This window comes from Vidua chalybeata, chromosome 1, assembly GCF_026979565.1.
Source record: "Vidua chalybeata isolate OUT-0048 chromosome 1, bVidCha1 merged haplotype, whole genome shotgun sequence".
Classification (NCBI taxonomy): Eukaryota; Metazoa; Chordata; class Aves; order Passeriformes; family Viduidae; genus Vidua; species Vidua chalybeata.
The window spans coordinates 30,749,810-30,821,898 of NC_071530.1; the positions used below are offsets into that span (position 1 = coordinate 30,749,810).

Genomic DNA, 72,089 nt, shown 5'->3' on the forward strand with positions numbered 1-72,089 from the left:
ACTGTGAAGACAGGACATTGTTAGCTTTCACAAGTAAAACAAATGGTATAATTTGCAGTACTTTACTGCAAGTAAAGTTGGATTAGTGTGAAAGACCTGACATAAAAATGGCTTTCAGATGTCATACCAAACTCCAAAATTGAAAGAGAAAATGTCTTGAACTACTTTAATCTGTATTCTTATGTGGCTTTAGTCCTCCAAGGTATTTAATGTCTGTTGAAATTAATTTCATGTTATATGGTCTCAGCTTTCTGGAAAAAATATTATGTTTTTTATTTCAACTATTTGGATTATATTTAAACCTTGCAATGTGCTTTCAATCTTGGTTAAAGACCTTAAACAATAAATGCATGCACTTCTATTCCTAAAAGAAATATATATTTTTATAACTCTTATTTATGAGTGGATTTAGTTTGCAGTGAGAACATATAATATACTACTCAGTTTTATCCAGGATGATAAAAACCTACCTTTGCTCTTAAAATAAAAACTAATAATAAGATGGAAAAACAGCACAAACAAAAATGTGGACCTTTCTCTTTCACCCCATAGTCAGGCTGGCCAAGATGGTGTCAGAAGGGCTCTATCTCTGAGGACCTGCAGCTATCCAAGGTTATCCCCATGGACTTCTGTCACCAGAAAATTCCCTACGAGACTGAGTCTGTACTTTCTAATTGAATATCCATTATCCGTGCTACCGTGCCTGGTTTTCATTGTGCAGTGGTCTTAGGACTTCCAGATTTCCTTTCAGGCTAAAACAATCAGGAGAATGAACTTCAAATCCTAATAGTCACTAGGTCTGTGTGGTAAGGCAGAGATAATTCAAAATAGCCTGTTTGAAATCCTTTAGCTGCAAATACCTGGCCTCAGCACCAGCTGTTTTTCTCTGCAAGTCTGCACCTGTCAGGTCCCACTGCTTGCTGATGCAGCATGGTCTATCTGTAGCAGAAGCAATGTTGTGTTGCAGGCTTGTAGAGCCTTCAGGCCCATGGTATCACTTCAACTCACTACCTCTCTGTGGAAGATACTCTGATGAAAGAAGGAATCTCAATCCAAATGCCACCTCCTCCAGCCACAGATAAGTTCTTAAAACCATATGGACCATAAGACTTAAATGCTGTTATCCCCACATTCATTTCTTGGCTTCTTTCTCTTCCCTGGTTGTATAACTTTTCACTTCTTGATGTTAGCTTTCAGCTTAAGGAGTCTGTCTCGGCTGACCTTTCAGCAGCACTCCAGTGAGCCTGTGTCCAGAAAGGCAGCTAAAATCAATGTCTAAACCAGCACAGCTGTTGGTATGTTTGCCAAGTCCCACAGTGGCTGATAAGACTGTGCTGAGCCTGTTTTTCTCTAGAGGTCAGGTTGGACATAACAATGGGGACCAAACCCAAAAGCTGCCTTTGCAGTCACTGCTGTTCTTTTTCTTCCTGTTTTATTTGGGTTTGTCTTGTTTTCTCTGTGAAAGGATGGCCAGATTCCAAAAAGGAGATTCCTTGGCAACCACAACTTCAGCACCTCTCAGCTGGTCTTTACTATCCATACAGTGACTGCCATCTTGTATCCAGGTTTCTGAATTGACAATGTATGTTGGATAGAAAGTTCATTCAATTGCTTATTGATGCTCTGTTGTGGCAGGTGCAACTCATTCATTGAGACAGTGGCCCTCATCCAGCCTTAAAATGCTGGAAGTCTTGCAGAGTGGAAGAATGCTGATGGAAGTGTGCTGGAGTAGGAAATACACTCCCCCTTAGGACTGTGTGCCTGAAGGAGTTTGTGCATTTTGAAATTTATTCCATCACATCCTTGTCCCGCAGCTTGCACTCTATAAAAAGGATAAATGAAGAAATGCCTCAACTGCATAGGTTAGATACAGTACAAAAATTGTGCTCTGGATTTTTTCTCAAATGTTTTAGCTGGCTTCTCCTTTTTCATTTTTAACCCTACAGTATTTTTAATGACAGTTCTTGCTGTTATAATTAGAAGGAAGAATGAGTACTCAAACTCTGTTTTGTTTTTGAAGTTGTATGGTAATAGGTTTGCTTCAATATCTTTGACCTCATGACAAATAGAGACTAATCCTAGCATTTTTGGTCATTGAGAACTAAACATCTAAATGCCATTGAGGATTGTCAGCTTGTGGTTCTATATATGGAATTCTGTTAGGAATTCTGTTTTGTGGAAGTTATTTTTGAGAGAGTGACCATTCAATTACGTATAAAATCTATCAGTGCAAAGGGTTGGCTAAAGTTAACAACAGTTACAGTAATAAAGGCTCATTTGACTGCAAATGTGAGAGGAATTAAGTTGTTACTGTCAGGCACACATTAATTTGAGCAAATGCAGGATGATAAGATGAAACTGTCAATGGCCTAAGAAGATAGGTTCTCCTGACAGTGTATCAGGACTCTCTTTATTTGTACTTAAACAAAATGTACAAATGCTGAAAGTCCACCAGATGGCACACAAAAGCCTTGGTATGGGCAAGTGCTGTCATCCAAGAGAACGAGAGGAACTGCATTCCTGGCTGAAAATTTAATCTGTGTTACACTGTGCAGACTCTGCTTTGTTTTGTCAGCAATTAGTAGGTCAATCCCTAATAGCTAGGAAATGACTTAGAAAAACATTAAGGGAAAGAAATGCGATAAGACAGCAATTATGTTAATTTCTTTCAGCTAATAATTTGTCTTGATTTGTAGTGACATTCATGATGTAAGGACAGGGAGCGGTTGGAGTGAGTCCAGAGGAGGGTCACGAAGATGATCAGAGGGCTGGAGCACCTGTCTCTGAAGACAGACTGAGAGAATTGGGGTTGTTCAGGCTGTAGAAGAGAAGACTCCAGGGAGACCTTACAGCACCTTCCAGTACCTAAAGGGGACCTACAAGAGAGCTGAAGAGGGACCTTTTACAAGGGCATGGAGTGGTGGGGCAAAGGAGGAATGGCTTCAAACTGAAAAGGGCTGAGCTTAGATTAGATATGAGGAAGAAGTTCTTCCTTGTTAGGGTGATGAGGCACTGAAACATGGTGCCCACAAAAGCTGTGAATGTCCCTTCCCTGGAAATGTTCAAAGTCAGATTGGATGGGACTTCGAGCCAATGGAAGGAATCCCTCCCCGCAGCAGGAGGAGTTGGCACTAGACAATGTTTCAGGTCACTTCCATCCAAGCAATTCTGTGATTCTATTCTTGGGATGGACATCTTTGAACATTTGGGGATTGACTAGATTTGCTTTTGGCCGTTGATTCTTTAAGTAGGTTATTGCCTGCTGGGAAATGGCTGATATGGCTGGCAATCACTCTTGTGGAGATAAAATATCTTGTCTATAAATATATTATTGAAATATTATATATATATATAAAATATAATACAAATATATATAATATAAATATATATATTATATGTACTGAAATAAATATATTACTGAAAGATCTGTGTTCAAGTAGCTCGCTGGCTGTATATCTGTAGAAATAAGGAACCTGATGTAGGATGCCTGGTGCTGACTGTGGTGCCCTTCTCCAGCTCCACTGGTGCTTGAAGGCATAGTTTCAATAGCAGAGACATCATGGCCTGTGGAGGTCTGGCTGTTTGTTGGTCTAATGCTGAAACTCTCCTGTGTTGTTTCCAGCCAGTAAGTGAAATGTGTTCAGATAGTGGATTAAATAATATAATAATGTGACCTTTCTCATAGAAACAAGAGGTGATGTTGCCACAGAAACAAGGGAGGAAAGCAACCTGTGCCACTGTAAGAACAGTAAGGCTTTTCTGCAGCACTGTGAATGGTTCTGATGAATGATGCTAACAAATGAGATGGATGCACAAGTTGTAAATGGGGTAAATGAGGTGTCTCTTGACAATCTGTCTGTGCTATTTTGCAGTTTATATTCTGAGAAACTTCAAGCTACCTTTTACTCTGGTGTTTCTAAAATTGTAAGGAAAGATAGGAATTAAGGGTCTACAGGAGATTGCCTCCAGAAAAGTCAGCTGCTATTCATTTTAAGAGTAGAAAATGTCTTTTTGTCATCCTGTTTTATGACTCCTATACTTCTTCCAGATACTGCAAAAGACAAAATAATCTTCTGGTTCTACTAATAGTAGTCTGCTCTGTCTTTTCAGTGCTCCTCATATCCTGAGCCCTGTTACAAAAAGAATTGTGAAGACATTTATAAATGAAATGAAGAATATTGATGCATTTATACTTTAATCCTTTCTTGCACAGTGCTATTCCTATTTTTTTTTTTAATGGAAAACTGTTAATCCTTCTGGCCTGGAAAACAGGTCTCAGATCTGAGGAGTTTGCCTTTCAAGAGAGGTCCAAAGTAACCATCTGTTTGAAAGAAAGATAGCTGATTATATCTCCTAGGCTGTTTTCAAGTCCCTGTACTGCAATCTGATTTTTACAAGTGAATTTCAGGAGGGTTGACACTTGAGAAGTATTAAAAACAAGGATAAATAATTCAGTTACATGGATATATTTTTTATTTTATCTACAGACTTTAGCAGGTGGATTATTATCAACTGTATACAGGGTAACACATTAATCTTGGGGGTTTTTGTCTGTACTTTCTTCTGCAGTTAAACATGCTTTTGTATTGATAGACTGAAAAAGTTGAAGCCTTTGCCCCAAATGTAATAGAAATGAGAATTAAAAAATTCTTTTTGAAGTTAAAGATGTAATTAGTTTTAGTCTCCTAAGTGTATGGTTTTGTTTTGTATCAAATATGGACTTGCTTGGATAATATCAAAACAATTGTTCTTGTTGTATTTCCATCATACGAGAATGAAAAAAAAATCTCAAAACTGATAGGGATTCTAGTTTCACATTGCAAGCCAAAGAGGCTGAGTAATCATAACAGCATTTTCCGGTTTATCCTGTTTATTTTCAGGAACCACTGAGATTCCTTTTCCAAGAATACGATAGCTCAAAGATAAGCTTTTAATGATTTTAATCAGTGTTTTGTACATGAAAATATGCTTAAATGATGAAGAAACTCTTTCTAAATTTCTGCTTAAAGATGACCATTAAAAAAATTACATCAATGTAAAGCAAATGTAGATTTATCATTTTTCTGCTGCCTTTCTCAGGCAGGGTATACTACTTCAGAAAGTCTGTAATATAATTGATATTCTTAGAGGAGCTGAGCCTCTGGCTATCAATAGCAGCACTATTTACCTTTGGGAAAATAAAGGGTATTTTGATTGGGTACTGAAAAGCTTGACTGTCAATTTTTGCATTTGAGCACAGAAGCTCTAGATGCTCAAGCAAATGCACCTTCAGTAGATTATATAATCTCCAATGTGCTGTGCCTTATCTTGAAAACTGTTTGTGTCCCTCACCCCTGAATGCATCAGTGCTACGTATCACTTGATGCCTGAATGGTCACTGATTGTCAAGGATAAAGACAAGGTAGCATAAATTTACGCAATTGTCAAGTTGTCCTAATTTGAACAGAAAATTTTCTGTTCTTGTTCAACTTCCTGCTGAGTTCATGGTTTGGTTTAATTCATCACATTCTCATTTACCTGGTTCATCTGCTTACCATCACATCCACCCCCCTCCACATAAAAATCCCAAGATTTCAGAAGTCATGGTAATAGTAAAAAAACTGAAACCAACCAACCAAAAAACACCACCTCCCCTGCCCCCCCCCAAAAAAAAAACTACCTCCTACCACCAAACCAAAACCAACCAATAACAAACAAAACCCCAAAACAACCAATCACCCAACAACCAAACCAAACCAAAACATTAGTGTCAGGGACTCTTCTGTGAGAAACAATTTCAATGTTCCCTACACTGGTAGGAAAAAAATTAATTTGATGTGCACAAAATCCTGCTCTCATATCAGATTCTCTTTTCACTCACTCAAATCATTTAAGAGCATGAGAAATTTCTCTGCTTAGACAGTGATGGAGGAAGGAAGCCCCAACACCCAAAACTGAGAGGAACTGCAACAAGCCGACAGCAAAATTCAAGGCCTGCAGCTGGCTGTCCTAGTCAGTAGTTCCCAGAGCAGTGCTTCTTTTCATGCTCCTCTGTGCAGTAAATCATTCTTGCTTCATTCTTACAGAAGAGGGCCTCCCAGTGTCACCTTAAGTGAGACAGTGGATGCTGCTGAGAAATCAGAATGGGAACTTGGATGCTTTCAGGATGAGCAAAATAGGCTTTTGCTGTCCAGGTGTGGTTCAGATAGTAGGATGTTGAAGTCCTCTTGAGGCAGCCTGAGTTTTTAAGTGCTCAGTTCTTTAACATCTTACTGATTTATAGTAAAAATGCTGAGCTCTGGATTAGGAGAAATGTTTCTCTGGAGAGCCAAAGCTCACCCCTTTCTCCACAACTAGCCAAATATTTAAATAAACTTTGGATTCCACTCTGAGAGCAAGGCACATAAGATATCAGGCTTGCAAGGCCTTGTTTGCAGCTCCCCAAAGCTGATAAATATCAGAATCTAATGCCTTTTAATGCTGGTCTCACCAGTAGGATTTAACATTACACAGTCCTAAATTGTGCTTACTCTCAGTTTGAGTTTATGTTCACCATCTCCATTGGAGGATTGAAATGCAGACCTGTTGTCAAACTGGAGTTCACTAGCACAGCCAGGCTCAAGTGGAACTCCAGAGAAGTGGTTTGAGGACCTTTGAGTGCTCCCAGCTTCTCCTTGGCCTGGTGAGCCAGGTGTGGCGTCCCTCCAGGGCAGCATGGTGGTGGCAGCCAGGCTGGCCAGCTGGAGGCAGCTACGAACTGTGCAGGCCGTAGGGTCCAGCACACTTAAATCCATGATGAGGCCTGTTCCTAATTTCTTGCTGATGAGCTGTCCAAAAAGTTAAGTAATCCAGCTAAACCAGTACTGAGCTCTTTCTTGGTAAGTAGTGTCGCTTCTGCGGTGACCCCTAGTGCAATCAGTGGGGCAGTCACTGTGGCACTTGAGATTTCATTTGGAAAAATACACTGGGTTGTTTTGGTTTTTTTTAAATCTTGTTTTTGTTCTGTTTTCATTCTGTGTCTCAGAGCAGAAGGCAAGATGCCACATTAGTGTTGCAAATCTTTGGACCATCTCTACAGATACTTGTGGACAGCAGAAAGTGAACAGATCGCCCTGGCAGCCCCCTCACTGCTGAGCTGTGTGCATCCCAGCAAAAGGACAATTTGGAGTGACTTTGTCTTCTTCACTTTTTGCTAGTTTTCAACTTAGCAGAATGAAGAAAAATGTTTCCTGTATTTTTCCACCACAATTGCATTCCAATGAACCTATGGGTTATTCTAACATTCAGTATCATTTTCCTGGCAAGTCACAGCTATTTCATACTTTGTATTTATTTATTTACCTTTACTGGACGTGTATATTTTGAATTTGCCTTGTGCAAACTCATTATGTTGGATGAGCTGTCTCATGCAGGTTTACAGACTGAGAATAAACTTTGTGGTTGTCACACACTTTCGGTAGGAAATAATACATATGTTTATGTGGAAAAGGATTTATAATTCTTAGATTTATAAAGAGAACCCGAGTCTGCCAAGTTATGAAATTTTATTTGCAAATAAATGTTCTACTTAAGTGTTCTTAAGACATTAGTATAAACATTGGAAATGTAAATGCCAAAGATATGAGTGCCATCAAAGAAGGAGATTTTAAATTAAATTCTTAGTTCCCAAAAAAATGTGTTGTTTTCACAGAATGTCCTCTCTTTGCCAGTAAGCTGGGGGGCATCTGTAATGTTTCTATTCCTTGATATAACCAATATATATCATGGAAGTCCCCAAAATGTGCATTTACTTGAAATCAAAAGTAAATGCTTCCAAAAAAACCTGCAGTGTTCAAACAGGAACCTTTTTTGGGGTTAAGAGCAGTGTATTTGAGGAAACCATTAAAAGGACTCATCTTAAAGGCTTACAGGTTTTGGAGACTATAAATGTAGGTGTCGTGAAGGGGAAGGATGGTGCAGTCTATCTTGTAGGAGTGTGCAGGCAAGGCAGCAGTGATTGCACTGACTGATGATGGAAATGGGCATTTTTCACTATTGGGTGCTAATGGAAAGGTGGGAAGAAAACGGCAAAAATCCCTATATTTGTCCCTTTCCTTTTCTTATCCTTCAGTAGATCTGTACTTACAAAATTCATTTATTCTTATTGATCATTCTGTGCCTGCACATCCACTTATTATTTTTTGCAGTGTTCAGGGCAATGCAGGTTAAGGCCCTGATTCTCATACTGACACCACTGCAAAAATAGGTGCTAATCATTGGACTTGTCTGAGTGTTAGACTGCCATTACAAAAGAATCCTTATTTGAGACAGTTGTTCAGGTTTAACTTTAAACATAAATCTTAGTCCAGTTACTCTCAGTGGAAGAAGTTTCTTAAGCATACCTTTAAATATAGTCCTCAAAAGAGACATTAATTTAGCATTTGAGAAGCTGAACCCCCAGGTACATGAACATACTGCCCTTTGTTCATAAAGCATGAGCATTTACTTTCAAACGGTCTTCATTTTTTTTTCTGTTTGTGCGATTTTCAAACCAAATATTGAATATAATACTGTAGAGCACTGGGGAGTCACAAGTGTGTGGCATAAAAAAATAAATTGAACACACAAAAAAATTGTTACAATGAAAGTGAAGAACTTAAAATTATATTGAACAAGACTACATTAGTGGTATTTTTTTTGTTTTGGTATGATTTTGGATTTGTTTTGGGTTTTTTTATTTCGGGTGTTGTGTTTTGGGTTTTTTTCTCTGCCATTGAAGGCATGATGTGTCACTACATCATTAAACCCTTAAGCCCTTTTTCTTAGAGATTTTTTTCCCAAATTTTCCAGTCTTGCAACAGAGATGCAACTGGATCCTTTGTATGTACACAATCTCATAATTGCAGCCATAGAATTACCACAGAGTTAAGACTGTTGCAACATTTTCTTGAAAGACAAATTGTGACAAATTAATATTTATGTATCCTTGACGCCGTTTTGTTGGATGCTCATTCTGGCTTTATTACTTGCCAAGAGACTATTGTGATTCAAGTACATAGCACAGACTCTGAAAAAGCTAACATGTATCCTAAGATGGGGAAGAAAGGTCATTCCTTCTTGAGCAAATAATTTAGCATAAGGAAAGCATCTTCCCTTTGACAGATGGGAATGCAATCCCTGCGTAGTCCTTCAGCTTTGTTTGACAGCTGGCTTTGAAAGCTAGCAAGAGCAGAGGTCTGTCTGTGCCGAGCTAGGCATGGCTTTGAAGCAGTGGAGGTGTGCCTGTGCCACACAGAGTGTTCCCGTACATGACCGCAGCGTGCAGGAGCGCTGCATTCGTGTGTGTGCGTGCCTCTGTGTTCATGTTTGTCAGCCCCACCTCCCAGCATATGGCTGAGTAGCTCAGGTCAGGGGTGCCTCAGTAATTCAACTGCACCGTGACTCACTCTGCATCTGGGTTCTGCAGAATTCCTTATGGCACAGTGTAAACATTTTAAGATCCCAGGTATATATGCATCAGTGTTAAACTTGCCAGCCTGCAACAAATTCACACAAGAGATCTATCTATCTGTTGATGGAAATCAGGGAAGGAGACAGATTCTGAAATAGAAAGTAATTCCTTATTTTCTTCATTACTCCTATGGGTAAAATTTTAATATCCTTGTAGGATCAAGATTAGTTCAAAGCAATCAAGGAGAGATGAGGTCTCAGCCTACTGGCTGTTGGTCCAATGTAACAGGGCAGGGATGAATGGGATAAGAAGTTAAAGATACTGAATACTGACATAACGCTATTGCTCAGGACAGAAAGATTAAGTTTATATGGGAAAATTTCAAAGGATTTAGAAGAGAAGTTATGTATGTATATGTACATGTATATGTATATGGTTTTGAAATCTGCCCCGCAGTGAGAGATTTTAAGAAGCTAACCCAAGAGAAGGTTAAGAAATTACTTGATTCTAGTTTGTCCTGGGCTCTTTAATTTAGCATACAATTGCCTAGTGAGAGCCAGTGCCTGGAACATCTGCAGAGAAACAAATTAAAGTGGGAAAGTTTGTACTCACTGGAATAAGGGAGGTGATAGATTACATGTCTTAATGGAAAAGTGTATGTTTCTTTGAAAGATATGTTTTATAAAAGGATTGTCAGATTAAGTATCCTGTCTTGTGCTACACAGAAGGAAAAGTTAATCATAAAATCCAGGTATATCTAAATTTACAAACTCAACAGTTTTCTTTATAGTTTTATACATTATTTTTGCAAGCATAAAATAGAAGCAAAACAATCCATTGCATAAATATGATCATGCAGAATCCTGTGCCTTTTAGATCCAGAACCTTTGGACCATTTCAAGATCTCTGCTGCTCCCACCATAGTGTGAGTATTAATATTAACCTACTGTTCTTCACGTGTAATAGTTAAAAAAGCAGCTCTGGCACACACTTTTCCAGGGTGCTACACAGTTAATAAATATTCCTCAAAAATACTAGCTGTCAACATTCCTGGAGTTTACTCCTGGATTTAGGGTGGAAGACAGCAATGATATCAGTAATGTAGCAAACCAGAGGAATTTGTCAGTCTGCATATTTGGACTTCATGGTTTAGATTTAGATTTGCCTTGTTTCCAATCTCATTGTAAAATGAAGGCAATGATCATTGTTTCCTTTCTCTGGGCAAGAAAGGTAAGAACTGATTCAATGTTAAACACTTCAAAGGATACAGCAGCATTTTAACAGAAGAGAAGAGATAAGGGTAGATATAAGACACAGTCTTTTAGCTTGAACCAGCATGAAGTGGGAGGGCGAGAAAATAGGGTTCACATAATGGTGTGGGAGAGGAGCTGAACAAGTTTGTGGTCCTGGTAACGTAATTTGATTTGTCTCACACTAGCTACTACCCATGGGACTCAGGAAAGAAGGTAGGAAATCCTAACGATTTTTAGATACTTTTAAATGTATGTATGATTTCACAAGAGACTCCTATGCTTGGTTTATATCAGCAGAATTATATGCAGCTTTTCAGTTGTATTTGTGGTGCCCCTTCATCCCTCCCATGCATAATGTGCATGTTGCCATTGCACATTATGCCAGTTCACGTAAACAGCTATTTTCAATATGCAGATTAAGTTATTTTTAAATAATGTACGTGGTCAACCTGTTCAAAATGCCATAACTGCCATATTTTTAGAAAGACACATTTTGGAGTTTATGGCAGGAATTTAAATGCATTTCAGAGAGACCTCTGGGAAAACAAAACAAAACAAAACAAAACAAATGTTCTACTGGTTATGAAGCAAAAGTGGAATTATGTGGAAATCGCTATAGCAGCCTGCTATGACTTGTGGTTAAAGAACATAAAGGATACCTTGCAGCAAATCAAAAGCAATATAAGGGGAAAAAGCATTGCATTGCTACTTCTATATATGCCGGGAGCTCATTTGAGGGGACCACAGAGCAATAGTGAGGGTGCCCTGCACAGCTTATTGTTGGTTCTCTGGCAGAAGTAGGGGTGTCTATGCTGTGTCTTCAGTGTTTTTTGGACTGTTTTGATGAGAGGTGGCAAGAGACGTCCTGGTGCAGTCCTCTGGACTTTTTGCTCCAAGTCAAAGTTGCTTCTTTCTGTAGAAGAACAACAATTTTATAGCCAAGCAAGTCTCTCCAGGCACACACCTTCTGCTGAAATCCCAGCTACTGATTAATCTCAGGCCCTTTTCTTTCCTTCAAAACACCAAGTGGCATTCTCATAATTTTATAATTAGCAGTAAAAAGGCTTTTCTGAGCAAGCTTCCCAGGGTCATTTAGAGCTCCTTAGGCTGATGATACTAAACTGCAATGGGTTTAGTTAGCATCTTTACTCCAATCAAATGATGTTTTACCAAAAATATTCTGCTTTTCTCTTTTTTTTTTTTTTTTTTTTTCTGCCCCCTGGCAACTCCAAGTCTGTCTGGTTAGCCCTTGTACAAATTCTAAAAATATTCCTCAAAGTCTGTCTCCAGATGCATGTACAACAGCTTTGGTTGTACATATTGGTTGTTTGTGTTGGAGGTTTATGGTGAAGCTAAAGACACCTCTTCGATAAAGAAAAGGAAAGCTAGATAGAATCATTTTAGGCAAGAAAATTATGCAATAATATCTACAATGATATGGTAGTCTAATACCAGTCTGCTTTTAGCTATTTCTAAGCATTCAATTATAAAAGGTTCCTTTTAACTCCTTAACCTTCCTGGGAATGGGATCTGAAAGGATTAAAAATGGCTTAAACCATGAGACTCTCATTTCACTGAATCTTTAAAATCACACTGTCAGGGAAATTTTTTGATATAAGCATGACTATTTGTGATTATGGCTTAATGTATATCAATTTCCTATTGAATGTGGTTTCTTTCACTGTTTTTCATACCTCTCCAGACCATCTGAAGGGAAATTCATATGTCCTAATACAACAAATATATATTGAAGATTGTGCAAGACAGAGATTTAAAACATATTATACCCACTGTTCTGCACAGTTTGCAATAAGCACTGCTGATTGTTGTAAATTCAAAACATGTGTGTTTCTCATCAGCTGTGGTTCAATGAAATGCAAAGTACAGCATAAAATACAGCCTAAAGCATTATAGCATGCATCAAGGACTTACCAACTAAGTCCTCTGCACAAAGTTCAGTAAGTTCCTTCAGGAAGAGTGTTGCTTGACCTAGTAAATAACAGCTGAATATCTCAGAGAAAATCTAAGCCAGCATCTGATTTTACAGCAGCATGAATCAGACAACTGTGTCAACAGCAATACATGTTTCATCCTTTTTAGACTGAAAAGGACGTGGGTGCCCAGCCTTCAAGCTCTTGGTGTAGTTGCACTGGCTGGTCACATTCTGAAAAGTGAAAATTTTGGTTTTCATGCAGTTGGATAAGTGGAATGAATGTCCTTTCATCTGTACCAGTAACAAAAACATACAGAGAATGTTTCCATTACAGTTGAATTCTGTATGCAATTATGGAACAAAACCATTAAACAAAGTGAAACTTTTCCCAGAATTCTCCTACCACATACACATATTGTGGTAATTTACTCTGAATTCTGATCCTCTTTTTATGTCTCAAGTAGGAGCGCTCTTTGTCACATTTGTTCTCAAGTCTTTTTAATTCCAGATTTGCATTTTCAGGGCTTTTATTTACGTAGGGACCAGCAGGTTTTTCTACATTCTACAAGCTTGGCACCAAAAGAAGGAAAAAAACCCTAACAACTGAATTTGGGGCCCAGATCTCTTCTTCTTCCAGCACCTCTGTGAGCAGACATGATGTGGCGGTATTTCATAATTTACAGCAGGGCTTCAAACATTATGAGCTTGGAGAAAGTATCTTCCTTTCCTTTCCAAAGTAGGAGAAAGTGGCTGTTGTACTGCACTAGTGTGTTGGATATAGAAGAATCACCTATTTCCCTGCACTATCCCATACTTTCACTAATGTGCCAGGAAATTAGGTGTTTGTGATAAATAACTGGGTCGTGTTATGGTCAATAGTCATTCCTGTTATGGTCTGTCATTTCTGAGAAGATTCTCAATTGCAACTCCAAACTGCTCCAGGATCTGAAGCCACCATTCCTTGTCCTGAGATGTTACAAGAGACTCTGGTGAACTGTGATATTATAGTTGTGATAAACTTCAGCCAGGTAGTTCCAAGGTGGATTTTTGAATAATATTTTAATTTACTCTTGATTTTATATGGCCCTTGTTTTTTTTTTTTCTGAGACGATGAGGGAAGGAAAGTTACAGAACCGCCTCCCCAGGTTGTATGTTCAATGTGCATTTTTCAACATATGTGAATCTCTGCACCCATTTATACCATGGTCCTGCCTTGGCAGGCATGTTGTGTCCAGAGTTGCAGCAAAAATGCTCCCATAAAGGGCCTATAATGGGGACAGATTTATTTCATGCTTCCTGCTGCAAAGGAAAAAAAGTATCAAACTGAAGGGACAATGGCACCTATAAAGACCACAAACAATCTGTTATGTAGTGAAGGAGACTGGTAGTACCTGGAGAGGGGAGCACCTCCTTGAGCAGAGATACCTTAACACAGTTATTTTGCTATGACAACATCTGTATTCTTCATGAACCTGAACAATCTTGTTAGCAATTTTTAAGGTATGTAATGAATACTAGTATATCAGGGCCTCTGAGAAAATTCAAAAGCTCTTTAGGACAGTAAGTGAAGAGAAGCCTTGTAAGGTGGACCATTTTTTGACTCATAAGCTTAGCCATCCAACTAATTAGCTTGGAGTTTAAGTGAGAGACTTAAATTGCAGTGAAGATGTTCCCCATATTGTAATTAGATGGGGAAATTCCTTATGGACTTCAACAATTCTAAGATAGTCAATTTAAAGATTATTTTATGCCATATAGAGTCACAAAACAATTTGATGTAATTTATAGAGATTTTTATGGCATGGTTTGAACATTAATAGGGTTCTATTCATACCCATCTGGGAACATGGCTATGAATCACCAAATGTTGCCAGTCATCAGTGATGCTCACATCTGAAATTCATACTGCTGTGCTGGGCAGTACTGCAAAGTCACAGACTCACTATGTAACATATGAGTGGTTTAATATTAATATTATGTTGTAAATATTCTGTTACAGATGATATCTTCCATTTTTCATGGTTGTACAAACCACTAGGTTCTGCAATAAAGTTTGGGGTCAGTTAAACATGCATACCTGCTGCTTTAGCATACCCCCAAATGTTATTGTTGGTGTGGAGAATTGCCAGTAACTTCTGACCTTGACCATGACTCTGTTCAGCCTTCATTATTTTCCTTTCTGATCTTGTTTCACTCTTTTAGAAACTTTTCAATATATTGTGCTAAACTGAAAGCATGACAGTTCAGCTTCGCAAGATCTTTCTAACAAAAAAAAAAAACCCAAAAGATATCTCTAACACCTCTGGTTTAGTTTTCATTTTATTTGTCATCTTTTATGAACAAATTACGAAATATACTTCATTCACAAATTGGAAATATTTACAATTTCTTTACAACAAGGCATTTTTGAGGTTTTGATTTATGGCATTCTTAGAGCATTCTGTCTTTCAAAACAAAGACATCGGTGTTGTTTTCAGCACGCTGTTCATTTATACTCTGGATGTGAAATGGGAGCTTTTTGGAAGAGGAGTTTGCACTCTCTTTTGATATGATCTACTAGGAAAACTGAGGCAGGATGCATTCAAAATGTGAGGAGAGGGACTGTGCAGATGTGTTGCTGTACCATGCCATGATCTGAAGCCATCATATTAAACCAGATGCTGCTAAGTGGAGAGGAGAAAAAGATTCCCCTGAGCCATTCTTCCTCTGCCTTCTTCTTTGAGTGGGCTAAATGCAGTTCAGTTTGTTTTTTTGTTTTTTTTTTCTGATTTTTGAGTCTTCATGAGAATAAGAGTTGTGAAGTCTATTTCAAATACTATCACAATTCAGAAAGATTATTCAGACAAAAAACTGAAAGAGAGTAACCAGGAAGTGAATAAATATTGTATATCTGTAAAATGTTTAGGAGACAAATTTTGAACATGGTTCTAAAAGGGAATTGCAACTGTGCTGGTCTGCAGTTGTGACATTTGAGCCATAAAAGCTAAGATAATTTCATTTTCTTAGTTTCTTGGAGTCTATTTTTTTTTTCCTGAAGAAAATTCTAAAACCACTTCCTTCCATGGAACTTTTAAAAATTTCTTAATATACACTTCCATTATAAATCAGATGTGGGCCACCATTGCTTAGGTTGTCTGTCATTTCCTAGAACAAAAATAAAAAACATTAATTAAAATTAGAAGTATTGTAAGTATTGTTCAAAATTCAGTTATCTAAGGTTGTGATGAAATTTGAACAAACGCAGAATTTCGAACATTCAGAAACACTTTACATTTTTATTTAGCTTAACCTTATTATAAAAAAAAATCAGTCTTTTTCCTTCATAAATTAGGTACGTTTGAAAGCTGATAGATTCATTGATAGTGAGTGAGTTGGACATTACACTCAGACCACATATAGAGCATTGACAGCATCTGTACTAGTTTGTGATGTCCTTTGAAATTGCATCAACTCAAGCTTGTGTGCTGATCTACAAAATAATGAAATGGTAGTTAAGTCTCTGCTTCCATTCAAACCTCTATCTGTGCTGACATGCTATAAACAGATGCCATTCAATGCTTGCTGAAGTAGATATTTGGGAAGTAGATCTAGATACAAACAGGATCTAAGGGTTTTAACTGCTGGTTTTCCCTTGGGATGGGACTGATTTTAGTTTTCCCTTATTATGCTAGTCTACAATTTTTAGCCGTTCAGGGATTGCTTCTCCAGTGGCAGGTGAGTCATCCCAGAGTAAGCTGACCGGCTCATGAGTCAGAATCCTAAAGCACCTAAACCAAGATTTGCTCAGAGATAGATTTTCTAATTCTCGAATTGAAATGCAAACAATACCCCCTTAGCAGCTGTTTAAGCACAGAGATGGCTACATTAATGAAGCAGTTCCCTGATCTCCAAGGCTGCAAAGCCACATTGAGTTTATGGTTGGAACTACCTTATTCTGAGCAATCCCAGGCCTATTTCATACCAGATTGAATCTGGATGCAGAAATAAGTGATCTGCTGCTTATGTCCAATGACAGAGAACATTCAGCTATGGCAAGAGGAATGAGTACATATAAAAATGCAGCTTGGAATACTTCTAAAATTCAAGTAGATGAGGTGCAGGAGCCAGTGTTGGACTAGTTCTAAAATAGCTGCATGATGACCAGAGGCTTTTCTCTGCATGGAAAGATTAAATTCACCTCTTCTTCCTCCTAGGTACACTTGGAGAAAACATGGAATAAAAGGGATTTGTTTTCCCCCTTCCTGTGGAAGCTTCTGTAAAAAAGTGAAGCAACATTCATTGGGCTAGACAGAGAGAGAGAAAAAAAGACAGAAAGAAAGAACCCAACTCTATAGCATAGTAGCTGAGATTCATGGTAAAGAGAAGAAAATTATACTACCTCGTCTTTATTACTAGTCTTACTCCATCTCTCTCTTCTTTTAATCCACAATATTTGGCAAGCAGAGACCAGAACTCATAGTAACATAAAGTTAAAAAGCACCGATGCCTCCTTTCTCAGGTGTTACCAGCTACATTTTAAAGCAAATCACAGGACTTAATTGTTCCCTTCACAGTTTTTGAAAGAAGGGATGTAGTCTTCTCTACTATGTCACCAAACCAAGAAGTTTTGCCAATTAATACTCCTGAATCAAGCATAAGCTTCAGAGAAAATCAGGTGGGAAACTAATTTTGAGTATTTTCTACTACCCAGGTCTCCAATTGCAGATGATGGTGTTGGATGTTTTGGTATTGCGCCTTATTCTCCTCATATATTGAAGAGGAACATGCATGCCTAACACTGGACTGTGGATCCCAGTTTGGGAGTTGTCTGGCACTATAATTTGCTAATTTGTGGGTTCCTAAAGCCTTTTGTTGGATCTACACTGAAGTTATCTGTCAGCTGGGAAAGAGATCAAGAATACCAAAGCCAAAAAAGACCAAGAATACCAATTACTAACTATCAGTTAGCCATATTTTGATATGTAATGGTCTGTCAGAAGGCTACTCATGAGTTTCCTTTTGTAAGCTTCATCACTTGAATCGTCTGCAGACATCAGCTATTAGAATATCACCATAGTTTTGGAAAATATCAAAACCCATTTATTTTCCCCAATATTTCTGTTTTTAAAAAAATTAATTAAAAAAGAAAAGGTGCTGAATTTGGGGAATGAAGGAGCACACAGATTAGAAGCAGAGTGAATCAATGGTGGCTACATCCAAATAAGAGTATTTGGATGCCTGTAACTAGGGTGAATATTTTAAATACTCAACTTACTTCCAGATTGCAGCGTTCACCACGTAGAGTTATGTCACTACCTGGAAGCACCATTCCTGCCTCAGAGTAACATCACAGCATCAGCCAACTTTGATTAGCTGAAGCTATGACTTCCTCGTAGAGGTGGCCCTTCCTGAAGTGACATAACAACATGGTCGCTCCCTAGTGTTCAGCGTACCTTGGAGGTAACTCTGGTGTCGGGGGAATCACCGGGCAGCTGGGCAGGTCGGTTATTTCAATACCCCTCAATCTCTAATATAAATATAACAATTATACAATAAATATAGCACAAACAAATGCACATGCAGTACATGTCTACATTACTGTATATCAGTATAAATATACAATATAGTCATATATATAAAACACTTCTAAGCTATTTTCTAAATTAGGGTCTAATTCAATGTAAGTTTTTGTGCCATGACCTAGTGTACTTAACCCTGCCAGCAACAGGCAGTCTGTGGGTCTAAGAAGTCCCAAGTCAGGCCATGTGTACATGCATACTTGGCTCTACAGCAGACATGCAGGAAGTTTGCCATCAGTGGGGCGCATCCCAGATCTGCTGAGTGTGTTCAATAGGGTTGCTCTGCACATACATTGTGGCCCTTCACATAAGTGGACACCTGGCAGTCCTTGCTGCTAAGTGTCAAAAAGCTCAGTTGGTCAACATGTTAGGAAGGTAGGCAGTGAACTACTGTATTTTGAAAGGTTTTTTTTCTTTCCAAGATGTTTCTTCTTCCTTTCCCTCTCTTCTCCCATCTTTGTCCTTGTTGAGGCAAGAGGCTCTCTGAAAGTCAATATCTAGCTTTCCATCAGCAAGACCATCATATTTGCCTAATAGCTCATCAGAATTCTTCTTCATTTTAAAATGAGATGGAGAAATGTATCTTGTCTGTTGATTTTATCACCCTGTTTTATGTTACTGTTGTAACCTCTACTAGTTAACTTTTTAAAATGTGTTTAAAACATCATCTTTTTAAAATGTTTGAAACATTTTAAAAATGTTTCAAACAATGTGTTTTTAAGACACATTTCAAACATCATCTAAGATTAATTCAGTTTATATTTCTACTTGGAGTCTCATCTCAGTTAAGAAACTAAAGAATAGTGACGAGTCGTTTTTAACTGCTATATCACATTTTTTCAGGGAATCTGAAAACAATTCTACAGTCTGAGCAAACTAATCCTTTCTCTGCTCTTCAGAGGTTTCAGTAGACAACAGACTCTTGAACTTAATAGTAATGCAGACTTGCAAACTTGGATGTTTAGTTGGGCAGTCCACTTGACTTTAGTTTTTTTTTCTGCTCATTTCTAAAATGAAAGGCATTGGATAGATACTAAGTCCAAATGCAAAGCACAGGTTTACAGCAGACACTTAACTCTTCAAATATTATTCAGATCTGTTAAGACAAGGAGATGATTTCAAGAATTCCATTCCATTCCATTCTATTCCATTACTTGTTTTGATCCTATATGCTCAGCTTTGGGAGCTTCCGTTTCAGCACCTAATTATATTCCTATACTTCCTGTTAATACAGAAAGGAAGTAAATGCTCAGTTGTTTGCTCAGTGTTGCAAATGAGACCAGTTTTATTTAGGTGTCTAAATATGTCCTTAATGCTTAGGTTAAGTCACCTACATTTGTGAACTGTGGCTTTTCTGTTTAAATAACCTAATTTATAAGCTGAGTACTTGGGAGAGGAAGAAATTGATTAAATCCTGGAAGCATGCAATGATGTGGTTACAGAAAGCTTTCTGTGCTTTTTTTACAGTACAAGACATGATAATTCATATTAATAAGGCTTCCAATTATTTAGGAAGTGCTATATTTAGCAGCTAAGCCCCTGAATAGCTATACGATGGAATTATGTTGAAAATGGATGTACTTCATTGAAATGGATGTACTGCAAATATACAGTACCTAAAAATAGCTCCATATAATGCAACATAATAAAGCTTACACAGAATGGCAGCATTTCATTTTCCAGAAGCTCTTTCTCATATAAAACTGAAAACTGAATACATCCCTTGCCAATTGTAAATGTTAACGCATACAGTAACATTTTGGGAGAAGCAGAACAAATAAGGGAGGACACACAACTCACTTTTTCTGCCATTTCATGGGAGTGATGCAATGAATGTTCCCTTTCTGAGAACATTCGCCTTTGTTCATAGCTGGCTAGCCGACAAGTGAGCCATGAAGAAAGGGTGCAACCACCAATTCCAATGCATGCAAGAGACATGGAGGCAAGATGCAAAGAATAGAGAGCAGATGACTTCTTTGTCAGAGCACGAAGAAATTGAAAATTTAAGATTCCTCCTATTAGTCCACAGATGCAACAGGCAGAAAAAAGTATCATCTGTCAGGAGAGACAAAAGAGGTTATGTCACAGTAATATTTTTCAGAGATAGATTAACATATAAAATATGAGATAACCATAGTTTAATTCTTTGATAGCATCATTGACTGCAAAACGCTGCACAGACCCTTGTTTTTTACTCTCTTAGCTCTCACATTGCTCCAAGGGAATACATTACCTTCTGGTATACAAGAGTTAAGGTTGATGTTGCATGTAAAAAAAAGTTGTGTAAAATGAGTAGGTAAAGTTAAAACTGATTCAATGGAAGGACTGCTAGGACACAAAACTGATTTCCAGCTGTTCATGCAAAACAGTAACATGACAGAAGGTGTCGTAATTTTCTATTGTGCAGTTTATCACCTTGCCTCAGGAGTGAATGCCTCATGTATTTGTAGTAAATCTCTCTTGCTTTGTGTGCATTCTGACTGTGCCTCCTGCTCAGTTATAATTTATTCAGTCAGATAGTAGATTGGAGGCTTTCTGCAGCTTTTGTGGGGTCTTTGAAAGTGTTCAAGGTGAATGTGCTGGTCAAAGAAGCAAAAGAAACAACAAAGAAATTTGTGGAGCTGCTTTACAGAAGGTCAGTTTGATGACTATATGGTTGGTTGGTTGGTTGGTTTGGTTGATTTTAACTCGACTAAAATGTTCCTGGGAATTTTAGAAATCTGTGAAACAGGCTGCAATCAATGAGACATTTTTAAACACCTCTTATTGCTTTTAGTCACAAAGATGTTACTCTGGCTCAGGATGTGTGTTAACCTCAAATGGAGGAGAAGACCTTATGGAGACAGTGTTAAATGATTGTCTTATTCACTTCCCTTTATACTGCTGACCTGTCAGATGATGATCTAGATGGGCCTTTAATGTTTCTTGATATAGCTTTTTATATGTACTTATCTACTGTGGCAAGTGATTTCTGATCAAAGTTTATCCATATACAGATAAGTAGGGATGTATGGCTTAAATAGCATGACCTACATAAGCCATTTCAGAACTGCCTTGTTTTTTGTGACTATTCCAAAGTGCTGATTGCTTTTTTTAGATTATCAACTTGTAATTTTTCTAATTGTTTATCAAAAACCCTTGGATACAGAAACCCCCCAGTAAAGAGTTAAAATTAGATAAGTAAGCCTTTCAAATACTTAAGTGTTATGGATTCAGTGGAAAAACTTACAACAAGTCCAGATTTTTTTTTGGCGCACAATATTCCGCATACACCGCAAAGCAGGAACTGCAAAGAACAAGAAACCAGAAAATTATTTCATCATTTACGTTACCTAGTTCAAATTCCACTGTGTTGCAGTGGTGGTGGCCACAGTTTAGGCAATAGTTACAGTTGTCAGCATTTTTGTCACAAACCTTATGTTTCAGGAGGTTGTAACTCAACCATAAACACTCTTATTGGATAAGAAACTGGAATGAGAAGTTCAAGTGACCATAATAACTTAAGAAAGAAAAGAAAGAAAATCTGAATTTTAAGCTGCTTAGGTAAACAAATTGGAAAAAAATCCCCACTGTTGTAAGCATAAAAATGCCTTTTTACTGTTTTCTTTCTCTCTCAGAAGAATTTAGCAAGGTACTAGTCAGTGATCCAAATCATCTACTTCTAAGCATAGCATTGGAACTTAATGCCCTCATGCTACCATCTGAACCATCTGAAGGATCACATATGGATCGTTATCTTCAAGACAGCGGAACTCTGGGCAAGAATATAATTCAGTCATGTCTGTGGGTGCAGGTGTAAATATCAGTGCATCTGTTGGTGTGACTACTCTGGGCATGCAGAAAGATCTGTTTCTGACTCTTGATAGCTCAATATGCAAGAGAGAGCATGAAGGTATCTGTACTTTTTTTTAATGTCATTTCCTCACACAAACTGATTTTGTAATTGTAGCATCAAGCATTAGGCAAGAATTAATTACCAAAACCAGAAAAAAAAAAAGTTGATAAAAATATATGATAATGCCTAATAGTGACCTCTGTCAAAGGCCAGTGATGTCCTCTGATGTCTTTTTCCTTTTAAAGAAAAATTTAATGAGGAAAACAATGAATAGTCCCCAGGGGGGCAGTGAGGGTAGGAACTACAGTAGTTGTATGAAAGAAATAAGGCCTTTTCCAAATGTTAGCAATACTGTCAAAAAATTTCCTTGATGCCTCATAAAGTCCTTTATAAAGAAATCTATGCTACTTATTTTCAATAAAGATAACACTACTCTCTCATTGGGAAGTAATTTTGTAGTTTTAAAACTGGATTTTTCCATACTATTTCTGCATTGAGATGGTATTTCTAGTAAAAGGCTCTGCTTGACCCTGATTTAGAATTAAATCACAGAAGAGACCTGGCTGTTACATAAGAAATTAATAAAAACCCCAACAAACCAAAAACCTAAGAGGTTCTATAAAGCATGCAGGGTCTGTGTAATATATTGCAAATACTTCTTATTTACACTCTAAAACTTTGCAAATTCACTATTTTGGTTGAGGAGTTGCTTTAACTCATAGTTTATCCCCCTCTAACTAAAGTAGCTCATGTGTATCGCTAAGTATAAGCCTTGAGGCTTTTTACTCTGACTTAGACCCATGAAAACAGTTCCCCATAATGAATGTGGATAAATTGTGTATGTTATTTACCTTTAAACTAAGCATGGGATGTGAATTCAATACCAATCAGATTATGGAGAGGCCTGGGTCACATGGACCATGGTGCTGAATGACTCAGGACATACCAGAAGGCACAACTGGTGATTGCTGCTAGAACCCACTGACTGGAATAACAATAAAATAAAACACTTTCCCACAGGCAAAGAAGATTTCAGCTCATCACATCTGCTTTGTAAGTGGTCACTCAGGCTTTCTGTGAAGTTTTGAGGTTTTACTCCCAGTCCTGCCATTTGCAGATAGCCTTCAACTGAAGGCATGCTTCAGATTTTCACACATCATGTTTTGTATTTCTAAAAATGCAGAAATCTCAAATGAAATTTGTTGAAAACATCTTTGTAATTAAGTTCTATTTAGTCAGATTGATAAAGTGGATTAATAATATATTTCCTCTCTGTAGTGATTGAATAGGATTGAAAGGATATTTTTGTATATAGAAAAATTAATTATTGTTGGAAGAGATCATCATAGGTAGTTTTAACTTGTTAACTAGTTTAAAAAACTGTGGGTTTGATAATTTACCTTCAAAGCTGAGAGTATGAAAGGGAAGGTCACCCATTTTTTCAGGAATGCTTTAATTCTGCTCCAGTTTGAGTCAATGAAGCTAATCTACAAGCCCTAAGGTATCAGTTTCTCAAAACAAGGGGTGACTATTCCATTAAAAGCATCTGACTACCTGAAGTAAAGATCTGGACGCTGTAGTTAAATGTAGATTAAGTTTGCTAATGATACTAGACTAGGAGATACAATGGACAAGTGTACAAGTGTATATGTACAAGTGTAGAGAGGCCTTACAGAGAGATGTGAATAGACCTGAGAGCTGGGTAATTACCAACCTGGTATGTGAAATTTAACAAGAGTAAGTGCCAGATTCTGCACCTAGGACAATGTAATCCTGGCTATACATAAATACTGGGGGTCAAGAGATTGGAAAGCAGCCACAGGGAAAGAGATCTGGGTGTCTGGCTTGATGACAAATTGAATGTGAGTCAGCAGTGCCCTGGCAGCAAAAAAGGCCAACCACGCCCTGGAGTACATCAAGAACAGCATCACCAGCTGGTGGAGGGAAGTGATTGTCCTGCTCTATTCTGCTCTGGTGCAGCTCCTTCTTGAGATGGATTCCTCAGTATCAGAAAAGCATCAAACTGTTCGAGTGTGTCCAGAGGAGGATGACCAAGATGGTGAAAAGCCTCTTGGTTTGATCAGATTGAAGAAGAGAAGGCTGAGGGATGACCTCTACACAGTCTACACCTTTCTCAAGGCAGGCAGCAGAGGGAGAGGTGCTGATCTCTCTTTGATGATCAGTGATAAGGTACAAGGCAATGGAGTGAAGTTTCATCAGAAGAAGGTTTTTCACTGCGAGGGTGGTCAGTCACTGGAACGGGCTCCTCAGGAAAGGAATCATGGCACCAAGTCTGTCAGAGGACAAGGAGCACTCTGGATGCTGCTATTAGTCATGTGATTTGGTGTTAGGTAGTCCTGCAAGGAGCATGGAGTTGGACTTGGTGATCTTTATGAGTCTTTTACAAGTTGAGAAATTCTATGATTTTATGATAATATTGTATCATGTCATGCATAGTCGGTATGTATTTTCTCTCTCCACATCTACAGTATTTGTACATATAGACAAGGAATAACATGTTCCATAGTTAAAGAGCTAAAAGAGTTCTTTGTATTCTTACTTAGAGGAATTGGATATTCATGTTTTCTCCACATTCTTCTGTTTAATCTTGAGGTCATGCTGAAGTTTTATAATCCGTATGGCTATGAGATAAACAAGTTGTGAAACCGAATGCACTCCAGTGCCTGAATATGTTAAAAAACCTTGGAAGAAAAGCATTCAGGCAGTAGCAAAGGATTAATGTTATTTAGGTTGGGTTTTTTGTTGTTTTTTTTTTTAAGATGACAGTGTATTGCATTCATAGAGAAAAGGATTGCCCAAAACCCAGTATGGATATTTATTTATGTCAGCATGCATTTTGCAATTAAAACCAACGGATGACTTTGTGCCACAGGGTCAGGCAATTTTACTTTTACCTCATGCAAAGCTTTGAAACTTCTGAGCCAAGTTTACAACTCTCTTCTAAGGCTGATTCACTGGAAAAAGTGGAAGCCTGCTCTATGAAGAGAGTATTAGTGATACTCATGGCTCAGGAACACTGCTCATATAGTTTCTTTAGCCAAGTTTTTCAATGTGGAGACATCTAGAATGGTTAGGATTTCACTGAGGTATGATGTGATTGACACTATCATCTGCTTTTTGGTAGCATAGAGACTAAACACTTTTTTGGGGGGGGCTTTTTTTTGGTTTGGTCTTTTTTTTTTTTGGGGGGAGGGGAGGGGTTGGTTGTTGTTGTTGTTGTGATGCTATAGGAATTTCCTATAAAATTTTTGATGTCTCAATGTTGTGATCAGCAGCAGTGAAAAGTGGATGGAAGAAACTACACTGGCTCTTTGTACCAGAAGAAGGATGAAGTAAAAATCAGATTGAAAGTGTATTTTACTTAGAATCTTCTATTTTATAATACTGCCAACTGGAATGCAGCCATCAGGGGCTCTGTTGTCTTCACACTCTCTCTGTTCTTGGCTATTCTGAAAGACTTCATGTCAATATGTTATAACAGTAAAACTTGGAGTAAACAGTATAACTATGGAGCTACTCTACAGTTTACCCTTGACTAACTAATACTGTCATGGTGAGGACTTGCTCCTTTCTACTTGATCATTGATTATCCTTAATAAATTTTTACCAGCCCATCTCATGGACTCTTTAAATGTAGTTATATTTTCTAATTACTTATTCTCTAACCATGTAACCTCACTTACCTAGAGGTAAGTTAGGCAAATGGACATATACTGAAAATACAGTAAATCAGGAGTGGAAAATAAATATATCACTGAAGATAAGCTTCTGGTAAAGAATGTTCAGTTGTTCAAGTGTTCAGAACTCATGCAGAGAATAAGGCTAAAACATTTTATTGAGGATAAGCTAAGATAATAAGCCCTATAAAATGCCCTGGAAGCCAGAGAGGGAACTTCAGCTGGAACTTTTTTAAACAGATGTCTCATTGCTTGACTTACATTTTAATTATTATTCATAATTTAAAAAGTCATAAATGCTAAAAGACTGAAAGGCTCACTTAAAAACCTACACAGATCACCAATTACACCCAGACCCTACTGATTATAGGGTTGCTTTTGGTTACAGACTTATTCATACCTCCTATACATACATGATGTTTTGCATCAAGACTAGCAGAGAAATCTTGCATTGAAACTGTTGGTGCAAGTCCAGAGAAGGGACAGGAAGTTGGTAAGAGGGCAGGAGCACCTCCCTTAAGAAGTTAGGTGGGGAAAGTTTGGGCTGTTCAACCTGGAAGAAGAGAAGGCTCAGAGATTCACAGATTGACAGAATATTCCAAGTTGGAAGAGACCCACAAGTACCATTGAGCTTGCATGGAGACCTCATAGCAATCTTCCAATATCTGGGAAGCTGGAGAGGGATTCTTCATCAGGAACTGTAGTTACAGGACAAGGAGTAAAGAGGTAACTGGAAGAGGGGAAATTTAGGTTAGATGTTAGGAAGAGATTAATTACTGTGAGGGTGATGAGGGACTGGAACAGGTTGCCCAGAGAGGCTGTGGGTGACCAAACCCTGGCAATGTTGCAGGCCAGGTTATACAAGGCCTTAAGCAACCTGGTTTGGTAGGAGGTGTTCCTGCCCATGGCAGGATCAGTTGGGACTAGATGATCTTTAAGGTCTCTTCCAATCCTTATTGTATGATTCTATGATTCTCTGAGTTTATGAGAATATATCATCAAGGGGTTATACAGGGGCATAAGCCCTCTTGGGTGAATGGTAAAAAATCCAAAGAAAGATACTACAAAGCACAAAAGCTACTTAGAGACTGAGTGCCTCCATCCCACTTTCAGTGATGATTTACCATGGACCCACCAAAGTCAGAGTCGCTCTGATGGCACCACTGTGATTGCAACGTGATGCAGTTATGTCTGTTTGTGGTGTTTTTGTCATTCACACTGCAGCTGTACCTGCTAATGTTCCATATGCATATTGGAAAATGTCTCTTTTTGTCTGTTGAACTTTGGAAAAGAACCCCAAAGACCTCCCAGAAAAGGAGAATGTTTCTTTTGAGACTGCTTTAATTTACTTTATATTGAATATTGCCTGGAAACAAAACCTCAGATCCAAAACCCCATAAATTTTGGTAAGAAGGCTAAAATCTTAATTTATATTCAAGTTCTGTGGTTTGGATCCATCCCTATTTCATATTTTCTGGAACAAAAGACTTGGCTTCTTTCATTTCCTTCTGGAAAATGGGTACTTTGTCCCTGGTAGTCTGAAAAAGATTCAGTTTTAGTTAATCCACAGGAAGCCAAATATTTGTTTCTTTCCACCATGCAGAAGAAAAGGAACTATTTTTATTTTATATCTTGAAGCTAAGAAACATTTCTGTCTTATATTTTGAAAAGACAAAAGCAATGGTGAGTGTAATTCCCTTGAAAAAATGAAAACTGCTCATAGAAAAATTTCCTGGACATAGGCTGAACAAAGTAGTAGAGAAAACCTGTTGAATATAAGGACAGCTTGATCCCTAGTCATGGTTCATGACAAAAAAAGACAGCTAAACTGAATATACTGCATGGGAAGTCCTCTGTGGGTCATCCATATGTATCTGATGAAACTGAGGAAGGGAAATCATTCCAAAATGGAATGAAACACAGTGAAAATGCTGGTGTATCATACCTACTCAAATGACACTCTACTTGGAAGACTAAACCATCAAGACAGAATTAAATCTTCACTTTTATATACTCTTGTCAGGTAGTAAATGAGACAATTCTGTGTTTTACACTAAAGCTGCATAAGCATGTGACTTCTAGAACAATAAGCAGGAATTTGAAATTAGTAATGTAAAGAAAGAAAGATTCTATTTAATAATGTTGTTTCAACTCCATCCAAATGATGAAAAAGCTGAAATCCCTAATGGATGAACTAAGCAGAAGAGATATCTCTAATTGTAACTCTTATTCAAAGCAGTATTTCAGAACAAGGATTAAATGTTCTTAGCACAGGCATAAAGGGCACTCATGAAAACAAAGACATCAAAATAAATAAAAATTACAACAGGCAAGAAGATCAAGCCTAGGTACCAGGTTTGCCTATTACTTCCACAGAGAAACACAATAATCTTTTGCAAAAAGAGGATGGAAACTTCAAATGATGTTGTTCCATGCAAGTGATTGTAGGGACAGGAAGGTCTAGGTGGCTCAAAGGCATCCAGACACAGAACCAGAAGCGACAGCATTGCCAAAACCCAACTTTGTGTCACACCAAATCTGTCATGATGAGAGAGGAGGCTCTGTTATAAGTGAGGCACAGTGTTAAATAATGTCTAATCTGAGTCAATACCTTGTCTGGCAGTGTGCTATTGGGTCTTATCAGATCAGGTGCCGCTACACTTCCCACTGATTCAAGCCATATGCAAGCAGTTTAAATTCTATCCCAGGCCCTGTGATTAGTGTTTCCACTCATCTGGTTATAGACCTACAGAGATGCTTTAAAAATGGGGAATGGTTTTTAGAAACAATCAAGGAAATTAAGAAGTGTGTTTCTGAATCTGACATCAGTGGTTCAAAAAACCTCCATCCAGCCCTAAAAACACTTAAAATCTCAGCATAAAATAATAATGTTTACTTTTTGTTCATTTGGAGCCTATCAGAAAAACAAATAAAAATAATGCTTTTTGTTTGTTTTGTATCAAGCATTTTGGTTTAGAGTGTGACTGCTTACATCTCAAAAAAGTAATAAATGAAAGATTATTCCCTGGAGGTGAACTACAGTCTTATAGTAGTAAAACATTTAAGCATATGCTTAAGTCAGTCTATATTCAACAGATCCTCTAAATACAACCCAAGAGCTAGATGGAACTTCTTCCAGGTTTGTTGGTGCCTCTGGAGTCTCCAAATGACAAAAAAAAACCTACTGAAAGACCTCAGCTGAATCCAGTGAATTGTCCGGGCTCCATGCAACGCAAGAAGCTTCCACCCTTGGTATGTCCTTCCCTATCTCTAGGTACAGAACTCTTTCCAGCTTCTACTGAGCTCACTGAAAGTCCTGTGATTAATTTCATCACGAGCGGGAGCCAGACAGAAATATGGTCAGTTTGATGAAAATGCAATGCATATGTTAAAATAAAGTAGGATCTGCATTTTGTCTGCATGCTAAACAATAATGTGATTTTTTTAGTGCTGCTTTTGAGAAAAAAAAATATAATTTGACTATTCTTTCCAAAGGAAACTTGGCAACAGTAAAATCTAGATGTAAAATCTAGTGGTTTAAAATTTCAGGCCACCAACATTGATTTAACAGTCTAAAAAGTTTTTCTTGCTCTGGGAAAGTCCATACAGACTGACAATTATTCTTTTCCTTCAAATCTTGGATAAAAAAAAATAAAGTCATTTAAATATTTCAAGTGCCAACTTGGAACAAATTTCTGTAGCCAAATGCAGATTTTTAATGGGCAGACAGACTTCCACTGTGATAAAATCACAAATCATGGAAACAGTAATTCTGCCTCTATCTACAGACAGCAAATAGACCAACATACAGAAAGTGCATATCTCTCAAATACATTCAGATATTTGCCTTTATAAGGGGAGAAATTATTACTCTTGAGGGGCATAGCCATAAGTGAATCATCGAGTATCTCTCTCACATATGAAGATAGATGGCATATTTGTCTAAAGATGTGGCTTTTGTCTCTCATTCTCTCTCTCTCTGTGAGGGAGACTCATTTACAGCAAGGATTTATTCACCACTGCAGAATAAATGAGGATAAATTACACAAATGTATGTGTGTGTGTGAATATCTATTCACTACTCATAGTGAGAGTGATGAAACCACTGTGTTCTAAATATAGAAGGGGAAGTATGTGACCATTAAAAAAAAAATCTGTGAATACCTTTTGCTTGATTATCTTCTGACTGTTGTTTGTGCAAAAGCCTTTGCTATGGATGCTGTCATTCTTACTATGTTATTGTTAGTAGTTCAGTGTTCTCATTGGTTGAATTATTCTATAGTACGTCATATAACTGAATTGGAATGGTGGATTTCAGAAATATCCCTCAGTTTCTGGGAAACAAAAAATCTGGGAGACACTGATTACAGCCTGTAGAATAGTTTATCCCAATACAAACAACAAACAGAAAGAAAATTTAGAAATCAACAACGTGTGCACTTTAGGGTGTTTGGGACTATTTTTATTGTGGGTTTGGTTTTGGTTTTAGCCTTTTTTTTTTTGCAATTTAACAGGCATGGCCTATTTTAAAAAGAACAGATTGGTGATGATGTAAACTGGATAGTTGTCTCCACATGCTCCAGATAATTTGAGAAGACAGTCACACCTTCAGTTGTTTTCTTATGGCTACTTTTTAAACAGCTTGTACTATCTTAATACAATTCAACTCCAATGAGAACAACAGATTTGAAAGTTCATTTTTTTCCCCATTTTAATGTATTTTTTTGATACAGATATTGCCTAGGTTTTCAATTTCTTCATTCTGGTGTACTCTAATTTCCCTGGCTTGCATTATACATAATGCAGGGCATGCAATGATCAAGGTACTTCAGCCCATGCTTAGCTTCACTTGTACCCATAATGCTATGGATGGAATTCCCATGGTTAAAATTAGTATGTTAGTAAATCATCTGTATGAATGGAGGCAGTGAACAATAACAACTTTTTTAACAGAAAAGCTGATGTTTGTCAAGTGCAAAGCATCATAAGGAGGCAAATAAAGAAGATAGAATGTGCATGATTTTTAAGATGCCCAAATTTTAGGAATTCAGGTTAAGGTTTCCATGGTGATGCTATCTTCATCTACTTCTACATGAACTTGGGTCTCTGCTGAGTTCCACCCACATAAAAGGATAGAACAGGGTCAAAGGTTTTCTGTGCATTTCCAAGTAAATTGCAACAGGAGGAATGACACTGTTCAACTTAAGTGTTTTGTATCTAACATGCCAAAGAATTAGTTTTTCTTTAATGTTCCCTTCTTTTCCTTCTGTTCACTTCTCAAAGGAAGACCCTGATTCAAAGGTGTGAATTGGAAAAAAATAATATGTTTTATGCAAGACATAACCTTTAATACGGCAACATGAGCTCAGTGTAAGCTACAGTGAGCAGAAAGGAGGCTTATGCCACTTCTGCAGCAGGACAGTCCTGAGGATTGTCCAAACAAACCTTTGTCCAGTTGTTTAAATTTGAAAGTAGTTACCTATGACCCTAAGTATCCTTGGAGAACAGTAAATCTCTGGCCCCTTTCTTGGCCTGCCTGCCTGACCTGCTAGTCCCCTAGTCAGAAGAATGCAACCTAATTGTTTGAAGTCTTGGAGCAGTACAAAGAGAGTGGTATAATGGTGACAATTTAGACCACAGATCTTCAGTTCAATGAAAAGTAAGTCAGCCTTTAGAAACATGTCACCCCACTCTGCACATCACTTTGACTTTCTAATTTCCTCTGCTACATGAAGTGTAAGGTTCCTTCTTCCACTTTGCATTTTCTTTGAGGCCCCTCTCTGCCTATTCAACCTGCAGATTTTGCTGCAGAGTTCCCAGCCTCTTCTGGCTCTGGTTGTGGGCATCCTTTGCCCACTTGTTACATTTGCAAACAATTCCCTTTGGGTTACCTTCCATGCCTCTGCATTCACATGTGAGAATAATTTCCTATAAATATCTGCAAAACCTCTTCACTATCCTCTGTCTTATTGCTCTCTAAAACTCCATGTATGAACAGCTCTAAATCAGCCAGACTGCTGGTGTGTTAATGCAACCACCTGTTATACCACTCAGTTTTGGTTTGTTTTTTCTTCATATTCGTTTACACCCTTTTACGCTGTATCTGTCTCTTTCTACGATTATAAAGTCCTTGGAAGCCAACATCTAATATAACAGAATCTTAATCTATGCCTAGTACAAACTCTGGGGTAATAGTATAAAAATGAATGAGGCAGTTATGCAGGAAATGTGCATCATCATGAAATGATATCAGCTGTTATAGCATTGTCACAAAATGCATAAAATACCTCTGCATAAAATACTGATCTCACTGATTGATCAAAGCTCTTTGACCTCAGTAAAACCCAGGAAATTGACCTTTGCCATTAAATCTTCAGACAGACACGTGGTTTTAACTAATTTTTTCTTCATTAACAATAATCAGAAACCTCCCTTTTTGAAGTGATTTTGATAATATCATTACCTGTTGGCCTGGTAATATCATTACCTGTCTGATCTAGTCTTCATTTTCATTTCTCACCTACCTGTTCTGCAGTGCAGAATTATGAGTGCTTATAAACTGCCAAAAATATTTATCACTGTTATCAATAATTAATAATTATTGACAGTGAGAATATTACATGAAGCACTTTGTCTGAATTAATCTATAAATTAGAGGAGGTTATGCTGGTGAATAATCAAGAATGTTTTACATTTATCATGTTATCTGAAGCTAAGCAAACAATCTTTTTAGAAATACTGCTGTACAATACAAGCTGGCCACAACCAGCTTTGGACTTCAAAAATGCCCACTCATGTTTAGACTGAATATTCAGCATTTCCTATTCTTTGTTTCATAAATATAAATAACCATTTGGAGGAAAATTCTTCCTGGAAACATGCATATCTCAAACTGGAAAAATAAAAAAATAAGAAACATTTTTGAGAAATGAAAAATGCTCTGTGATATGAACATGCTGCTTCTATTAACCCATTAACCCATTACTGTGTTTTTTTTTTTTGTTTGTTTGTTTGGTTTTTTTTTTTGTGGTTTTTTTTGTTGTTTTTTTTTTTTGGTTGTTGTTGTTCATTTTACAAGAAGCTCAGGGCACCCAGTACATAAGAACACCTTTCTCCTTTTCTTTCCCAATGCCTCTTTCTATTTTTCCTCCAAAAACTCAGGACTCAGCTGGCATACCCTTGACATTAATTCAAAGCACCTTTTGACAGTCTCCTCATCATGGACAGGACTGTTCTTTTAAAAAAGCAGAACTCACAATCAATTTAAAGACCGTAAGCTATGACCCGGGTTTCACGCGAAGCATCGAGCTTTCCCAGGTGTGAGAAGGGGTTCAGAGAAAGTTCAATTGCTCACAGCGAGACTGAAAAATGGAAAGGAGCGAGAAAGAAGAGGTCTCCCCCCCGCCCATGACACGTACATCTGTCCCCGCCATGCCTCCCCCTCGCCCCACGACTCTGCAGCCCGTACCCCAAGCACATCGGAAATGGACCCGGCGAGGTCGGCGCAGCATGCACTCGCGGGAGGGAAAGGAAGGGAAGGGAAGGGAAGGGAAAAGGGGATGCCTTCGCACGGTCTGATCATCACCATAAAGAGTTAAAGAGAGAGTGAAATGGCTAACGTACACACACCCCGCTCCATACCGGAGAAGAGTCTCCCAGCTGAGGTTTATGCTCTGTGAGGACCAGGCTGAAACTGACCGCCCCCACGGCCACGCTGGACACCCCTAACCCTATCTCCAGCACGGAGAGCACCAGGAGGCTCCCGATGATCTGGCTGCTGGTGCACATCCTCCCTCGGTCATCCTTCCTTCCCGATCAGCCGGGGAAACCGCGCATCCTCCTCCTCCTCCTCGGGCGCTCCCGCGGCCCTAAGTCGCCCCCAAACTTTTCTTCCTTCGCAGGCAGCCGGGGCGGAGCGGCTCATCCGCGGCCGGCGGGCGCTACCGAGGGTCGGCGGGGCGGCCCCGGCGCCGCCGGGCCCCGCGCAGGCAGCGCCGCGCCGGCCCCGAGCGCGGCCCCGAGCGCGGCCCCGGCGCGGCGGAGCTCTCCAAGGTTCCGGGCCGGCGGTGGGTGCGCGGCTCCGCGCTCCTAAGGGCTGCGCCTCCTCCGGGAAAGTCGACCTTGACCGCTCTCCTCCTGCGCTCTCATTGGAATGACCTCACCGGGATTTTTCGCCCCCCTTCTTGTTTCTCTCTCCCTTCTCTTCCAGGGCTGGAGGGCGGGGGGTAGAGGAGTGTGGCGAGCCCAGCCCGGCTATACTTATGTATGAATCCAGACCCAATGCACGGGCAAGGCGCACGGCAGCCCCGCCCCAGGGCCACAAGGCTCGGCACCTTCCCCGGTCCTCCCCCGGCACGTCGCTCGCACACCTCCGCCGTCCCGCGGCGGCCGGGCTGGCGGCGGGACGCGGGAGCCGATGCCAGCCGCAGGCGGACGCTTGAGAGGTGGCCCTTCTAGGAGTGGGGGGTCCGCAGGCCTCCCTCCTCCCAGGTGCTGCTGTCAAAATTCAGGAGGAAGCTTGTCTTCCTCTTGTATCAGTTAAAGGGCTGGAGTATGCTGTGTCTCACCACTGCAAAACTCTGGTCTTCTGCAAAACCCTACTGCCAAAATAGGCGATTTCTGTCGCCATTCCTGTCACTCACAATGCCCAGAACTGTGTCAGTCCCAAGGCAAATGAGCAATAATGCAAAATAGAACAAGAGATTCAGGGCTGCTAACTTGAGCCTTGCTGGATTGCTTGGTGCAAATCTTTATTACTGTGCTTAGATACGGAGGATGTTTTGCCGCTCTGACTACAGTTTTACAATCCAGATGTGCTGCACAACATGGTAACACAGAGACACTCAGTCTAGCACCTTGGCTTTCCTAGATATGGATCACCAACACTTGGATATTTACCTTAACAAGAGGGCAAAAGAACGACATAGACAATTATATCTCCCAAGTCTATACCAGGATTCAAAAAATATTGGCATCCTGCAGGATTTAATTATTACCTCTATATACATGCTATGTTTTTTATTCTAAAAGAAACTTATGTGGAATCTTTCCTTTTATGAAAAAATCTGCAATTCTTAATCTGTATATTAATCCTACACTCAGATGTCAGAATCCAGAATGGCAGTCTAGACTTGTCCAGTATTTCATGGTGCATTTTGGTAGCAAGAGCATAAGATTAGCAAAGTCCTGACTGAATATTTTTCTTTGGACTTCACAACCTATATTGTGTTTTGAGAACAGGTATTGCATACACTTAGGAAGATTGGATCCACCATTGCAGGTCAGAGTTTAGGTCTCATTTGTAGAAATCTTCAATACTTAATTGCAGTGAGTGGAGATAGACTGGCATCAAAGTCTGTCATCTTACAGTGTTTATGCTTTTTAGGTATCAAAGAGCAAGAGTAAGAGGTCCTGAGACAGGATCTTAATGCTTTCTAGTTTAATACTTAATTGGTTTCCTATTTTCTTACACATTTCCCACTTCACAGAAGCAGAACAATTGACTACATCTAAAGGAAAGCTCTGTTATAGTTAAAGCTGAATTGCCCCTTTTCATCTCTTATGTTTTAAATGGTACCTGACATCTCTTATCATTAAAAATCAAGGCACAGCATAAAAGTTCCTAAGCTACTATATTTATGTAGGAGTATGGAGAAAGCACAGATTTTCAAGTACCCACATGGGTGTAGGAAGGTGTTTCTGCAATGACAGTATCCTTATTATGTCAGATTGTTATAAACGCTGAAGTGTGCTAAGGTGCTATGATTTTACTGCTCAGAGTATATTTTACTAGGTCTTTAAAATCCAGTGGTGAAAAGTGAGGAATTGCATAATGACAGACATAATTAATATATTTAATGCTTGCAGCCAGATAGAGAGCCTGTCATATCAGAATAGAGCTCATGTGACAGAAATAAGATTTCCATAAACAGCTTGTTTTATGTAACATTTCCACTTCAGTCATAATAAGCTGTCAGAAAGATGGAGGGAAAGAGACCTTGTGAAAAGTGTGCCCTAGATGGAGATCACTTCATGCAACAGTTAATAAAACAGAGATATAAAACTAGGGTCCAACAACAGGAGAGGAAGTGCCCTGGTTGCCTTCTTTCTAATCAGCAGGCTACGGAGAGGTGAAGAGCTGAGCAAGACCACAGCCAGAGTTAATGACTGCTCAGGAGGAGCACCCTTTCAAATAAAGACAGGAAGGAAACATAAAGTTCTAATCACTACCTTTTTAAAATTAAAAGATCCAGTCTTTGTCCATGTAACTTGTGTTTATTTGTACTATGGTGCTGCATCATCATGATGTGCTAATCTAGGCAATTAACTTTACACATGGGACTATTCACACCTACATTTCAGCACATGCTTATATCTTTGCAGCATTAAGTTATTTAACTGCTTGCCATCTCAACTGGCTGGTTTTGAAATGTTTCCTGTATTTGTGATTCCAATAACAAAAATACTATGATGAAAGGAAAAAAAAAAAAAGGGGGAAAAATCATTCAATATGCAGGCAAGTTTTCATTATAACTGTAGAAAGTCAAATACTAAAATCCCATCTCCAAAGTAAAATTAATTGGAGTCATGAGGGCTTTGGATCTTTTAATTTAAACTGTTGGATTCATGAACAAAATACATCAATCTTATTCTTCTTGACTTTGAAGGAAAACTTTTTTCCTCTCTTTTTTTTTTTTTTTTTTTTTTTTTTTTTGTCATTGGAGACTTTAAAAATGGTTAATGACAAAAAAAATTCTAGCCATACAGCAGGATGAAGGGTAATTGGATGACATAGTACTGGCAATGAAGAAGTGGAAATCAGAGCAAAAAGATTCATTTATACTTAATCTCTTTTACATGTCTCTGATGACCAAGAGACCCTAACAAGGTTATAGCCTCTCCATTGGAAATTACCAGCTTTATGTAACACTCCTGAGCATGTATTCATAGCTGAGTACACTCTGTTCAAGTGGTTCAGTTTATTGATTTCCTAATTCCATGAGTCTCTAAAACAATACTGTAAAGATTTTTATTATGAATAAGAACTGGTCCTATAGCATTAAATCAGAACTCAGGCCATTGAATCCAATTCAGCCTAGGAAATTGAGAATAAAATTGAAACTGTACACCATCCTGTGGCTGCTTAGAGAATGAGAAACAAGCTGGTGCAGTCCAAGAGGGGAAATACCACTAAATAGTGGTGTTACTTATATGCAGGTATAAGGTAGCAGTTTTGGACAAATAAACATAGCTTTGAGTGATCTTGGAAGCTGGATTACTTTTTTACCTAATGGATTTATTTTCTAGTCAGTACCAAGCCTTATCAGTTGTGCCATCTTGGAATATTTGACATAGACTGAATGACTTTTACCATGATGTTCTCTGGGAAATCGAAAAATTCAGCTTCAAGGGCAGCTTGCAAATCCTCTTCTCTTCACAAGTACCTTATGCTTTGAACTTACTTTGCAGATTCTATTTCTTTACACTTCTTTGTCACCTGGATCCCTTCAATTCAGTTTGACTGAAGCAAAACCAAGGAAAACCAGTACTCTGACAAGCATCTTTTAAGTGTTTGGTGTGACACTGCCTTGGGTTCTACAAAGACTTGCCAATTGATTTCATTCTAAAACCAGCTGTATCAATTGCATCCTATCTATAGAAATGTGTGCAAAACAGCCTTTAGAGCAGTCTTTTTTTTTTTTTTTAATTTTGGGTTTTTTTTTATTTGTTTGTTTGGTTTTTTTGGGTTTTTTTTGGTTTTTTTTGGTTTTTTGTGCAGAATCAACTCTTAGTAAATTTTACTCCTTAGTTTGTTCATACTCTAAATTAGTATGTGTTAGTGTTCTAAAATGGGAAGAAAACCCCATGTAAAACTTGTAGATAAGGGATTTTGTCTGTTTGAAGTTCAATACAGGGGCAAACTTTCTGCTGAATGAGTAGTTCAGGCCCAGTAAAGCTAGGATCTGTGTCACTGAAGTGACTGTTAAGCTTCTTAGGTCACAACTGTTTTTCTTTGCTCAAGCATTAAGGCATTGCCTTGTAACACACACAAAAGAATCTGATTACATAATCTAAAAGTACTTGGCACATAGTTTCATTCTCACTCTTTGTATAGTTACAGAAAGTTATTCCACAGCTCTATAGTACATCTCATAGCTCCACTCCTGAAGTTATGGATCCATGGAGAGGTGTTAGAGAGGATCAGCATGATCAGCTGGAGAGGATCATCATATAGCAGCTCAGCAAAGAGAAAAACCATTGCCATGGACTGTCTTCTTGTACTGTACTCAATGATTATTAAATCTAGACAGTGAGCATTTTGTTCAGACCATTCTGAAACCTGCCTACAACCACGAAGAAATGGCATTTTTCAGTAATGCACTACCATACTAGTTGTGAGCATACAAAAGTTCCAGATACTGTTTCTAGCTATGTCATGACTATCTCACTGACATCTTCTGAACAGATCTCATTTTCATCTTGTCCTCTGCAACAAGCTGAGTGTTTTCAAGTGACATTCTTGTTGACACTGCTGGCAAGAGTCTTCTCCAATTTACTCTGCAGTTTGGGAATACTGATCCGAAATAGAAAAGAAACATAAATCTTTAATCCAAATAATTTATTCAATGCAACAACTAGGTAAAATCCTGACTTGATTACCTTCTTTTTATTTTATTGTCTCAGTTGGTTAGAGCATGGTGCTAATAACACCAAGGCTGCAGGTTAGATTCCTGTGTGGGCCATTCACTTAAGAGTTGGACTTGTGGGTCCCTTCCAACTCAGACTATTCTGCAATTTTGTGATTAACCTTGGATGTTCAAAACAAAGCAAAAGTGAGATAATATCATTATTGTCTTGCTATATAAACAGAATGTGTAAAACAGTCCCATCAGGATAGTAAATTAATGTGTGCTTTGAATTCCATGACTTACATTGCCTGTCTGCCAGCTTTCAGTCTCTGGCCTTCCTTTTTTGCGGTAAGTTTCGTATTCCAGAGAAGCCCATTAAATCAAGATTTATTTAAACTCTTCTGAGCTAAATGGAGTCAAAATATTTTCTGACAATGAAGACTGTAATAAAGCATTCTTAAACCTAAAAGGCTGTGAAATGATGTCTAACACCTCAGTATGCTGTAGATTTGCCACTGAATTTTAGAATCCTGCAGTACTTTCAAGTAGTAAGCTTAGAAGGTGTCTTAGGAATATCAGCCTTCGTACAGTACAGCAGTCAAATGAGTTCAGAATTTGTCTTATTAAATAACACTTTTCTGAATGAGGGTGAATCTAGCACATGTACAGCTAAATGTGCACTGGATATGCTTTGCTGAATCAGAGGCATTACAGCTTCCATCATGTAGATTCCCAAAGCTCACATTTGCCTAAATGGGAGCACAGCCTGAATGAGGGCTAGAACAGACCTGCACATGTTATGTGCCCTGACAGACAACACAACTCATGAATGAGAGGAATTTGTGCTGCTACAGTGACTAGAAATAATGCCAAATCAGAAAGTAGCACTCAAGAACCTCAGGACCAGTCCACTCAAGACCAGTATCTGCTCCCATTTTTGGCATCCAATACACTGTAGAAAAAGGTAGAGTCCAAGCTCCAGCTGTTGCCTGCTCATACTTTTTGGATGAGTCATGAAAGAGATAACAGCTGGTGGGAACCCTGTTAAGAATCCTAATCTGAAGCCTCAGAAGATAGTTTTTCTTTTGAATAAGGAGTGTGGTTATTTCTTTCCTTCACCAACTCTTTTAATTAGATCACAATTTATCTCCCACTGAGTAATTTTTTTCTAGTGATGAGATACATTGTGTTGAAAAAAGTCCTTGACTATGGGGCATCTGAGTTGTTACTTGAGAAGATTTGAAACAAGGTTTTCTTTTGTGGCATTGTTCTTTGAAAAACAATTGTTAAAATTTTTGTGTCCAAGGTAGATAGAGTAGAGAAAAAAAATCATTAGCAGTCTAAAATCAAAAACAAAGTATTTAGGGACTAAAGTTTAGTTATTCACATTCTTTCAAAGTTAGGCATAAGTAGGAATTAATGGTTAACAAAAAAGAATTTCCTTGAACTGTACTTGCCTCCATCATCCCCTTTTCTCTGCCAAACTGTAATAATAATTTTTATTAAAACCACACTTCATGTAGAAAGTGAAGAAAGAGTCCAAAATAGTAAGCTCAGAGGGCACAGAGTTGAAAGAGTGATTTGTCAACATGCCTGGAATTATGGTTTTTCTTGGACTATACCCAGCAAATTGTTAGTTACTGTAGCACATGATGGAAGATCTGTAGTCTGACCCAATTCTTTGTCTAGTTAATAAAAAACTTACAACTGATTGAAATGTAAGTTGAATTGGGTATCAGTGTGTTATGGCTATTCGCTGGTCAACGTTTACAAGCAATTTTTACAGCTGAAAAAACACATGGTATATTGCTAGACTAAAGTCCTCTTGCCTTCATCCATAAAGCTCAGGTTATTTTTCACCAGTAATATCTGTAGGTTGCTGATAGTTTAGCAGCAGCACACCCAGTCTGGCTGGGGAAGTCCAGTCACATCAGTATCAGGGAATTAGGGGCTTGTGCAGAAATGACCAATGCTAACAGCAGGAAGAAGCCATAGTTACCCTGGCTTGCTCTTTCGCTTGGTAAAATCACATTTGGGCTCTAGAAGAATATATGCTACAAATATAATACAATAAATTAGAATTCTGGCCTTACAGCTCTGAAAAGCAAGCATATCTGAAGCAAACAGCCTTAGAGACATGTTTCTGGGCTGTTGGTTCCCCTTGGTGCATTTGGTTCCCTCATGTTTTGGTCAAATCACACACATACCTGACAATACCAGGTCTCATAGACAAAATCTCCTTTCACCTAAGTACTGACATACTTCATGCCAGGAGAGCTCTGCTTAGTCAGGTAAGTAGTCTGCACATGGTGAGACAAGATACTGTGCTTTGGTTTGCATCTGACTCTTAATGATCTGTACTATCATACTGAGTACAGTATCAGCTAATCAGCTCTCAGACTCCTTCTAATTAAATGTTAAAAACAACAGCATATCAACAAAGCTGTGTTCCTTAGCTAAATTGTTCAATGATTAATTTAGTAGTGTTTTATCCTGGGTAAGCAAGAAAAGAATTTATCTCAGCAAAAAACTGCTGAGGAACATATTAATTGCAATTGTTTCAAGATAAAGTACTGAGGGTACAGGAAGGATTAACAATAATGATCTTAAAATTGCATCCATCTGGCAACAATTACTGTAGTTGAGCAATCAAAAAGATCTCATACCTTCCCAACCAGCAGAACAGTGAGTTCTAGCTAATAGTAAAGACTGATTTTGTAATAATTTCTAACGGTCGTATTACAGTAGTATTTTCACTTATGCTTGGTGCTTTCTAGCTTGCAAAAGTGAGCAAAGAGCTGTTTTGGTTTCTGATTCAAAGCTCATTCTCCAATATGTGTTCCTAATACATTTTTTGGTATTGTCTATTATATATGATAATTACACTAATCTACTTTAAAAATTGCTGATTACTGCATAATAATTTTCAAGGGTTGGTTTATTTGTGTGTGGAGAAAATCAAAACACTTTAAAATAAGACAATGGTAACCTAAGAAATGAGTATTTAATAAAGCTTCACCAATTGTCTCATATCTCTGCAGGAAGGGAGCAGGTTATTGTCATGGGATTGACATTTCCTTTCAGACCTGGACTGTGCTACTGAAAGAAGGTCCACCAGACCTTCAGAAGAGCTTAGGTCATCTCAGCCATCTCTAGAAGACCATTCCCATTTGATTTTTGTACTTCTTGTTCCATTGGGACTGAACGGACTGCCTCTTGTGAAAGCATGATTTCCCTCAGCTTTGTTCCAAACTTTCTCAGTTTAAATATTCATAGACATCACTGATCATGCTTTAGATTATTTTGACTGTTTTAACTACCATAAAAAAATAAGTGGAAACTATTTTTATCATCTACCAACTATTTGAAGATGTTTCCCTTTTAGCACATTCAATATGAGACTTTTCTCCCAAGCATATCAATATTTTTTTACATGTTTGAACTGTATATTTTTCTTAAAAATTGTCTCAATCTAAATGAAATTCCTCTTAATATTTTCTGAAAACAAAATGTTAAATGTATGTACAACTAATAAAAATATCTAGAAGTTATTTTTGATATTAAAGTTAAAAAATAATGTAAATTTTATCACATCTGTAAGATGCCCACATAAAAATGGTGACAGTTCAGAAATAGATGCTTTTATGAAAAAAAATATTTGAAGAAAGAAAGAGAGGCCCCTTCAATATAATAAACAGAACACATGTGTTTCCTCTCGCCATGCTACCTCATCTCCCTCCAATAGCACTCTAGAAATAACAGCATAGATTTCTGCCTGCTACATTATGCTTGGGAATTGGAATGAAAAGATAAAATATTGTTGAAATAAGCATGTTTTATTTGGTTCCTAGCTATTGTGGTCAAATGCAACTCAACATACATTAAAAAGATAAATTTCTGTCATTTACAGACTTAAATAGGCTTCAAATTAATCATGGAGTGTATTATTCTATTTTAAATCTGGTGGAGCTGAACCAGTGAATTATTACCCAAAAATCTACCCTGCAGGAATATACATTAATAAAAACATCCTCACCCATATTTAACACCAGAGTAATTAAGGTTTCTAAATTTACCAATTCCTGCCACACCAGGTACAACTTCTTATTTGTCAGCTATTTCTCAGAGCTATAAGGCCTTGGGGAAAATTGTCACCCCTGGAAGATTTTCCTGTCATTCATAATTTATTTATGGTCCCACACACTGTAGATACAGATTACAAATCAAGATAGGGAATTTGGAGGATATAGGAAAAAAAATCATTTTTTTACAGGCAACGTTCTTTTGATATTATACTTGTTTTATGATTGCTTCAAATTATTTAATGTTCCTTTCTGGTTACTGATTTAGAAGGAAAATTTTCATGGTGAAGAATATGATTGCCCTCAAAGTACTCAAATAATGTAAATATATAAACCACATGATGTTACTTGTTAACAAGGTAAACAAACACTTTACTGAAACCTTCCTTAGCATGCAAACACAGGTAAATTATTTCTATGTGGCCCAATCTATTTAATATTCATTTTTAAAAAAACGCAAATAACAAAACCCCAGAGCATCACAACTTGGAAAGAAACCCCCCAAACCAGAAATCATTCACCAGATTAAAATCTGCAAGGTTAGTGATATACCAAGCAAAATTCATAGTCATATTTAAAGTTATATAAGACAAAAGCCTCATCCAGATATACTTCCTATTCCCTTATATAAATCAGGAATATGCAGCTGAAACTAGTGGGCCATCAGCAGATGTAAAAATGAGAGGAAGTGTTTCTGTGACAAGGTAAGTAATTTCTACACCACATGCTCATGTATGACACCTGTTTCCAGAACAGCATAAGGAGATTTAAGTATATATTAGAGTCAGAATATTTGCTTCCCATTAAGTTTTGAGTCTATTAAATAAGAATCTGCCATTCTCTGAAAATAACATTTCCCATTTGTAAGACAGAAAAAAATCCTTGTGCTTTTCTTTTTGTCTGATTTGATTTAGAACATGCCCTTTCTCAGAGGTTGGTTCTTGTTGTGTATCAGCACTGTGCCTCACTCTAGTGCTGTGTGTTGTCAGGGAAGAAAGCAGTCAGTTGTCACTCCAGGTCTGAATCAGTAGGGTTTGGCTGTCATGCTAGCCTAAGTCACAGCATTGTGTGGTTCTGGACAGACATGGTGATGCTTCAGCCCAGAGCCTGTCAGCAGGAGAGTATCCTCATTAAAAGGAAGGTCCCCAACTGTTTAAGCTTTAAGGTTTCCTTGTGAGATGCTTCACAATACCCACCTGGGCTCTTGAGAACAGACCATGTCCCTGACTTTCCTCTCGTTTCAAGATGATAAAGATCTTCAGCTAACTGGAGAAACGATAAATTAGGTTTTCCTTATTTGGAAATAAATTAGTGCCTTTTGGTTTAAATTTCTTTGCTCTCCATTTACAAAAGTGTGCGAAAACAAACTAATTACAGATTATATTTTATTAATCTTTGCTGCTGGGCAGAGAAAATGTTGCATAGTCCTGAGAATTCGTAACATGTCCATAGGCATACAGTTTTCTTAATTTAAATAAACAAAACAATTAGTACATTTAAAAAAGCACTGGTTATTTCTTGTTTTTCAGTTTCCAAAACAAATGACTATTATTCATTGTACTTTAACTCCAGAACAACATTTTTCAAATTAAACTAATTCAAAGAGATCACAGGAAAATGCCTCCAGATGAAGAAAATATAGCATGATCTATGACACAAGCTATTTTAATAGATGTCACTGGCTTCAACCCTTTGTGTTGCCATACAAGCATAAATCACAATTTGAAATTATTTGAACAGTAATGCAAAAAGAAACAAGAGGAGAAGAAACAATGGCTAAAAATAGGGTCAAATAATTTTAAGAGAACCATTCCTTTGAGAAAATATAAACAGCATAGGAAGTACTTTATTTTGGCAACTTTTAAAATTAAAATAATTTACATATTTGCTTTATTTTCTACTAGTCATTTTGTTTTCCAATTTTTTGTTGATCAATGTGAAATTACTCTCTATATAAGGATAACTATTAACTTGATGTTGCTGCGACAAAAGAAAATATTTTAACTTGACTTTGTTCCAACAGGACAGAAATCAATTTAGAAGCATTTCTTCCCAGAAAAAAAACCATCTTTCAAAAAAGAAGGGGTTTCTTACACCCTCTACAAGTTATCATACTGGTTTTGTTCCACAGCTAGAGAGATTAAGGTTTTGGCCAACTAGTTTGTCTATTCTTCATACAATTTCAAAACTAGTTTTCCACATAAAAAGAAATTGCCTTACTTAAAATCCCAAGTTAGATACAAGACATTTCCTGCTCCACTGGTCAATCTGCAAAAGAGAAAATAGTCAGAACATCACATCTTGTTCCCTACTCATTCTCTCTCATCTTCCATTTCTATCTCCATATCTGGTAAAAGTTTTTCAACAGATTACTGTGGTATTTTAGAAATACCAATGTTGTGATATTGTCTACTGCTCTTTCATTTATGTTCTTTAAAGTCACATATGTTTGAAAAAATACTTTAATTTATTGGTTTCTTCCTTTGTGTGTCTGCAGGAACTAGTGTCAGCTCTCAAAGACTTGATCCTGCTGTCCCTTGAGTAATTCAAAAATGTCTGCCAAGATCTGGTACACTGGAATAGCTGCTGAAGTAAACCCTAATGGAAGATTTTAAAAATTCAATGACAGCAACATTGTGGAGTATATTAATTTTCTACTGTGTGGGAATCCATCCCACCTCTTTCATTTGGCATCTTACCTGGCAGTGTAGATGAAGGTAAATATTTGCTTACTGTTTCACCACCACAAGCTATTGTATCAGTAATACAGAGCTAAAACAGATTTGGAAGAACAATCTGGATTTTTATCTGCCTGTGTATCAGCAGCAAAATTGCCAGCTAAACCCTAATTGTGGATTTTTTATGACAGGTAATAATAGGAGATGCAGAGAAGAGTGCAGCTTGTATTTCATCTACCATGCTGAGCTCAAAGAGCTAGCAGCTTATAAAAAATGTTTTGATTTGTAAGCAAAGCACATTATATTTGGGTGTCCCCAATAAAGAATATACAAGGGACTGTACTGTAGAGTGAAGCTGACCCTGGGAAAGTCAATAGGAATTTTCCCAATGACTTTAGTGAAACCAGGATTTCATTCAATATCTATTTTCTCAGCATTCCGCAGTTTTTCAGGCTTATTAAAAAAAAAAAAAAAAAAAACACAGAAACAAACAAACAGCAACAGCAATAAAAAACCCCAAAATAAAACAAAAACCACAGTACCAAACAATATTTGTAAACAGCACAAGAAGGATTTCTTTGCAGAAATCTATCTCTGTCAAACACTCTCACTTGCAGTGTAGACATCCTGCTCCCACCAACTTTGGCAGGAGCAGGGCATACTCACAATGGGAAGAATTTAACCCCTGAACTTGGTGGTTTAGTGGTTTGGCACACAACCTCCAGATCCTTTAGATCTTGTGGTCTTCCATCTGAGTATGTATTGACTATAATTTAACATTACATCGTCAGCTAATTTCACTCTTGATTGATTTCTGAGCAAATCACAACCTCAAATCAAAATGACACCAATTCCTTTCAATGCGCAACTCCAACTAGAAGTTTTGTGTGACTGCAGATGGTCCCTAAATCAGCTTTGCCATAATGTGACATAGGATGCTGTGTTTTCATTAGTACAATGTAACTTTCCATATAGCCAGTTCTCTGCAGTAACTGGCTCAGTACATCTCTCATTTAAAGTTGTTCCACAGCCAATGACTGAACTTGGAAACACACAGCAGGGTTTTTAAGATGAATCTCAGACACATTCCCTAGACTATGAATCCTTCTCAGGTTAGCAGTTTTAAATATAGTCTGTTTGGGAATGACTTTTGCCCTCACTTCATTGTAGTTGTCAATTATTTAGACAGGCATCTGAAGTTCCTAAGTCTGGTGTCTCTTCTAAAGTCTCATGCCTGGTAGCAGAGAATAGGTCTTTGAGTTCATTCTTTTCTGTTTTGCACCTGCGAAGTTCATGCTTGTAGAAAGTAAGAAGTGATTCTAAAATGTCCCAAAATTGGAATAGAGTCATCTCATCTCAAGAATATGTGTCATGGACAAAAAAAGCTAACAGGCAGTGGAGCTGTGGACCAAGTTCTGCTTTCTGAGCCATAGTACTGATATTCTTATTTTGTGTTTATTCTTTTCATTGGCACAGTAAAGGCGGATTCAATCCTCTAAATCTTAAGCTAGGTATTCCCTCCCTATAATAAATTATTTAGACCAATGCTGTTAATTTTTATTCCATCTTTGTCTAAATATTTTCATTCTATGGAAAAGTGCTTATGAAGAAAAACTTCAGTTAAGTATGTAAAGAATTGGAATCACATGCATTTATCAACATGCCATGTCCTTTTAAAAATATTTTATATAATTCTGCAAAATACAGGAGAAATTTTATTTATTTTGAGGACAAAGTTTTAGGTGGAGAATAACTTGAGCTAAAGCTTCATGGAAAATTAATAAAGTTCCTAATGACATAGTTTCAGTATCAACTACTTAAAGTATGTATTCTTATGGAATTCAGTTTTTAAATTCTTGGTTTTAATAAGCATTTGTAAGGAAGAATCTTTAATAAAGAAGTTTGCCTCTCATAATTTTTGCGAAACCAATTACTCTAAAGTTAGCTACTCTGAAGCTGATTTTCTAAGGAGTTTCCTCTTAGGTTTTTCCCCACTAACCTGTAGAACAGAACAACAAACATGTCTGTCAGCGGCACATACTGATCTGAACCCATACCAAAAGACTGAGCACCATTGCTCCTCCTGATCCTCTGGAGCCCAGGAGTAAGAAACAGAAGGCTGATCCAATTCCCCAGGCAGCACTCATTGCAATCTGTTCTGCCCTAACTGCACCAACTCAGTGGATCCTCAAGGCTTGAGTGAACGTTTGATTGTGGTCCTAAAGAGCTAACACTGTTAATTATTGCAGCTGCTAATAATTTTTGATCTCTCAGCTTCTTGGAAAAATGGGTCCTGCATTTACTTTTGTGCTGCAACTCATTTTGGCTAATGGAATGTGCTTTGTGTCTGCAGAGCATTAGTGGATACCTGCTCATAGATTGGCATAGAGCAATCTGATAGCATAACTGATACAACATTTGTATAACTATGCATCTACTCACCCTAATGACAGTGGATATACCAGTTTTTCCTGTCAGTAACAGGCTTCAATCTCCACCAACAGCTTTGCATTGAACTTCATAACCTTCAGATCAATTGCAGATTGAACATAGCTGTAGGTTGTTTTAATACTAGAGGGGAAAAAAGGGGAACAAAGGCCACCTCACCACTGGTGCCAGCCAGGCTAATCAGGGCTGTCTGGCAGTCAGGCCAGCTCTTGATCTCTGCAGAGTACGTTGTGTCTCCAGTTCCATTAACACTCAACTCCTGCTTGTGCTCAGGTCCTCATGGACTACAGGACCACTGCTGAAGAGCAATCGCCTACATGAGGCTTTGTTTAAGACCAAATGAGCTGAGACTCATGTTCTGGCAGTCTGTACCCTGTGGTTCAACTTTATTCTTGAGAAGAACATTGGTCTCGTAAGAGATGCCATGCCCTTTTTACAAGCATGAATTGGTTTCCAAAAGCATGGCTTCACAGAACCTGATGCTCTGCAATTATATTGCTAAATGACGTGTTTGGATGGGGATCCTAAGTACTGACCTCTGCGGGAGGAAGTCAGGGACTGCCCTGGTCCAGACACAGCCAGTTCCAGCCACCTAAATGGACCCATGGCAAAAGACAACTCAGTCCAACAGTGGAGTTGATGTTGCCTCTGAACTAATCAGAGAAGTTTGCAGTGATGCAGTGAAATCATATTTCAGAAATTACAGAAAGGCCAGAGGAGCGGGAGGTGCTTTGTGCGGGAGCAGGAACACGCCCAAGGCAACTGAAGCCCATGGACAAGCCTGGACCAGAGCAGATGTGCCCATGGCAGCCCTTGGTATTTAAATGTTTATAATTTTTGTTTCCCAGTATGTGAAAGGTAATTACATATTGTAAATTAAGTTAAATTCCCCAAGCCAAGTCTGCTTTGTTTATGATTGTAACTGCTGAGTGTTTTTTTCTTTAATCACAATCTTTCTTTTGTTGTTCCTGTTTTCTCCCCAGTTTTGCTGGAAGGTGGGGGGGGAGTGAGTGAGTGAGTGGCTCTTTGTGCTTGGCTGCTACTCAAGGCCAACCCACCATGTAATGCTCTTTTTTTTCTAAGGATTATTTTTTTTTCCAGGCAATTTTTTTGCATTTCTTGTATATTTCAACTCCTTTCAAAGTGCAAGAAAGTAGATTTGACAGTAATTCATGATGGAACGAGGGAAAGAGTAGATAGTTTGTTAGTTCTACATAGTACCAGATGTATGGGTGAACTTAATGACAGGCATCATGCAAGGTATGAATACGTATTTGGGTTCCTTAAACTCTGAGAGAAAATGTAACCACTTAAAGATACATCTATATGGATGAGACTTACTGACAGAAAGATAAGCATTTTATCCCTAATAACAATTTTCAAATGTTTCTTCTGTTTTCAGTTACATTTATATAATTTTCATTTAAATTCAAAGTTGCCTATGGGGGTTGTTTTCTTCTAAGTGTACAGATATTAATTTTTGGAAGAAGTTGACATACAAGCATGCAAGAAGACAACTGCCAACATCAGAGTAAGATATTAATGTTTCAATCCATGCCAGAATTTGGCCAGCCCTTTCTCTTCTCTATACAGCAATAACAGTTGAATTCCTCCAATGACAAGCTGTGAGATCTTGCTCATTTTTTTATTTCAACATTGCACATGCCCAGGATATTGCAGTATAGTAGTCTCTTACCTTTTGTGCGCAGAAAAAAATCAGTATAAAAAAATACTGCAGCAAATCTGCTCAATGATCCAGGATAACTTTGTCTACTTCTCTCTTTTTTCCTTTCCACATATAATTAGAAAAGTTTTTTCCTTTCTCTCTGATGTGCCCTCTGCCTCTGTTTATCCTTGCCTTTTAGTTATTTCACTCTGTAATTGCACTTTGTTTATTCTGAGGATCATCTTCTCATAGCATCTTTATTATTTAAGGAGAGGTGCTCTGAAAATAATAATGGCAACTTTGTGAAAGTCATGAGCTGCACAATTTGTTTAAGAATACTCAATTTTAAATGTTTTTAAGTTTGTTTTTTAAGACTGAGCTCTGGAATAGTAATCTTCCATCAGTGGTTGTCCAGCTGGGGACATTGCTGTGCAGTTACATAGAAATACAAAGAAATATTTTTTTTAAAAAAGGTCCTACATTTCAGAGAACATTCTGTATCACCAAGATCCCATACAGTTGAACTGGGAAGTTAGAAATCTAAAGAAAGAGGGAAGAAGTGTCTACTATAAAAATATCTTCTGAAAAGAGTGGTAAAGTTACAAAGAACATGACAAAAAGAAAAAGGTTTGGAGACAGTAAGGGCTTTGCCTTACCTTTGTAAAAAGGGAGAAATATTGGAAGAGTTTAATTGTTTTCGTGTTTTTTTTTTTTTTTTTTTTTAATTTCTGTTAATAAGTAGCTATTCCTTTCCATAATTAAATCTGTCTCATGGGCTTCAGGCACCTGATGATGATGATAGTGGTAATGAAAATGATGTTTGCTATGTGTCTAATGAAACATCCTACACTGGTATTTTGCAATGTTATTTCTAGAAAGCCATAAATAAATCCAGGCAAATTAGAAGCTATATCAGGTTAAATAAAAGTTTTAAGCACACTGAGTACTCCAGTAGTTTTTCTTAGTGTCTTCAGGCAAGGGGTTCACCTCAAAGCATCCAACATGCGCACAGGAAGAGGTTGTGGGATATTCGTTGCTGATTCAGATAGGGTGCAACGCTCTCAGTCTTGATCTGGCCAAATAATAGAATGATTGCTTGATACTGTGCTGAAATACAAACATTTCATTCTCTGCTCTTCAGTAAAGCTCACCCTCTGTTATTCTCTGGATATTTGCTTGGCCTTGCAAATAATTTGACTATGTGCTCAATTTTGGTGAAATTGCTAAACAACAAGCTCCCATTGCCTGCTTTTTTGCCTAGGTTAGTGAACCATCAATGGTGCAATTCATTTTTCCACTAGGTGACAGAACTGAAAGAACAGAAAGAAACTGTATTTGTTCATGATCAATTTTTAATTTAAATACATATCCACTTAACTAATCACTTTTATTTGTGTTCTTGTGTTCTCTAGTTTGGTAGAGTTAATGGAGTATTTTCTACAAAATGCACATTAAAAATTAATGAAATCAGCATGAACAAACAAAATAAATAATTTTATTTGCCTGGCCACATAATTTTGTAAACTTTCTTCTGTTTACTTAAATGCAAGAATGAAAACATTCACAGTATTAGTCCAATGTGGTTATTTGGGTAAATGGTTTCTCCACATTAAAATGTTGATGAAGTCTTAGTGCCAGCCTTCCAGTTCTTCATGCATTCCAATGCACAAGCAATAGATCTTTGACAATGATTTCAGAAAATAAAATAGTTATAAAAAAAATTAATCAAGTGGAATTCTAAATACAATACATCAACCCAAGATAAGCTATTTATATCTACTGAATACAGACAAATCTTTTGCTTTTATAACTTAAGTAAATGCTTTGAGTCAAGGACTCAGTAGAAACAACTGATGGTGCTAAACAATGCCAAAATGGGAAAGAAGTCCTTCAGGCCTGACTTTATGGGGGTGTGAACACACAGTAGGATGTGTTTTGGATGCTTTTAGAGTGAAAATCATAAACATTGATAGCTGCTTACAGTACCTGCTGTTATAGCTAAGAGCACTCAGATGGCTAATAGGATATGTGATTTTTCAGGACCTCTTCTTTTGTAGGCTCACTATGGTTCTGCTGGCCTTGGTGGGAGGACTGTTTGATCAATGGTGAGTGTTTTGGTAATCCAGCTGGAGAAGACATAAAAATTTTTAGACAGAATCGTACAGTACTCCCAAAAAAAGTTGCCTCTGCAAAAAAGAAGTTAGCCTGAATAAGGGAGAGAGGTTTTTCTCTGCATTACTCAGGAGATCAAAGATCTGTCTAGATAGCCAGAGTGGACTGTAAATTACATTGGGAAGTCTTCTTGACTGAAGAAGTCTATCTAAATAGTACTGGAGAAAATCCAGAGGGATCAATAATTGTAGGCTGGCCTGAGAAACAATCAGTTCTCTCTGACGGCTCGCAGCAAGCTAACAAAATGTTTTTTGTAAGCCTTTGCTTGTTCTGAAGCAGGTAACTCTCTTCAATGCTGCAGAAATAGACATATTTGTTATAACTTTCCTACTATCTCCTCCTTCCTTTGTGTCTGATCAGCTTATTTTTCATTTTCTGAGTGACTATGTAAAGCAGCGGTGCAGCTTAAGCAAAACACGATGAGAATCAGCTGTGAGATCTGCCACAAATCTCAGCAAGGTCATACTAAATTATGATCAAAACTTACAGGCAACTATTACGGACCCAAGTAACACTGCAAATTAATCACTGACTCTTCAGAAGAAATAGCTCTAATTGTCACAGCAGCTCTTAAACATTAGGTTTAGATTTCTGCTAAAATCCAATCCTTAAGAAAATATCTGAAATTTATTTCTTCATATCCTGAAAAACCAATGCAGCTGGACAATTTTAACCATCACAACAGAATTTCAAAAGGATAGATTTTGAATGATTAAGCCAACATATTTTGGGTCTCATGAAGAGAGAATAAAATGTGTCCTGGGTAGGCAGATTCTGCACATGATGTGTACAAGGCCATGATGACTCTGGTATGCAATGCACCAGCATCAGTTTTTAAAGTTCCTGTCTTGAGAAGTCCTAATCAAGTTCAAAAAGTGGGGAAAAAAATATTTGTTAATCAAACAATCTCCCAAAGATAAGGAAGAATATATAAAATAAGAAAAAATCCTAAAGAATTCTCTCCATGCAAAGAAGAATAAAAAAAAATTCTTTAGCCTAGAGCAATCAACATCCCTCTTCATTTTTATTTCATTTTGTACCACAAAAGAATTGATAGAACCCTGGGAGAAGGATACTGGGTGTACTGTACGAGCTGTGCTATACTTTCTTAAACTACAAAATAATTGTTAAAATGAAAAACTTGCAGCATTACTTCAATCACCAAGGTCATCCTTCAGCTCAGTAAATCTGTCAACAAAGCTAGAAATTATGGAATTTTACATTTTAGGGGAGAAAAATAAAATAGAGGGCTTCTAATTTTAAGCAGGTGGGAGAAAAGAAGGAGGTTGTAGTCTCTAGCAGAATTCCAGGTAGCATCATTTATAGAGGAATGCAAAAGTCTGGACAGGAGAGTAAGTATTTGAACAAAATAATATCTAATAAAATCATATCTAAAAGCATCAATCCTGAAAAATAGCAGAGCGCACTTCAAAAAGCATTTCTGGTATCATCCCTCCGAAGGTCACAATGCAAAACCATGGCGTATTTTTATTCAATCTTGTATATGAAATAGCTTCATCTGAGACAATACAGAACTCCAGATGGAGTTGTAGAATATAGCTTGACTCTTGACAGGTGTTCCTCCTATATATGTGCACATACATATGTTTGTGCATAGTAAGTATTTTCTATGTAGCACGCATAAAAATATTGACAAAGAATTATATCTAACAGTAAAATGAAGTGGGGGAAAACATCGAGTTCAAAGTTAATATAACTGCATTATTGTCTGTGAAGTCACACCATTTTGTGATATTTACCAGAATTTAATTACAGCAGAAATTAATATAACACAAGGTCTAACTCACTGAGAGCTTAAGAACTAAGTGTGCAGTTATGTTAAACCTGCATGTATCTAATTAAAACAGATTCGTGGAGAAAGAGATGAAGATGCAACCAATATCCCATTAATGTCTATAGCTAACAATGGAGTGCTAAATGTTTTGAACCCATGCTTAGCTGCCATAAGTATCAATTTACATCACATAGGGAGTTGTGTTTTTCTTTATCATGATTCCCAACAACATTTTAAGCTATTTGTTTCCAATTTAAGTGTATAAGCTTACTTCTGCTCTGGTCATTATTAGGGCATATCATAGAACTGAAGTAAAATGTACAGCTAAGAGTAGATATGGCTGGATTTGTGGATGAAGGAAGAGCAGTGTCTGGGGACTTCCAGGCTGCAGAGTAATTTTGGGGGTATTGGTAGTCTGTGAACATGAGACAGGAGTGCTCCCTTGGCAACAAAGTAGGTCAGCAATATCTGAGAGTGTATAAACAGCAGCAGAATCAGTGGATGGAGGGAAGTAAATATTCCTCTTTACTTAGCATTCCTTAGACCACAAATCATTAGATGCAGATACTGCATTAAGTGTTGGGATCCTCACAATAAGAAAGATTCTGATAAATTGGAATGAGGTCAGTGGAGGGCCACCAAGATATTTGCAGGCTGCAGGATTTCACCTTGTGAGGAAAGGCCGACAGAACTGGCCTTGTCCATATTGGAGAAAAGTTAGTTCCTGTAAGCCCCCAGGTTGGACCTGGGGGGAAATTATTGAGAAGTCAGGCTCTTAACAGCTGTATGTACAGCTGTGGAAGAATGGTGGGAATCTGGGAGGCAAAGTGCACAAGATGAGAAGCTTCAGAAAGCTCTTCAGACAGGATAAGCCACAGACAAAAAAAAAAAAAAAGACTGATCATGAAAACAGTTGAGCAGTGGAACAGAGTGCCTAGAAAATTTGTTCTGTCTATACCCCCGGAAGTTTTCAGTATCAGACTGGACAGAGACCTGAAACAACATGGTCTGATCTCTGAGCTGGTCCAGCTCTGAGCAGGAGTTTGGTTAAGAGGCTTCCTGAAGTCTCTTCCTGACTTGTATTGCCCTGTGATTTTAGGATAGCTTTCAATATGCATTCATGAGAATATGAGTAAGGAAATATTTCCTACTGCAGATTCTTGCTTATCAATACTAATCTGTCCTGTTGTGTGGTTTATTTTTAGGATATTTTCTCCTGAGGAAAGTTCTGCCATTCAGAAAGCAAACCTTAGTAATAAAACTGACAAACTCAAGTATGGGCTTCTCAAACTGCATTAGGAATGATTAATTCATTAGTTTAAACAGACTCAAGTTAGTATTTTATAGAATTATACAAATATTCATCACGAAAGAGTTGAATCTGAGATGATTCAGCACATAGATCACCTAGTGTCATTCTGCCCTATTCCTAGATAAGTACATTAATCTTAGTCAGGCATGAATATTTACAGTCACAAAGCATAAACTTTCTTTTTAAAAATATTTTGTGATTCTCTCTTAGAAGTCACTGTTGTGGTAAATTTTTCTGAAACTGGATTCATTTATCATAACATTTGCAAAGAAGTGACACAAATGTAAACATTGAAAAATGAAACAGTTGAAAAATTTCTTAAAGTCCCTCAGACTATTCACATTTAAGAAGCCGGATTTTCTGTTTTCAGAAGTTTTAGCTGGTGTTCAATGATTGCTAACTTTTGCACATGGCAGGAAGATCAAGCTCATTTCTGGCTCAGAAGGTCATGAGACAGGCAAGGCAGGAACTATACAGACAAATATTTTAGCAGTCTGGTTTTACTGGCCTTATTACCATTTTTATAAATTATATATATTAATTTAATATATTATACATAATGTATATCACTAGAAGAAAAAGAAAAGAAAAATCTGATGATGAATGGCTTAGTCTTTTAAATTTATCAGCTGTTAAAGAAATCTCTGGATAAGATTAAGTTATATAAAAAAACCCTTATCTGTATCAGCTAGTCTTCCCAGTTTACTAATATGGCCTTCCTTCTCATTCTAATAATCCCAATGATTTTAAGTCATTAAGGGTATAAGTTTATGTAATTTTCCTATAATAATTTCATCTTAAAGTTATTGAATATCTAGAAACTGTTACCATGGGGAAATAAAAGTATTATTAATTTTAAAGTAGAATAATTCAAGTACAACTTGAAAACATGAATGGCTACTCTAGAGAATTTTACATGGAGCAGAGTAATCCATTGCAATGAATATTTCAAATTGGAAATTTAAGGCTACTGTTGTAAAAGATTCATATAACATTTATAAAGCTTCAGTTAGCCTAAACTGTAAGTGTCTCTCTTTCCTAAATGCAGTGTATAGCCATGAAAAATTCAGGATTTGAGAGTCTTCCTCTTTCCAAGTAACCTGTTTGCCATTACACTCAAACTACAAAAGACAATCTAAAAATACAGGACACATGAAAACAGATGTTCCAGCTATAAAACATAAAAAAGAGCTGTGGAGAGGAAAAAAAGAGTGAGATAAAAGATGGTAAAAATGGCATTTAAAGTTTACCAAGTGTATTAAAAGCTAGGGAACGATCAGAGGAACAAACTGGTTAGGAACATGTCAGCATGGTTACTGCCAGTGTTTTCATATGCTGATTCTATCAATTCCTCTGCAGATGAATATAGTGTAGTGGGATATCTGGAAGTTAATTACTGACCACGAATTGAAGGCAATTGAGTTTTTCATTTTTCAAAGTAACAAAATGAAGCCAAAACATTTGGATGTAAAATCAGATCTATCAAAGTGAGGAAATTCAACCCACTGACTGCAGGAATTCAATATGAAAGTCAGGTATTAAAGACAGAAAAGGTAAAGGGCTTGAAGTGCCGTGGCTGCCAAGCAGAATTCATTCCATGGTTGTCTCCAGTAATTTACAGTACACTGAGCCAGATCCTCTCCTCAACCTACATTCAGTAGGTGCAGAAGACATTTACTGTCACTGAAAGTGAACTTTATATACTGCAGGTATTTTAGTTTGCTGCTTAAAACATAACCTAGGACTGCTTCAGGACTGCTCTAATTTAGAACAATTTCTTAAGACTCAAACATAGTGAATTAGAACTTCTTTCTGCTTCTCATCTTGATCAGGTATAAATAGAATAATAGACAGTTGTGCCCAGCCAAAGGAAAGAAAACAAGCAACTTCTTTGGGCTAATCTTCATACCAACAGGGCCAGCTCAAATTGGCTATTTTCTCTGAAACTGGTCAGATAATCTGACCCAAGGAATAGAAAAACACCGAGTCAAAATAGCTGAAGTAGAAACATGGCTGGAATATAACCTAGGAATTTTGTTTTGTTTTCTGAAACCATGACCTGGGATGAACCATCCAGTAGGATGGTCCAATATTTGTAAGAATAAACAAAAAAAGCCATGATATTCTTGGTCCCAGTAAATTCCATTTTCCTCTTGGACTGTTATTGAAGGATTTTACATCTGCTGTACGTAAGCAGCTGCCAGTTTAGTCAGCATTTGGGAATTCCCCAGATGGCATAAGAAAGGACAAAGCTTCCGTACAACATACTGCAATAGTTTCGTGCAGAAGAACATTCCTAGGAGAGCTAGAACAACACTTAAATTTATTTGGGAACTTGTTCATCACAGTACTAAAATCACTGAAAACATTCAACCCACAAGTGGGTGAAAACCACAGCTGTATAGCTCCTTTGCTCAGCCCACAGCATGGCCCAGGAAGTGATAATGGAATCCATATGAACAGCAGTTCCAAAGAGCCTGATTGTTTTGACTTCTTCTAAGGAAAGCAGTGAATCATTTTAAGACAAATGTTGAGTCCTAATTTCTTGTCCACTCTTAAGGCAGAATGAAAAGCCACTCCACAGTCTTTACTAGGGAAACAAAATCCTGAAAAAAACAAGAACGAGTGTCATCATAATATCTTGGATTTTGGACAGAAATCTTTAGACCAACTTCTCTGAATTCCCAGTAAATGTGTGCTTCCTATGCACAGTAAATATGAAATTAACATCTGCTGTCCTATGTCATCAGAATGAATAGCTAGAGAGAGGAGCAAGTGGAAAGTCTGCTAGTGGAAAAGCAGAATTTTAGGTAGAATAATTAATACATTTTGTATTAAATACCTTATACATCATCTTATATTACATCTTTTAAACCTAAAATAGAATCAGACATGTAGATTGCATGAAAATTCATTTCCTCACTTCACATTGCTCATTGTCTAACTACGATATCCTCTCATTGGTTATTTTTGACTTATGGGAAATATTTTTTTCAAACTACTATTGAAAATATTTGATTACTCAGTGCTTTGCACTATTGAAGGAAAGTAGCCCTTAGCTTTGCCCAAATTTCACTCTTCTTTAGATCAAAAATGTATCCTTGAAATAAATGTACCTCTCTTATAATTAAGCAAAACAGCTATCCCATCCAGCTCCCAATTTTTGGAAGGTTTCTGGAAAATTATGGAACTTCTGCATAAAATTATACTCTAGAAGTAATGCCCTCTTACTGTCACGTTTTTCAATATGGTTGGCACTGTCGTTAGACAACTGCCAAAAACTTCTGCTGTTCAGTTTACAATGCCATGGAGACGTGCATTTTTCCTCTGGTCAACTAATAGCTTCATCGTGAGAGATCTGCCTGGATCTGTACACCAAAGTGCACAGTTCCTTTAAATGCTTTCACCTGAGACTAGCAGGGTGTTGGAGGCAGCCAACTTGCAGATAGATGAGAGCCTCTAGAGAGGCCCTTCTGCTAAGCAAGGATTTGTGAGTAACCCAGGCCTTCAGCATCGTGCATAAAGAGCAATTCTATACTGTTGTTTTCTTCAAAAATGTACATATTGAGGTGGTAGATAGTTGAATATTTGGCTGTCCTATCTAGGATGTTGTTAGTCTTCATGTTCAATGAGAAGAAGGTTTTTCTTCTGTTACATTGCATAAGCATTTACATTAATGGTTCACTAATGAACTCCAATGCAATTTTGTTCTCTATATACATAAAATGATGGAAAATGTTCTACCAATACCTCTTTTTGCACCCAAGACCTTTTGCTTCACAGACCTTGGACAATGTGAAATATGCAGGATGGTTTTTAATATTAATCAGATGTTGTGATTGTAATACTACTAGTTACTGAGAGATATGGCTAGGATTTAAAAAAAAAGGTGGCAAAAAAATCCCAAAAACTATAGGAAATCAGAAGTTGAAATAAGAAAAGGATATAAGTTATAAAGTTGATGTCACAGATCAAAAGTTAGTCTGCAGCTCCCTGAGAATCCCTGTTCAGCCATTCAGAAAACACTTCTGAAGTAACACATGCTGGCATCGGACGTTGAAAAATTTGAAATATTTCCTTCTGAATTTAATTTTTCTCATAAATGCTTTATTCAGCCACATAGAGGAGGACTTTGCACATTTCAAATTTAAGTCTAGGAAAAGAGTTAAGTGAGAAGCAGGGTAAAAAAGTTCTTGTCACTTAGTTTGTTTGGAAATTAGATTTTAAAAATGACACAAATTTTCAACTAAATTCAGTGAAAGCTGTGGGGAAAAAAAAGGTTGTCTACTTTTGTTTTACATTTCCACTGATGCAAGCAGACTTTCATCCAATGCAAAACTCAATTGTAAACTCTTTAAGACAAGTTGAAACAGAATTCAAAATTACTCAGTCTTTCCCCATTATGAGAAGTAATGCTGAGATTTGTTTAACATTTCATCACAATAAGCTCAGCATAACTATAGAGATTTGCAAACTTGTTATAGCTCTGACAGGAACACTAGCACAGTCAATTATTTCATCCATAATGCCAGAAAAATAGAAAAAAAAATAAAAAGGAAAAAAGGAAAAAAGACAAAACGGAAGAAGAAAAAAGGAAAAAGAAAAAAAGAAAAAAAAAAGAAAAAGAAAAGGAAAAAAGGAAAAAATGAAAAAAGGAAAAAAAGGAAAAAAGGAAAAAAGGAAAAAAGGAAAAAAGGAAGACAAGCATGAGACATGCAATTCCAATTAAGTCTTTGGATCCTTGTGTGTTTAGGGTTTTATCAGTTTCACTAGTTGTACCTGTGATGCCTGGATTTGAATTTAAGTGTATTTGTGTATTTTTACCTCATAGCTTTCATGAGTGGCTTGGCTTTTTTTTTTTTTTTAACAATAAGAACATCATGAGTTCTTCTATTTGCTAGTTGTATCAAAGGAGTGACAGAAGTCTGTAAAGCTAAGAAAAAAGAAATTACAAAATTGTTAAAATGTAAGATACCTATCTTGCACACTTACACTTTGCTGCAGAAGACAGAAAAAATAATTCAGTTCAACAGATATATTTTGCATATATACTTGCTTTGGGCTTAGCAAGAAATTTCACACAAGGAGAAAAGACAATTAATGATGAATATATAACAAAGAACTCTTTCCATATGTCAAAACAAACCTTCCCTAGAAATTTTTGTTATCATTCTGCAAGGATAGTAAGAGAGGTTATTCCTTCCTGTAATACAAGAAGTCCATGGACCTGCCTCAGAGAAAGAGGGAAATATATATAAATTGTCTGAAAGCAGTTGAACAGATTTCTGAGAGCAACTGGAACTGCTCCAAGAAATATGTGCACTCACAGAAAAATGTTCCATGAAAATTCACTTATTTATGCTAAAATATCAGGAAACTTAATGGCCAATCACTTTGAACCTGCATGATGATCTGCATGTCACAAGTTTAGATATGCTTTTCACTCTTGTCAGTAAATTATATTTCAAATTTTAAACTTGCAACTTGCTGGTAGTGTTCCAGCTCCTATACATGCAATTTCCAAAGTAAAACAACCTGGTGTGAGTCATGATTTCTACACAGTGTAAATTCAGAAATAAAAGCTTAGAGAGCAGGTCTCCCAGGACCAATAGGCCTACAGAACCTCACAGGTTACTTTCTCTAGATCTCAGTTCAAAAGCAGTGTTTCAAGTGTTTCAAAGAATGTCTTTGACTTCTGTAAACATAGAATTCACTTTCTTTTAGGGAGAGTCATCAAATTGCCACGCATGTAAATGCTCTTTACAAACATTTGAAGAGATACCAATTGGGTACTTTCTTTTTGGTCTTGTTAATACCTGCTTGTCTGTTGTTTTGCTCTCTTTTATATGCAGCCATGAATCGATGAACTACAGAAGAGCACATAGTCAGTGGTGCTATGAAACATCATAGTTTTCTCCCTAATCCTCATTTAATATGTGAGCTAACAATAGAAGAAAAATTGACATTAAAGGATATGCTTATTAAGAGAAATACAGCACGCAAGCAGTTTTATAGTTGCTGTTGGATAGAAGTAAATACAGCTGGTTTTAAAAGCTTTGGTTTAATTACACAGTCTTTTGTATCAGTTCTGTCTCAAATTTGCCTTGCATTTCCATTTGCATGGTAGGTGATTTCAGTGCCTACATCATGTTTTGATGCAATTTAGGGCAATTAATCTCTCAAGGTTGATTTAGTTGGGGTTGATGATGATTTCAGGCTAGCATGCTCTCCCCAGAAAATTCCAAGTATTACCTCAGAGTTGACCTCTCTATACATTTGGGAAGTCTTGATGCATGCAAAAATTTACCACATGCATGTATTTTCACAACATTGCAGCTTTTCTAGGCAGAGATGGTGGTTTGATGTGTGAAGACTGGAAACCAGACCTTTGGTTCAGTGTTCCTGAAACTATTTTTGTACTCCTGACCAAAGGAGAGTTGATGCTCTCTGTGTATGTTATCCACCCCTGCTCATGAGCTTCATGGAGCTTCATGGAGCCGTTGAAAAGATGAGGTACACAGTAGCTACTCCCCACAGAGACAAACACCTGCTTCACTTGCATTTGGAACTAAGCTCTTTCTACCTCTCATCCTACCAACATCAAGTGCAGGAGGTATTTGTGACAGGGACCCCAGACCAAAACATGATGTTGTACATGATTGTCACATTTACCTTCTAGTAATCTGTGTTTTGGTCATAATTCCATCATAACCTTAATCCTAGCCAGTATTTCAAATTGAAGCATGTTGATGCTTTGTTATGAGGACATAAATTTCCAGTCTGTACAAAAGCTCATCTAAGTATCATAACTATGCAGGTGGAAAGACTGACCTATGAAAGGGTGCCTCAATGTTGACTGCATATTGAAATGTAGAGCTGCAGGTTTGGAGCTTCAGTGTCACAGCACACAAACGTCTTCCCAAACAAAGCTCAGGGAAGGGTCAGGCTTTACACTGACAAATGATGAATTGATAATGCTTTCATGATTGCAATCCTTTCAATATGAGGGCAAGTTAATGTTATTCTACTTCTACCAAGCTCAAAATCATGCAATAGGCTCTTCATTAACAGGTATTAAGATTACCAGAAAGAGCACTCTCTGATTATGTATTATTGTATTTATGACAATGTTATTCTGTCTTTAAGGTTTGCAAATGTCCTTTTCTTAAGACATAATTTAAAGGGCTAGTTGAACTTAAAATAAAAGCTTTTAGAACTGCACTTTTCAGTTATACAGTGAGGTTATCTGTAAATGCTATCTTTTGTTTTGTTTTTGTGTTCAAAGGTTCATAATTAAAAGATTGGCAATTTTCAAAATATTATGGAAAAGAAGTTCTGAGCTGCAGTCTTAGGACCTCAATTGCAACTTCATAAAATTCAGTGAGAGATTATAATGTAGGCCAGACATCTATTCCTGAGAGATTAAAAAACCTGTCCAGAAGCTATCCATTCTTTAACAAGTAATAATGTTAAATGTGAAGATTGAGTCATTAATGTATGAGTAACTCATTCTGTGAAGTTTGTTGCAAAACCATTTTCAGGTTATTACGATTTCCCCTTATGCAGAGGTATGAAACCAGTTAGAAATCTATTGTATGAATGACTTGGCAGAAAGCATGGCTTGGCTGGAATAATAAGACAAGGTAGATGTCATTAAAATTATTCAGCTTTGTTCCTAAAGTTGTCTAAGTGGGGTGAAGAAGGAAGAAAAGAGAGAGGCTTATTGATAAAATAATGCTAAAATTAAAATGAATAAATTATTATTATTATTATTACTACTACTACTAATATTATTGCTATTTAAATTGTTTGATGCTATACATTCAGGGAAAGCTGAACAGTAGTTAGCCTGTGATTTGAAAAATATTGCTAACCTAATTCTAGTACTATTTGCCTTAGTTTCCTGACCAACACACTGAATTTTATCTTAATATTGAGTCAAAAGTTGCAGGTTTTACAAAGTGCAAGAAAAAAATTCTAGCGATCGACTGAGCAGTAGCTCAATTCTGAACTAAGGGAATAAGGTGAAAAATTTTATTAGTTACTGCATGTCTGTATCCCATCCCTAGACATACCAAATTCAAATCCTAAACCTGAATGAACCAAGCAGAAACTTGTTCCGGAGAATTGAAATAACTTCTTTGACTATTCACTATGAAGAAAGTCTCAGATGAATAATTTTTTAACTGGATCTCTCTTGACTACAAAAATATTATAGGCATTTTACTCACAAGCAGTTACATACACTTAAATGCATAAATTAGGCATTTTAATTTCATACTGAGTTCTACCTGAAATAATTCATATGGACTATCCACTTAATTCTTCAAAAGCAGTGGTTCCAAAATGACAGCAGATTTTTCTTATAGCCAATCCTACCTTATGTCACAGACTGAAGGGTAGCTCAAAAAACCAAAACAAAACAAAAAAAAAAAAAACCAAACCAAATCAAAACCCCACAAAACTATAAACACAATGAAAATCTCATAAAACCAAATTATGTCCTAAATTTAGCCTTGATATATTTTAACTACAATATGAAAATTAATCATAATCTCTTTGTATTCTTTATCCCAATCTCCAGATTTAACTCTGGTACACTATAATGGAAGTGGTGAAAAGTCACTTACCATACTACTTCCTTTCATGTATAAGCCCTAAAGTTTAGTTTAGTTAGTGAACATTTCTAAACTCTGAATTTATTGCATCTCAGAACTCTCTACATTTCAGAATCCTAACCAAATTCTAACTCTTGCAATCACACCACCATTAGAAACCTAATATTGTGTACATGTTAGAATGCAGGCAAAAAAACCTGGAAATATCCAGAAATAATATTCCTTTAGATCCTAAAGGAACCAGCCATAAGCCTAGGTTGACTAATCTGTCTAGATCCTAAAATAACAGGTGCTGTTCAGAACTTTCATATTCAGAATAGTGAATGCTATATATATTTTACTTCCAAAGTAGTACCCTGGAATTTTATATCCTAATATTGGATTATAATTATAATATTAGATTTATTATGATTCAAATCCATCAAATTTTAGGACCTTTAAGATAGGTTAGCAAACCTACCTACACTATAGCTCAGCCCTCCCTCATTACTGAATCCCTAATTGAGACACATTAGTTTTCCAAAACAAATCATGTCAGGTTTGCCTTTCACCCTGCAGAACCAGATGTAAGAGTCAGGAAGAAAACTTCTGGGAGCCCAGCAGTAGCTGCAGCTCATATTCCCTGGCATTCCCAGGCAAACCCTATATCTAGGCCTAACCCTAATCCTGTTATGTTGCTTGTTCACGTGCACCAAAGTCAAGGAGCAGGGCCTGGATGCCTTCAAGCAGGTTACAGAGTATAATCTGCCTGCCCCTATCCTCACCCTCCAGATAACCCCGCTGGCAGCTACTGTCATGTGCTGGCACAGGCCACTTGTATGTGGAAAAGATTTGAAGATATAAACCAGCTATGTGTATCTCAAGAGCTGCCTCTTGTATTCTGCTTGTCCTTTCTTCCTTAGTCATCTGTCTGCTTCTGTGGGGAGAATACTTTACAGTACCTCCCTTGTCTGCCACAGCTCTATTAGCAAGACAAGTTATCAATAAAATAAAAAACAGTTGTAAAAGGAAGAGGAATAAGCTTCAAATAAAATAAATAAGCACTGGATTCAAGCAGCAAGAAATATTTAGTCTAGACACTAAAAAACCTTTTCGTGGTTTGAATAGCTAATTACCAAAATGGATTCTTGAGGTGATGCTCTTGTGTCTCTAAAAAATTGGCAAGTTTCTATGCAGGAAAACAACAGGCTCATGAAAAGGAGATCTCATAGTTCCTCTTGACTTGGTTGCCAGTGATTTTTATCTAAATAATAGAGTCAGGTGATGCAGAAGGGGACTACTATAGCCAAACATAAGTCTGTCTTTCCCATGAGACTGAGGAAGAGACCACCTCTAGATTCCTGCAGTGAACAGTGCTCTGTCCCTGATAAGCTTCATGTCTGAATAATCCTGTTGTTTTCTTTCTAAGTATCAAGAATAAAATGTTTTTGATACTTTTTCACTGTATTTTTATTTTGGGTCTATGCCTAGCATTAGATGTCAATCAGGTTCAAACTATGGAATGCTTTAAAGGAACAAAATTTGTACCTTTTCTAGCATAATTGATGCACTTCTTGAGGATGTTCCTATCTATATTTTCACATTCTTTAAATGAGAAATGTGAGTTTCAATTAACAGCCAAACAATTCTATTACCCAGTTCTCTCACTAAAATAGATACTTTGATATCTGGAAAGTATGTTCTGTAAGAATTTACAGAGTCCAGACAAGCCCAATAACTTACACTAAATCAAGTCTGCTTTGTCAAACCAAGGATCTGGGCAGGAGTGGCAAACAGCATTAAGCTGTCCCACTAAAGTATAGAAAAATAAAATGTTCTAGAAGAAACAAACAAACAAACAAAACTTTAACTGAAAGTTTCAAAGGTATTTTAGGAGCTGAGGGAAAAAAAAACCCAACCTACCAATGTCTAGAAGATTAATAAAAGCCATAAGATACTGTGTTCTTTAGTGCTTAACATTGTGACTACTACATAATGCACTGCCTGATTGCAGAATTCCTTACAATTAATACAAATGTTATTTCTTTCTTGTACACTGTACTGATGTAGGAAAGAACAGTCAGCAGGAGTCATTTTCTAAGGGGTCTAAATAATATAAAATTACTCTTGTTTAAGTTTCAGTGGTCAAATTCTGCTTATAAGAATAATTTTCCTAATTAGCTTGAGATGTACTTTTCTTCCTGCTGAAATGAAAAGAGAGTTTGGTTATTGTTTGCTTTTTTTCCCTGTGTATTCTCATCTAACACTAGGTGAGGTGTCAGCCAATGTCCATTATCTTTTCTGAACATCTGTTATTTTCACAGCCACTCTACTTTGTTTTCCATGGAGTTGGCAGATCTATTCCCACTGCCAAACCCACAGCTCAGTGAAAGAGGGCTGGAATGAGTCAAATTTTGATTTTCAAGAGGCTAAGAGCAGCAGGTCACAGGAGGACATCCTTGCTCCTTCTTCATTCCCAAGGTTGATATAGATTCAAATTCTGCCCAGTTTTGGATTTTCTTTCTTTTCTCATTCTCTCCCCCATCCCACTGTGGGCCAGGGAGGGTCTGTAATCAGCTCTGGGGGCTTAGTTACCAATTGAGGTTAAAACATGATACTGTGGATGCTTGCACTAGATCCAGCCTTGTTGAATTAAATAAAAAGGCAAAAAGCCCCAAATCAGAAATGCCAACAAGTGGTAATGACAACTGAACCTCCTGGAGGAAATGAAAAAATTATTTGACTGTGGTGCTGTTTATCCTTTGAAACTGATCAGGACTTGATGAAATGGAAGGAAACAAAAATTCCATGTCTCAATGAACTTTATGTGTGTATCTGTACAATTCATTATACTGGTAATAAAAAAAAAAGCATTGCAACTTGCATACTTCTAGCTCTTTAAAATCTGTTTGTAAATTCAGGATATTCTTTGATTCTGTTGTAAGACGTGTCACTGTCAAATGTTACAAAATGATGTCTGAAATCTTCTATGTCCCTAACTGGTGAAAATTCAGACAAATTTCAACTTTAAATGCTGTTTCAGCTTCTCTAAAATACTGATGTAGGGATGCCTCATAACTTTACATTTTTAAAATTATCCCTTATAAATGAAATAGTGTTTGTAACATGGTTCTGAAACCAACAACTTGGAGGAATATTAAGAAAAGTTCAGCATCTCAGTTCTCAAGTGGCACTTCACACTTCCCAGAAGGGCTGCTTAGCATTCTAGAAATACAAGCAAGTATGTTCTTTTTCATTTAAAGACTCTGCTCATGTCCTTTAACAGGCAAATTGTTTGCCTTTCAAAGAAAGCATTTGGTTAAATACAACCACAAGATGTGTTTCTTTGATCACTATAAATAGCTGAGTTTTGTTTATACAATGTGATTTAAAGCTTTAGCACAGCTAGAAAGATGTTTTAGTGCAGCACGTTCTTTGGGAATACTTTTATTTGAGTTTTCACTAATATTCCTGGAAAATCAAGCCCAAAGTCTGCAATTTTATCACTCTTATGAGGACTCCAGGTCTCCATATACATTTCAGGCTAGTTACTGCTGCAAAGCATTGGTGGCAGAACATAACTAAAGATGAGGTTTTGCCTGAAAGCACCTATGTTTCTTCAAGCAGCAAAACATTGGTTGCCTTGTGGAGCACGTTCTTCACTCAGTCAGAGTTAAAGTGGGTGCTATGCTGTGGTCAGGAAGGAGGTTTTGTCTGGCCAGATGGACAGAGAGATATTTAGGCAGATAGCTGGGAGGAAAGGCTACCTTTTTAATCTCTCCTCTGCTCTGCTCTGCTTGTGGTACATTATAAATTTTGAGACCTTATTCTGCTTTCTGTTCCAAAAAAAAATATAAGTGTCCCCAGATGATACATATAGTACATATGATTCAGATAATGTGAATAGAATGCTAAGCAAGGTTTGTGCATTTGCCTACTTTCTTTACCTTTCAAAAAACCAAAACATGTATGAGCAGGTTGTCAAAGCAAAATACATGTAGGAAATAAAGGGAACTAATGCTGAGAGTGCTGGGGACATTTCACTGAGTTTGCTTTTCTTACACCTGCAAACCATGCAGCTTTCTCTATGTTTAGTTGCAGCTCACTCACAAATGTTAATGTGAGCAAATATTCATGAATAAATCTAAATTGACATCAGACTTCAGTTAAAGAAAATACAGTTAAAGAACTCTATGTTCCCAAAACTTATCCCAGCAAGAAAAGAAGGCAATATGGAGTTAACATATGTGATTAAACCTATGGTGCCAGTAGTGAAGCCTGATGAACAGCATATAATAAGTACTGGATTGCAGACAAAGTTTAATGTCCTGATAATGCCCATCACATGCCATGTGAGCACGTACAGCATGCTCCCCTCCTGAGCAGCTTACTATCTAACAAGCATATTTCATCAGAGTGTTCAGAAAAACTGAACACACATTTCAACACATTCACTGATGGTTTGTGAACTAAAAATGGCTACACTTGTCCTCTATGTTATTTTCAGTGAAACATTCACTAAATTCTTGTAAAGTTGCAGACCTCATCTGTCTTCTGCCAATGCAAAGGAAATGTAGATCATGCAACTAAAAATGTCATTTGCAAGGTACATGTCGCATTAGATTTTGTATATTACTAAACAGTCTTTATTGAGAGACTGGAAGCTTTTTTATTGTATTCACAACAGTACCTTGCAGCAAATGCTCATCTCTTCTGTACAACATTTTCCAGTTTCAGCAGGGACATAATTAGGCAGCATTACTGAAGATAAGCTGTAGATAAGATATCCCTTGCTAGGCATTTATTTGGTGGTATTCATTATGAATAAACACATTTTCATTTCATTTTAAGGAATGTTGTTTTAAGAAAGATGCATATATATTGCTGTTAAATTGCAGCCTGAATAGTCATGATCTCTAGTTATTCAGATTGTTTGGGGTGTATTATTTCCAATTTAGCAAATATTGTGTTGCAAGAGGATGAGGTTTGGAAAAGAGCTGTCTAAAAATAGAACTGCTGATTCCACAATGGTCGTTACTTTACCCTCAGGCTTTATGCCTAACTGAACAGCAGTGCTTGCTGAGGTGCCGATGCAATAACCTCATTGAATGTACTCTGCTATTTCAGGCTTATCACTTCAGCATCTATACAGACTCAGCTTTGAAATCTGCCTCTCCTAAAATGCACACATAACAGCAAAAACCTACATTCTGCACTAATCCTATGTTTAAATAATTTCAGGACATAATGAAGACTAAATGTATGCAGAAGCATATCTACAATAGACAAAATGGTTATGAAGAAGATGTAATGGAAGGGACCCTATTCTGAACTATTGTGTTTGGGTTTCTGTGAGTCAGTGTTTTTTTCTCTGGATTTTCAAAATATACTCAGTGCTATGCTCTGGTACTTTCCACAGACTATGTTTAAAGCACCATAATCATAAATCATATGCTACTCGATACCCACAGGCACAATCAGTTATAATTCAATTGGTTAGCCTTGCTAAATGCTGTAAGGGTCTCAACCACCCAGCTGAGGTGAGGTTTAACCATCTGCTTCAAAAGAGTAGCAGCAGAAAAGAACTAACAGAGCTGACGTGCAAGTCTCTCAAGGAGAAAGGAAGCCTTGGGCTGCTAAATGTCAAAACTGCTTACTTCTCAACCCACCACCGTGCCGAGTCAGCTGTGGAGTTCAAAGACAAATGACCCACTGAGCCTAAATACAAGTGCTTTGGCAATTGGCTATGCCTGAAAGGAGGGTATTTTAATCTATCATGTTTCTCCTTTATCAAACCCATTACACCATCTGAAGCATCGTAGCTTTGTTTCCAAATTAACAACATGTAAATGTATGAGCAAAACAGAATAGCTGCAAAGCACTGGTAGTCCCTTAACTGCACTTCATTTTCTAGCAGATATATAGCTGAGCAGATGCAGGGGAGGCTTTCTGAGAGAGGCAAAATGTCTTCTGTGCTACCTTCTAACCTCCCTGTGAAGGTGCTATGCAAGCACTAAACATTGGTGCCTTTCATTTCTTTGCTGTTCCCCCTCCACACTGAGTGCAGACTTTCATAAGGGAGGGAATTGCAGGTTAATTTGAAGTCTAGAATTCTTTCATCAACAGCCCCCAAACAGAAGTTAACCTAGACATGGCATCTCACTTCTCAAAATCCTGCACCATCATTACTGCTACTTGGCTCTGCCTGCAAGAAAGCTAGTGCCTAGTAAAAATAACAGAACAAATCTTCTTTCAACCCAGGAACACCTTCCTTAGAAGGATCCATGTGTTTTTGCACCACATCAAGGAGAAAATTAAAATCAGTATTCCCTTTAGAAAGCACAGCAAAAATAGGACATGCAATGTAAAGAGAGGACATAAAAACAGGGTAAAACATTCAGATGCTCCTCTGTGAGGCCCAATGCTTGAGCTGCTTTGATATATCCTTGATGCTACAGATGTGTTGGGTGGCAATCCCCGTGGAATTTTGTCTTTTAGTCATCCAGTGAACCAGTCCCCAGACATCAGCAAAAAATTTCCTAAACTAGTCCACATGACAACAATTTTCCAGAAAGAGATCCTGCAGAGATAATTTTAGATCCTAGCAGTAATGTTGACAGAGCTTCTACAAGGCGCTCCAGAGGCACTTGCTCTTGCCCCTGCTGGGGAGGCAGACAGGCATTTGTTTCAGGCATCGACCTCTGATGAGCCTCATTTGTATCTATCAGCTAGGTGCACTTATTGTTTCATACACAATGACACACTACTGACTCAGCTGAATTTCAGCTTCCCTTGTACTAAACTCTCCTTTTGAAGTGTGGTAGAGCTATGGACATGCTACAACTTACAGGAATGTGATGTTATTTACAGCACGAAAAATTTAAAGGGTTTTTTTTTTTTCATGATCTCTAAAATTCTTGATTTTTTTTTTTTTTATCTTGTACATATATTATTTCTAGTAGTAGATGCTGTGGAGAGATGCCAGGTTTCCAACACATCCCTGTGTTCACTTAATTATGAACAAAAATTATTTGGCATCTTACACTCTACATCCATGGTCTCAGACTCAAAATTATTTTTTTAAATCAAAATTTTAGAAGATATCTGCCTATTAAAGCAAAATAAACAAAAAAAAATTGTCCATGTGCAGCATTTTCTTCACACTTTTAGAGCACCTTGAACCCAACAATCACATCAAGCTTTTCCAAATGCTGGTCAGGTATTGCAATAGATCTCTAAGACTGCATTAAGTGCAGCCAGTGCTTGTAGAAGACTGCTGGTGTTCATAGGCAGCTGGTCCTTCAACAGCAATTTTTCCTTTAAGTATTAACTATATGCTCCCTGTGAATGCTAGTGGAGTTGGGACTACTCACAGCGAAGGAAGGAGATGAAAATGTGAATTTGAAAGTTATTTGAATTAAGGTATAAAAACCAAAACTATGCAAAATTATTAAATTAAAATTCTGAACTCCAATTGTCTTGATTCAAGTTCAATATTAATTTATAAGCACAGTTCATAAATAATTTAAACAGGAAAATTATTGTGTATTATGTTACTTGTGTTGTCCCTAGCTATACACATTATAAGAGCAAAGTTTACTAGCAAGTCTCAAGTAAAAATAGTGTTTTAGAAATATGTGACATTTCTGCTATATTTTGTATGATTGAAAGAGGTTTGAACCCATCATACTTAGATTTTGCATAGCCATTACACCCACTGTATTGCTATTTGCTAAATATAATCAATTCAAATCCATCATCAAAATATTCCAATTCTTTAAACCATTCCATCTGCTTAGAGACTGAGTTGATGTATGGCGGAATGAAACTCTAATACACTGCTGAAGACAGATTTTAAATTAATTCAGGATTTCCTGATATATAACTCAAAGAAAGTACAGTTGTGGTGACTGTGCCTTTGTGTCTAAACCCCAGGCAGTAATAATAGGAAATATGTCATCAGTCCTAAGGTATCTTTTTATGTGAGCCCATTCTATTTTCCTTTCTAGTAATTTTATCCTCACCTTTGTGAAAATACATGGTTTGTGCATTTTCATACTTTATACCTAAGAAATTTGGTCACTATAAAAGCAATAAAAAAGGATTTGCACTCCACGATATTTATTAGTTGGCTAAGAAACATCCCAGAAGATCCAGGATTCTGAACAGAGGGAATTCTCTAATTCTCAATGACAAAGTTATAAACCTTAAGTTTATTTTCTGCATCACAATCCCATGACAACATCCACATTTGTCCTAGCTGTCACTTTGTCTTAATAAGCATTTCCATAGCTCAGATTTCTGAAGTATTCGTTCACTCCAATAAAGAGCATAAAAAAGCTCTTATCATTTATTTAGTAATAGCCCTTGTCTGTTAATCAAACACTGCACACTTTCTATTGGCTATCAAATACAAAAAATTCAAGGTTCACCTGAGCTATCTGCTATCTGCATAATTTTCTCCCATAAAGAACACATGACAGTAGCAAATTTAAGTTCACAGACAAACTAAATTCTTCAATCACCATAATTTAATACTAATACTAATGGAGAAATCTGGTACCTTGAAAAAATATTTTTTGTCTAAATTAGATTTTCAGTGCTCTTTTTATTAAATCAGAAGAATAGAGAAACAGGGATTCTGTGTTTTAAAATCATATTTATTTTTAATATTAATCTACACAGACAAAGCTCATATGAAGTTTAACCAGGATACAATTTCACCTGAATTATAGATTTCATACACAAAAGACTGTGCACTAAAGTTTGGATCCCACCTGGAAACCTAGAATGTAACATCTCTAAATCAATAAAACCCCCCAAATATTAATTAAGAAGGAAGGTCATTAACATAGTCTGTTTACTGTCTGAACAGGAGATGGCTCCAGATAGCCATACCCAAGGGGCACTAGCATTTTCTAAGTGCAATGTAACATTATTATAAAGTTATAAATGATGAGAAATCTTGCAGAGAAGATGCAATGCAATCTGAAAAAACACATGAATATAAAACGAGAGGTTTGC

The 72,089-nt window shown here is 37.3% G+C and overlaps 1 protein-coding gene across 5 annotated transcripts; it reads right to left on the bottom strand.

Moving 5' to 3' along the window:
• Positions 1-14,896: 14,896 nt before the first annotated feature.
• TMEM196 (transmembrane protein 196) lies at positions 14,897-33,679 on the bottom strand. Of its 5 annotated transcripts, none has more exons than XM_053948389.1 (5): positions 33,328-33,679; positions 21,383-21,439; positions 19,954-20,208; positions 18,028-18,101; positions 14,897-15,739 (listed from the first exon to the last, which is right to left on the bottom strand). In XM_053948389.1, the coding sequence occupies exons 1-5, from the start codon at positions 33,472-33,474 to the stop codon at positions 15,733-15,735; spliced, it is 540 nt and encodes a 179-aa protein (XP_053804364.1). In that variant the 5' UTR covers positions 33,475-33,679; the 3' UTR covers positions 14,897-15,732. The 5 variants fall into 5 exon arrangements, with proteins under 5 accessions (XP_053804364.1, XP_053804355.1, XP_053804347.1 ...); XM_053948380.1 differs by having other exon boundaries at positions 33,316-33,679; XM_053948372.1 differs by having other exon boundaries at positions 33,310-33,679.
• Positions 33,680-72,089: the final 38,410 nt, after the last annotated feature.

What these genes read in the sequence shown, in the direction of transcription:
- TMEM196 (XM_053948372.1), bottom strand. Translation starts at nt 33,474, where the DNA reads ATGTGCACCAGCAGCCAGATCATCGGGAGCCTCCTGGTGCTCTCCGTG. An exon ending in AAAAAAAATCTGGACTTGTT is followed by an intron (nt 20,209 to 21,382) that starts GTAAGTTTTTCC and finishes CTCTCCTGACAG; the next exon opens with ATGATACTTTTTTCTGCCTG. An exon ending in CCCATGAAATGGCAGAAAAA is followed by an intron (nt 18,102 to 19,953) that starts GTGAGTTGTGTG and finishes TATTTATATTAG; the next exon opens with AGATTGAGGGGTATTGAAAT.